A 72,089-nucleotide genomic window follows, 5' to 3' on the forward strand; every position below is an offset into this window, starting at 1 on the left:
AATAACGTTTACATTTATTATTGTGGAGAGAGAAACATAGTATTAATAAAGTCAGACTTTGGAAATAGAGTTTTTTTTTTTTTTTGAAATAGACTTTGGGAATAGAGTTGGTATTACTTATGCACGCCTGATCACTTATTACTTATACAGTTGGTATTAGATAGGGAGAAAAAAATTCAATATCATGGTAACAATAAAATTAATTTCATTAAATCATTGAACTAGTAGATATATGAAAACAATATAATGAATTTTATGAATGTTAGCATGATGAGAATAAGGCTTGTATTAAAGGAAAAGAAAAAGAGTACAAAACATCGAAGAAAGCGCAAAAGAGAGCAAACAAAAAACCGAGCCTCATTAAAACCTTCTAAGAAGAAGAGACCTTAGAAGGAAAAAGAGTACTCGTGAAAGACTCACATCCGGTTCAGGAGCGGGAAGAGACAACTTCAGGAGTTCCGGCCTAACCATCACCCCTAAGAAGCTCGGCTCAAGAAAACCGGAAGAAGAAGAACCAAAAAAGAAAACAGGAGACCAACAACAAAAGAAAACAACCCAACCAAAGCCCAAGGGAACCAACGAACCTGCTTATATAACCATACGGATATGACTATGCGTCGACATATCCCTTGCAACCGCAATCCGAATCTCCTCAATCGCAAAAGGCCACCAGCCTTCCTGCCGATCATCATTGGCCATAATATCTGCCGGTTGATTACCCTCACGGTAAATATGCGAGACCATCAAAGAAAAATCCCGAAGCAGGCGAAGAGTATGCTGCCAAAACGCCCTAAATCTCCAAGGAACATCACTCGAGCGAGAGTACAAAAGGTGAACCACATACATAGAGTCAGCCTCAACCCACAAATGCCGCCAGCCTCGGGTATGAGCAATGTGAATAGCATAGATCACAGCCAACAATTCCGCCTCGAAAGCAAAGCCGTTGCCGCCTTTAAAATGAAAACAACCTCGGACATGAGACCACTTGTCTCGAAAAACCCCACCCGCAGCAATAACTCCAGGAGCTCCCGCCGCCGAGCCATCTGTATTAACTTTAATCCATTGACCAACGGGAGGCCACCAGTGAACCTCCACCATACAGGGGGGAGGAGCAGCACGGCTCCTCACCCCAATCGCACGAGTGATCGAATAGTCAGCCCAAGAATTAGAAATATTACCCAACTTCCGGAAAACCCCATCAATCTCCATAAAGTAAGCCTTGACAAAGGCCAAAACCGCACGTCTATCAAAGCACAAATCCTCAAAAATAAGCGCATTGCGTCCCGACCAGATACGCCACATCAGAGTGATAATTCCCGCCTTCCAAAAAGAACCAATTTGGGAACTCCAAGATAGATTCCAAGCCAGAACTAAGAAGGAATGAATATCCATGCACCCCAAGAGATTCTCTTTACCAAACCAACCTAAAAAATCAGTCCAAAGAGGGCGAACACACGAGCACTCCCAAAGCACATGCGAAATCGTCTCACTATCTCGGAGACACAAAGAACAAGCATTGGGCGCAATTAAACCTTGCCGGATCAGAACATCAATAGTAGGCAAGCGCCCATGGAGGACACGCCAACAGAGAATAGATCTCCTCATCGGAATAAAGTCCTCCCAGATCCATTTGCCCCAGCTAACAGCAGGAAAACGATGGCAAATATTAGAAAAAGCCAAAGAGGCCGAAACCTCACCCTTAACCGACTGTTTCCAATATCTCGTATCCCTCTGGCCGCCCATCGGAATACGCAGAATATCATCCACAATATCAGGATAACGAGAAACAAAGGATGTCGTGAAATGCCAAACACCATCATAAAAATAATCACTAACCGAGAAGCTCAGAAAATCATGCATATATATCGGAATTTTAAGTTTATCCACAAGCTTGTACCCAAGCCAATCATCCCGCCAAAAGTAAGTATGCTCACCACGGTCAATACAAACATAAGAATCATCCACCAACTGATTGACTTCTTCTTTCATCCCAATCCAAACAGAAGAGTTCGACACCGAATCCTTTGCAACCCCAAAATTGTTTAGATATCTCGATCTCAGAATTGAATGCGCCCAAACAGTTCCCTGAATTAACTTCCAAGCCAGCTTCATCAAATAAGATTTGTTCATTAACGTAAAAGATCTAATGCCGAGGCCGCCTTCTTTCAAGGGGGAGCAGACTCTACCCCAACTAACAGCACAGCTGGGCCGTTTATCAATATTTCCCGACCAAACGAAATTACGACATTTCCTGTCAAGGGAGTGCAGTAACGATTTTGGCCATTTGTAAACCATCATGGAGTGAACAATCGAACTCTGAATAACCGACTTGACTAAACAAAGCCTCCCAGCCATAGAAAGATGACGACCTTTCCATCGAGCAAACTTCTGGACAATCCTATCATGAATTGCCTGAAAGAAAGAAGCTCTCGGACGCCCAACAAAAATTGGAACTCCCAAGTAATTGAAAGGGAGGTTCCCGGTAGTGAAACTGAGCTCACGATGAATAGCATTTTTCCTGTCATTGAGAACTCCCGAACCAAAGTAAATGCAAGACTTCTCCAGACTACACTGCTGACCCGATATAGAGTCATAGTAAGAAAAGATCTGATGAATTTTTCTAGCATTCCGAACCGTAGCTTTACAAAAGATCATAACGTCATCCGCATAGAACAAGTGAGTAGGGAACTGAAAAGTTCGACTATAGCGCATCGGTTCAAGATGCCCAGAATCAACGCAGCTGCTAAAAAGCCGACTCAAGATATCCTCCGCAATTCCAAAGAGAATCGGAGAAAGGGGATCTCCCTGACGCACTCCGCGAGAACAAGCAAAATATCCCCGCAGCTGACCATTATAGAGAATAGAAAGCCTCGCCGAGCTGAAAATAATAGAAATCCAGTAAATGAATTTCTCATGATAGTGATTAGCTCGCAAAACTTGCAAGATAAAATCCCATCGAATAGTATCAAAGGCTTTTCGGATGTCAACTTTACAAGCCATATTACGTCCCCTGTCCGTGCGTTTCATACAGTTGAAACCTTCCGAGCTGAGCATGATGCAATCATGAATATTACGCCCGCTAATAAAGCCGAATTGATTGTCAGAAACATGAGACGCAGCCACCACGCCAAGACGAGAGGCAAGAATCTTCGAGATAATCTTGAATAAGAAATTCGAAAGGACAATCAGGCGAAGATCGGCAACAGTGTCGACAGAATCCTTCTTGGGAATCAAAATCATCGTACTGGAATTACACCCAGAAGGTAAATAAGAATGGCGAAAGAAATTCTGAACAGCCGCAATGACATCCGCTTTAATCACATCCCAGCAACTTTGAAAGAAGTTACCAGAGAAACCATCAGGGCCAGGAGCACTTGAAGCATCCATATTAAAAACTGCCGCCGCAATTTCACTCTCATCGGGTATACTTACCAACCGCGCATTCTGATCATCAGACACCCCCGACTCAAAAAGCGCATCAATCTCTAACTGATCTCCAGAAGGTCGACCATCATCAGCGAAAAGAGACGTAAAGTGGTCAATAATATGATTCTCAATAATAGTGGCATCATAAGTCTCTCTACCATCAATCTTGAGGCGAGTGAAAGGAGCATTCCGTTTCTTGAACTTGGTCAAACGGTGAAAAAACTCAGTATTCCTGTCTCCATCCCGAAGCCAGTTCGCACGGCTTTTTTGCTGAAGCAAACAGTTCTTATGTGTCAAAGATACATTTAGCTTTGCCTGAAGACTAACCTCCTCATCAAAGAGATCGTTCGTGTATCCAGAAGCAGAAATCTTCCCCTGAGTAGTCTCAAGCTGTTTCATGAGAGAAGAAATGGAGGAATCCACATTGCCAAAAACCTCTTTATTCCAAACCCCAATCTCCTTACGAAGCCTTTTCAATTTCAACATAACACATAAAATAGGGCAGCGTGTGCTGACAGTCTCCCTCCAAGATGTCGCCACCATCTCCTGAAAGGTCGGATGCAAGGTCCACATATTAAGAAAACGGAAAGGCCTACGACCAGTAGGGTTTGTCAATTTGCATTGCAACACCAACGGAGAGTGATCCGAAGTGAGGCGAGGCAGGACAGCAGTAACCAACGACGACCAGAGATCAGCAAAATCCTGCGAAAACAAAGCACGATCTAAAACAGATTCCACATGGTGTGGTAAAAATCTACGTCCCGACCAAGTGAAACGAAGCCCCTCCATAGGGGATTCAATAAAGCCAGAGTCATCAATAAAATCACAAAACTCCTCACAAGAACCTCTATGTGGCGAAGCTAAACTCAGACGCTCATGAGCACCTTTCACCGCATTAAAATCGCCCATGAAAACCATTTTTCCAGAGACGAAACGAAGAAGATCATGCCAGAGATCACGGCGGTCATTTTGGTCATTCGAACCATGAACAAAAGCAATACGAAAATCATAACTATGCCACAGGCAGTCCACCACAACCACCTGATCAGAAGAGAACAAAACATTAGTAACAACAGAAGAGTGAACAAAAACCCAAATATTCGAACAGCGAGGAGACCGGCAGTTTTGATGCACCGGGACAAGATTCAACGAATGCCAGTAACTCTGTCTAACTTTCCGAAACGCCCGTTTCGGTTCAAGAATGCCCAACACCACCGGGCTAAAAGAGTTACAATGCTCCTTCAGCAGACGTTTGGATTCATCCGTCAAACCACGGACATTCCATGCAATAATATTCATCAGAATTGATTTATGTTAGCGGAGGCAGCTCCGCTTCTTTCAACCTCTTCCGCCCAGCTCTCTTTGGCGACGCTCTCCATGGCTAGAGCGCTGTCTCTATTACTTTTATCAATCACAAAAGTACGCGACGTATCACCCGTGTTACGAAGTCTACTTTTAATGCTTGTGTCCGCTGGCCTGTTCGCTGTGTTCTCCGCTGCCCTAGCAGCTTGCTCCTGTTTGGATGGTCTTCCTCGTCGCTTAGCAGGAGCAACTGTTTCTGGCATGGGCGCTTTAGCTATCGCCAAAATCTGCTCAAGTCTTTGAGCTTTCAAGGCATTATTAACAGCAATATCATCCGTTGTGGAAACGTACTTCCCACTGCTGTCATAGTTCACTTCTTCATCCTCATCCGAAACCTCCTCCGAGATATGGCCATCATGGATCGCAGAAATGTTGACTGGCTGATCAAACACCGAGTTTTTACAAGGTTTTAGACACTCGGCCAACCTATCAGGGCCGTAGTGTTCAGCAGAATTGGAATCATCCAAAGATTTACCCCTAGAAAGACTTACCCGCCGCTGCTGCTCCGGTTCCTCAAGCAATTAAGTGCCTTCGTTATCCAACAGGGCAAAACTGTTGTTCGACGCCGAAACCGGCAAGCCTAACTGTTTCTGGTGATCATTTTTCTGAAGTGAGTAACATTCCGGGTCCAAACGAGCTGGGGAAACCTGTATGCCTTCGCGTCTTGAACCCACCTCAACCGGCCTATCTCCCTTTGCTGTCTCCTGCTCATGTTCTCTCTCGTCTCTTGCATCACCAGAGATGGGTTGCCACTGTTTCCCATTTTTAACCAAAGGCTGTTGACTTCTATCTTGAACATCCTCTTCCACAACCTTCTTAACCGAAATTTTCCGACACTTTTCGGTGGGATGTCCTGTAAGTTTACATTTTGAGCAATAGAAAGGTAAATTCTCATACGTGAATTCAACATAGAACGAAAAAGTATCGTTATCAATTAAGAGGGTAGTAGGAAAGGATTTGGACATATCTAACTCAATAAGAAGGCGCGCGAACTGCCCAAAATCACGACGAGCCGAGGCTCCATCAATTTTAATAGGATGACCAATGTACCGCCCAATCCCGGCTAGAATCTCAGGATGCCAATATTCAATTGGCAAATAATGTATCCTCACCCATACATTCGCCATGGAAGAATGCTCTTTAAATGGATCAAAGTGTTTGGACCATTCTCGAAGACGTACATGACCACAAGATAATTCCCAGACCGGCTTGGCTTTAGCACGAGTTTTATCTTCAGGAGTCCGGAAAGCCAGCGTATAATACCCTTTCCCAAGAGGAATAAGTTGCCACTCAGATTCTAATTTCCAAATTTTGTGAAGTTCTGCCTTGAGAAGCAATGCAGGTTGAGGTTTGTCTCCTTTACGAAGGAGAAGACGACCAATAATAGCATGAGAGAATTCCTTACTGACTTCTTGCGCATATAGGTGCTGTGGAACTTTTAAGGAAAACTGCTCTCCCTCTTTGGTGGGACGTAATGAGTGAAACCGATGAGCAGCTAGGTCGGGACGTCTCGGTGGCCTGTTCATCGTGATATCAGCATACGATTTGGAGTTGGGCATTTTTTCAGCCCCCACATCCGAATCATTAGGGTTTGAGATAGCTGTGGCGTTGGGTATAGCAACTTCTCGTTCCTCCACAAAAGCAGAATCTGCTCCGTTACCGCCAGCCGAGCCCGCACCAGTCTTTGTGTAGTCATTCATCGGGGAATTATTGCAGGCAAAATTGTTCGAAACTATTGGGAGATTCAGACCTCCCGGAGAAGTCATGTGGAACCCAAAAACTCCTGCAGCAGGCGCCGGAAAAAGCAAACAGAAAGCAGCTAAACAAGGGAGAGCCAAAATCGGTCTTTGGTGCTTTTTGTCAAACAGCTGGTGTGCTGTTTTTGGGACCTGGTTTGTGGAGGTTGGAGACCCCACGGAGACAGCAGCCACCAGATCGGTCCACCAGAAACGCTGTCGGATCCGGCCACCAGAATTTGGCCACCAGAAACGCAGCAACCGCCTGTGGGTTGACTGCTTCAGAGGACGCCGGTCGCCGGGCTTGTGGTGACAGAGACGGCGCCGCGCAGACACAGAGGGTGAACTGCAGATGACGACGGTCGCCGGGACGGTGGGGAGAGGTTGCGCCGCGCAGACGCAGAGCACCTGCGACTCTCTCTCTCTCAAGCTCTATCTCTCTCTAAAGTAAAAGATCTGTCATCCTCGCCACAACGTCGCCGCGCAGACACAGAGGGACGCCACAACGTCGCCGTTCGCCGGCACGTAGCCGGCGCCGCGAAGACGCAGATCGCCTGCGATTATCCTTGAGGCGCTGCAGGAAAAGTCGTCGATGAACAGTATAATGTTCGACTGCTGCTTGATCTCTCCGCCACGCCGAGCTCCGACTGGAGGCGCTGCTGGATCGGCGATGAGGTGGATCGGGCGGATCGGCGATGGGCGAAACGCCGAGCTCCGGACTCCGGAGTTAACGGCGTTGGGGTTTTCAACTCCGCATGGTACAGTAGAGCATCTGTTCGAAATTGAAATTCTAATCGTAAAGCATAATAAGAATCAGAAAGAGAAAACATATTTTTATGAATGTTAGCATAAGTTAACTCGAACTAGTAGTATGCTCATTAATTATAAAATTATTTACATTTGAGAAATTACTAAGAAAAATAGTTTCTGATGAAATTGAAAATAAAAACAAAAGATTCGTACAATTTCATAAAAATAATATGAATTTCACTAAAAATATTTGACAATTTATCTAATAAAAGAAGCATGTGTATATGTGTAATCACAATATTTTGTGAGTATCAAATTGTATTATAATCAATTAATTTGTGTGCATCTCAATATAATATACTCCCTCCGTCCCGCCCAAGACGCTACATTTGCTTTTCGGCACGGGATTTAAGGAGTTGTAGATTAATGTTTTAAATGTGTAATAATAAAGTGATAAAGTAAGAGAGAGAAAGTAATAAAGTGATAAAGTAAGAAAGAGAAGGTAATAAGGTAATAAAGTGATAAAGTATGAGAGAGAATGTAATAAAAAAATACTTAATTAGTGTTAATTAAGTGTTTAAAATTCCTTATTTTTGCCAAATATAGAAATGTAGCATCTTCGTTGGGACGGCCCAAAAAGGAATATGTAGCATCTTGGGCGGGACGGAGGAAGTACTAGATATACGTAAATGAGAGAGACATGACTATATATAATTTGATCCACATTAGGCTTGTTAATGAATTTGGGGTTCACAATTGATAATCAATTTAATGAATTTGAATTAATCTCAATTTGATCAATTTGAATTGGGAATTTCACTTATGATGCTCGATTGGACCAATTCGAATTGGAGGTTTCGCTTGTGAATTGCGATGTTCGATTGGATCAATTCGAATTAGGGGTTTTGCTTGTAATGCTCGATTGGACCAATTCGAATTGGAGATTTCAAAATTGATAATCAATTTGATGAATCTCGATTTAACCAATTTGAATTGGGGGTTTCACTTGTGATGCTCGATTGGACCAATTCGAATTGGGGCTTTCGCTTGTGATGCTCGATTGAACCAATTCGAGTTAGGGGTTTAACTTGTGATGCTCGATTGGACCAATTCGAATTGGATGTTTCAAATTTGTTAATCAATTTTGATGAATTTGAATTTAGGCTTTCATAATTGAGATTCAATTTGTTGAGATTAAATCTCGATTTAACCAATTCGAATTGAGGGTTTTACTTGTGATGCTCGATTGGACCAATTCGAATTGGGGGTTCCGCTCGTGATGCTCGATTGGACCCATTCGAATTAGGGGTTTCGCTTGTGGTGCTCGATTAGACCAATTTGAATTGGGAAATTCAAAATTGATAATCAATTTGATGAATTTGAATTGGGGCTTTCACAATTGAGATTCAATTTGTTGAAATTGAATCTCAATTCGATTTGGGGGTTTCACTTGTGATGCTCGATTGGACCAATTAGAATTCATGGTTTCAAAATTGATAATCAATTTGATGAATACAAATTAGGGCTTTCATAATTGATATTCAATTTGTTGAAACTGAATCTCAATTCGATCAATTCGATTTGGGGGTTTCACTTGTGATGCTCGATTGGACCAATTCGAATTGAGAGTTTCAAAATTGATAATCAATTTGAGGAATACGAATTAGGGCTTTCATAATTGAGATTCAATTTGTTGAAATTGAATCTCAATTCGATCAATTCGATTTAGGGGTTTCACTTGTGATGCTCGACTGGACCAATTCGAATTGGGGGTTTCGCTTGTAATGCTCGATTGGACCAATTCGAATTAGGGGTTTCGCTTGTGATGCTCGATTGGACCATTTCTGTCACACGCCAATTCTTGAAGGAATAAATACAATCGAGGTGCAACCATTTCATAGGAATAACATAAGGAACAATCCTTATTGAACCCGAATAATAAGATAACAAGTCGGGCTAGTCCCCTTTGGATCACAAGTTTTGTTTCATGCTTCTGACAACCGACATTCATTAGCATAAATCTAGGAGTTAAGAGTCTAAACTCGATCAGGGATATTATTTGAAATTTAATATAAAAACCTTAAGTTAGGGAAAACAAAAGATAAGATATTATTTAGTGCTACATCGGAAGTCTTAATAGGAAGTTGAACCCTAGCCTCAGCTCCGTCCCGTCAGCACCAGCCAGCCAACCTGAAAACATTTGAAAGTATTTTTGGGCTAAGTACTAATGTACTCAGTGGGTATGCATTTTCTGAAAACATTTCATATTTTCGTAAAGACAGTTTATCCAATCATACTTGACATAACTTAGAAGGTTTTAAATTGAAAGAACTTTTAAGCATGTTAAAATATTTTCTTTCATTTGTGCGCACATGTCACACTCCATTTCCGTTACTCGCTGTAATCCCGGACCTTTTAGCCACCGACGGATCCATTTCTCCCATTGCACTTGCCCTGAGGACGTAACTCAGACAAGTTGAATTGACCTCGAGACGCTACCCAGGCAGGCCTTACATGATACATACTCCGGAACACATCCCATCGAGCACCCTTATAATGCCTCTGGCCAGTGCCCGATGGAGATCAACCCACCAGGTCAGCTAGCATGTGTACACGATTCTTAGACAACGTGTTAGGTCATAAAAGAACCTCAATTGATTAACTTTGTGAGCCTTAAACAGTGCAGAGTGCATATAAACATTTTATTGGATAAACAGTTTGCATTTTATTGAATAAATAATTTGCATTTCATTGAAACATTTAGAGCTTAATAACTCAATCATACTTTATACATTTGGAAAGTAAGCCCACCTGGATAGGCAAAACCTGAAGATCATAATCACATAAACTCGTCTTGAGAAAGCAGCGCTAGTCCCCTTGGTTCATAAAGCCTACAAAAAATTCTATTCTTAATAGGTCTCGTGAAGCTAACTTAAAGTCTTAGTGGATGTACTAAACATACTTGATTCATCACGCCGGGTTTTCAAAATTTAGTAAATAAATAATTGAAAACTAAATTCTTGAGTTAAGGACACCAACAATATCCTTACTCGATTTTTTCTTAAATAATTGGATTTATAAATAAACCAATTAAATCATGAATGCTTTCACTCACAAAAATACTTGATGCAAATCAATTCATGCTTAATCATATATGCACATAATAATATTAATATTATTATGCAAATCATTCTTTAAATTAATTAATTAAACTAATTATAACGTCTAATTAAAGGCAGCCCATTTTAATAAAATCAGAGGCCCAACATAATTAAATAAACATGAGCCCAACTGAAATAAATCAAGAACCCAGCCAATTTAATTAAAAATCGGCCCAACATAGGCCCAACCTCAGCCCAGACCTAAATTCATTTCTTCTTTTCTTCTTCCTAAGCAGCGCCCCCAACATCTCTCTGTTTCCCTCTCAAAAATCAAACACACGCACACACTCACACATACGGTAAAGTCTACCCTGCACTCAACTCATTACACTCCCATACTAAGATCTTGACAAGTGGCCACTATCTTTTTCCCCAATTTCATATAACTTTGATTTGACCAATTCAAAAATATTTATTTACACTTTGAACCCCTTACTTCGCAAAAAAGGGCATAGAAAATCCAATTTTAACTCTGAAAATTTTGTAAAATCTATTGCACCCCGCGCTTCGCCTAAAATGGTATCAGAGCGGGTTTTAATTGAGGAATTATATTATATTTATTTTATTTTATGATTTTACCTTTGGGATTAACCTATATGGGGGGAGACTCCATAAAAGTATATGGATCCGAACGAATGTCCGAGATGTCTTGTTTATAGGATTTCTCTCCAATCCATGGAGAGAGAAAACGGACGCCTACTAGGCGCATTACGAGTATATTGTCGAGCCTTAGCGGTTCACATTAACGAAGACGAAGAAACCGTTCGTGAGTTAATCACGTACATCCAGGGATACCTTGATGCCCTATTGGAGAATGCCGAGGCCATATCGGCAAACCGACGAGCGAGAGACAACCTCCATCAACAATATCATACTTGATGGAACCCAAAAACAAGGCAGGAGTAGCTTATCCAAGCTACCACAAGATTGAGCCAGATTCTTCCGAGAATGTCAACCTACGGGAGATTCAAAAGACGGTGGAGTATTACGGCAACAAGCTGTATGAGCTACCGATGGAGATGAGCAAAATATCACTCAAACAAGAGGAAATACTAACCCTCTTGCGTGATATCCAGAAAAGAATGGAGGAGATCGAAAGGCGAAAACCATGTTCCGGAAAAATCCGGAATCAATGGTCCAAAGACCCAACGGATCTATCTCTATTTGATGCAACACCCAAGGAGTTGCAGCCGAAGGACATAATCCGAATCATGAAAGGCAAATATCATGAATAGCCTTGACAGAATCGGATTAGAGGATCTACAAGAGTTAGCAGAATCTTTTGCTAACCTCAATATGGTGGATCTAAAGATGAACCAAGGAGATGAGGTCCCCAAAACCGAGTCTCAAGAAGGAGAACCGTCGAAGAAGGGGTCAGCTCAAGATGATGCAGGCCAGTTCCAACGTACCAGACGACGAAGGCCTCAGATGCAGGATACTCCTGTAGGAAAGGTCACACTGGAACCAGTCCATCCATATGGATTGATTCTCAACCTCGACGAAGCCAGTTTCAAAGAATGGGAGGGTCTCATCGACGAATGGGCTTCATCATTAAAAGTCGTAATTGCCACAATAGATTACGACAAAAAAGAATTTGCCAGAGTCTTCGAAGCTAGCTTGGCAGGCATGGCAAAACAATACTGGGAAAAATTGGAAGTCATGACAAGGGAGGAGTTGTTTAGTAATCCGTCAATGTATGAAATCATTAAGGATACTACTAAACAGATTAAAATCAATTTCTTGGGAATGGGTTTTTTCGAAGGATCCGCAGAGGAGAAGCGCAAGAAATATCAACAGGCACTTTACAATCTAAGATTGATGGTGCTAGAGCCAAAAGCTCTCGATGAATTTCTACGCCTATACACCCTATATGTCCATATGGGGGGATGTTGAAGATCAGAAAGCCATGGACCTTTTCTTCCCAAAGTTTCCAAGTCCATGGAGGGAAATGCTCATCAATGCGTATGTTTCACCGGGAGGATATCCACTTGATAGCGCTTCAAGAAGGATGTCTTATGTCCACAAGAAGCTGTCCGAATGGTGCCAGAAGGCAGCGGACCAGAGGAATCTCAAGAGATTGAGGAGACTCAATAAGAAATCCCCATTGATGTGCGACAACATTGATCTTCCAACAGAGATTGGTGCTGAGTTGCTGTATCAACGGAGGAGCAGAAAGAAACATAGGTACCAACCCTATGAAAGAAAGTCCAGAAGAAGTTCTTGGAAACCAAGAACTATGTGGACCAGACAGAAGGCGCGCTCCTACAAATCAGGCCAACGGAGCGGACCATCAAGAAACCGATTCTCAAATCAAAAGAGAATCCCGACGAGAAAAACTTTCAGGCGTACTCAGGCCAAAGCAAATGAAAGTTTCAAGGATTGCAACTGCTGGTCGTGCGGTGCAAAGGGGCATATCTCTACCAATTGCCCCGACAACGAGAAGAAAGGGATAAAAAGATTCGAATCCACACAGGATATCGAAGATGCTATCTTTTACCAGAATCTGATACCCGTGTATCAGTTTGAAGATATATCCTCTGATGAGAGCATATATGAGCAAGAAGAAGTCTTTAGTTCTGAAGATTCGGATATAACCGATGGATCAACCGGAGACGAGTCAGACTAAAGAAGAACACGAGGTCCACCACATCCAGAAGGAGGATCAGAATGGATTCACTAGCCATTTTCTGATTCCACAGGAAGAAGTGGTGAAGAAGCTCGTGAAGAAACTCAATAGGGAAACTGGAGAGGTACAAACATACCAAGGGTTTTCCAATGGAAGATTGAATCGAGTTTTAAATAGCTTGATTCCATCCAAGAGGAAGCATCATGTCTATTTTGGTGTCACAAACCGAGAAATGGCGCTTCCAATTGAGATTACAAGTAATCAAGTAGAGATCCAGCTTGTTCCAGGCGAAGATATTATGCAGGATCTTAAGAAAATGAAGCCAGAAGTCGCAAGCACGATGAAATGGATTCATATTGGAGCAATTCAGTTGGTAATCAAATCGTCCCTCTCCCCAGGGACAGACCAACCAATTGACGTCGCACTTTGCGACAAAAGGATCAGAGATGCTAGAGCATCAGTTCTTGAAGCATTCTCGGGCAATCTCTATGCCAAGAGGATTATAACCGAATTCTACCCACAGATCGCTTATAATCTGCAGGATTCATCCTTCAGTCGAGCCCTGACCCTCTATCAGGACTACAAGAAGAAGGAACTTATGACGGGAGGAAATAGGCCATACTCACTGACTTATCAAGTCTCGTATGCCTTATCAAATTCCCATCATACGGAGTTATTTCTGGGAAAAGAATTTATTGAAATTCCAGAAATATTCAAGGAGGTAGCCAAGGCAGTCAATCCAAACCGAGTGGAGATTCCTCAGATCGGAGAAATCGACATCGACATTGGAGACAAGCAGGTGCTTAGCCATACCCAGAGTCTCAGATTGGGAGCACCAAGGCTATCATTCCAAGAAAATAGGCTAATTTCAGGGCCTATAACAAGGAGCTTCTCTCATTCGTATGAGAGAAGGGCGATCCAGGAAACACCAGTTCCGGACATGAGAATCAAGCTCAAATGTCCCGAAGGATGGAGACAAGTTTCCACAAGATTTGATACAACAAGCAGGGAAAACAAGTTTCCTTGTAGTTCGTTGTATTATTTGGCGAATCCAGGAGACAACCGATACATCGGAACTCTTGAGGTGGGAGGTTTTGAAATCCAAACCGAAGGCCAAGCCGGACAAGAAGCAGATGTCCTGATCTTAGGACGAGATTTCCTTGACAAATATAAACCATGGTCATGGAAATCAAGAGGAATGGAGATCACAATTGGACGGCAAAGAGTGGTGATCCAATGACAAGTCCATTCTCAATATACATCTCTGTAGGGATGTTGTATGAGAAATTCAAAGCAGAATATTTTGCTGCTTATGTGGATTCAGGAGCAGGAATCTGTACAGCAAAACGAGGAGTCTTTCCAGCAGAAGTGGAAAAAGATCTACCTCGAATTGCAGGAAGGGATTTCTCCAAAAAGATTTTACTTCTATCAAAAGGAGTAAAACAAACGGAAATACTGATCGGCGGAGCAGGACAGACACCTTGGTACAAGGTCAAGACTCCACCAATCTATTTCCATGATACCGGAGCAGATATATTATTCGGAAATAATTTTCTGCAAAGCTTCAAGCGGTATATACAAAGCCAGGAGGCTAGTGTTCACAACCAATTGTGATCACAAGATCATTGTGCAGAGGCTCAATGGAGCTTTTCATCGATCGATGCCAATCAAATTCCGCAGCAAGCGTGGTGATGATGGGAGACTCCGGAGACCCCAGATGAAGGATCAAAGGAGATTCGGAGAAGTTTTGCTCAAATGCAGAACTGAGGGATTCCCAGATCTCTCCGAAGAAGAAATTCAAATCCTCAAAGTCTCCCTGATATCACACCAAGATATCAAGGAAGAAGAACAGGTGTCCATTGCCGACGTCAAAAGGAGGATTCAGAAATGTTACCACGAGGATCCTTTGGTATGGTGGGACAAGAACCGGCTCAGAGCAACCTTGAAAGTTAAAACTGGAAAGGAGCATGAGTTTGTTAGGTTCAGACCTATCCTGATGAACACTCAAGATCAACAGGATATGAGGTGTATAATCAAGGAACACCTTGATTTGAAGCTGATCGAACCAGGGAAGTCGCCTTACAGCAGTCCTGGATTTCTGGTGAGAAATCATGGGGAGATCAAGCGAGGAAAGCCAAGATTGGTCATTAATTATAAGGGGATTAATGACATTCTTGAGTTCGATGGATATTTCATCCCGAGCAGAGAACATCTTATCAACTGCATCAGAAGTGCAAGGGTATTCTCAAAGTTCGATTGCAAATCAGGGTTTTACCAGATTCGCATGGAGGAAGGGAGTAAGAAGTTCACAGCCTTCTCAACTCCACAAGGACATTATGTCTGGAATGTCATGCCAATGGGGTTAGCCAACGCGCCTCAGATATTCCAAAGGAAGATGGATAATCTCTTCAAAGATTATTCTTCGTTTATGTTTGTTTATATTGATGACATTCTTATTGCATCAAAGAACATTCATGAACATGTCAAGCATCTGGAGATCTTTGCGGATGTTTGTCAACAAGAAGGACTAGTGCTGTCTGAAAAGAAGGCAGTCATAGCCACCCAGAAGATGGAATTTCTGGGGATTGAGATCGATGAAACTGGGATAATTCTACAAGATCATATTGTGGAAAAAGTCCAGGGATTTCCGGAGGATCTCAAGGAGAAGAAGCAGCTCCAAAGTTTTCTCGGGGTTGTTAATTTTGCAGGGATGTTTATCAAAAACCTTGCAGAACACAGAAAGGTCTTCAGTCCACTACTAAAGAAAGATGTTCCATTCATATGGAAGGAGGAACATCAAGAGGGTATGAAGAAGTTGAAAGAGATTTGCAAAAATCTCCCGAAACTTTCAATACCACAAGACGAGGATGACTTGGTCCTCTATACCGACGCGAGTGATTTCTGGTGGGCAGCTGTGCTTACAAAGATCACCCCTTATGGAGAAGAACCTTGCAGATATTGTAGCGGTCTTTTCTCCGACAACGAAGCTGTGCGATGGCACATAAACGAGAAGGAATTCTTTGCAGTGCGAAAGGCGTTTAAAAAATGGCCGCTTTTCTTACTTGCTAAAAAATTCGTTTTGAAAGTTGATAACACTAACGTTAAAGCTTTCTTAACTAAAAAGATAGAATCTAAACCTGAAAAGGCTAGATTACTTAGATGGCAAGCAGAATGCCAATATTATGATTATGATATTGTCATCTTGAAATCTGATCAAAATGTTCTTGCAGATTTCCTAACAAGGGATGGAGCTCCCTGAGGTGGAGGCCATCGAGGCAAAACAGGCGCAGCTCTTTGAAAGTCTAGAGCTGCTACAACAAGAATGGCAAAAGTGTGTTCTACACACTAAACAAGCAGGGAAGATACAAGCAGCTGACGAAGCTCAAGTATCTGACCAAATCGATGCATGCTTCATGAAGATGTTCAATCTTCAAGAAGTTATCAACAAGCCGCTCTTGTGCGTTATCCGAGATAATCGGATTAAAGCAATGCTTTCCGTACAGGGCGGATTACCTGTAGCAGGGGATTCAAGTACCCCTAGCACAAGTCCTGAGGCGATGGTTTCACAACCGGACCCTCGAGGAAAAGATGTTGTTAAGGGATCACACCCTGAATCAACATGTCAACCCTCCACCTCTGGGGTAAAAGAGGAAGAGATCAATCTTAGGCCCATGACAGGCCAAGTTAAGGTTGATACTGATTTTATTGAAATTTCTCCTTCTTGGCAGATGTACCAGGACAGGTGGGAGAAACTTCTCACAAGAAAGGGCATTAATCCGGGAAATTGCCGGGTTATTGTTGCTGGAAAATATCCAAGGGTTTGGACGACTCCAGGAGCCAATCCAAACGATGTCAAGGAATGGTATGAGTTTGGGGCTTTGGCCTCAGTTTATACCACCGCTCCAGCCTTCACCGAGATCAAGGGTCTACCCAAATGGATCCAGAAAATGGTGTTTGATACATGGGAGAACAACGAGTCCCTCAAAAGGGGAGATGTTCTGGAATTGTACTGTTTCAGTGCAGCGCCAGAGCCAGTTGGAAAAGGAATCCGTGAAGTTTTCCACTTCATCAAGCTTCGGAGACCTGATACAGGAGCCCTTAACCGGATCAAAGTTCCCGACTTCCAGGCCGCAATCGTCTCAACATTCACGGAGGATCAAATCTCCACTAGACGAGCATGGGGTCTATGGGTCTGTCTCACAGAGATGGACAAAATGAAGTCCAGATTCAAGTTCTACCAAAGCTCGGATCTGGGAACGTTCCTAGTTAATACCATGACAGGAACAACAACTCATTTTGCCGAACAATCCTTCGAGAATAAATGGCAAATGTTGTGGGAAAACAAGATAGCGGGGAGCAAGGAGACTCGTCGCAAGTTTTGCAATATGGCTCATCTGGGCCATTGGATCGAGAAAGTCTGCGATCAATGCTCATCGCAGAAGGAGCCGGAATTCGGCAAAGGATTCTTTCCAAAGCCGGACAAAAGGAGGTTCCGGTCTGATGAACATGATAAGCATCAGACTCCAAAGGGAAGAACACCTCGGGCACCAAAAAAGTAAGGTGGCCGACAAAGCAAAGTGAATCATGTGATTCCCAGCAAGGATCGCACCCATAAAAGAAACGACAAAAGTGGGTGGAATGACAGAAGGACCACTCACCAAACGCTCCAGGACAAACGTGAGTGGAAGGAAAAGCAGCCGGCCCCTACCAGCATTATCACAAAACGATAAAGCAAGGGTCCAGCACCATGTGATGACACTAACAAATGTTGGCAATCAAGGCCGACAAAAGAAAGTGGATGTCATATTCAAGAAAGCTGGCCACAAAGATGGAATCCGAGGCCACCAACCAAGCAATTATAGAGGGGATCAAACCTCTATATAAGCACAAGTGCTGGAGAGAAGAAATCATCCAAAAATCACAACACATTTTCACAACACATTCTCTCTCTAAAAAAAAATTATCTTTGTATTTTAATTTCTGTTTTCAAAGTTTTTTAAATTTTAGTTTTTAGTTTCTTTTATTTTATGTATACAAGAATTAGCTACTATGAGTAGCTAAACAAGTTAGTCTCCTCCCTTAGGGAGATTATTATGAAATAAAATAAGTATTTTATAATTCCTCTTTTAACGCTTTGTTTTTAGCCCAATTTCCGGTTGAGTAAAAATATTTTCTTTTCACTTATCAACAAATATATTTGACGACGGAACACAGTGAAGGAGGAAGGTTGCAACCATCTCTTGCGAGTGCGTGGTTGGACAAAAACCTAGAGGGTGAAAGGTCCGTAAAACGCGACAAAGACTGACTCTTGAAGGTGACCATTCGTCGAAAGGTATACTGTTGATTTTTGTTTTGAATTATTTTGAAGTGTTACGGAAGCATGTTGGGCCATATTTTGTTAATTGCATGATTTTACAAAAGAAGGATTATTCTGCCTAAAATTGAAACTTATGGGGTTCTTGTGTTTATTTGTTATTATGAGGGGTCAATTTGATAATTCATGGAAAAGGGTATTAAGAGTGGACACTTGTCATCATCTTAACATGTGAAGTGTAATGAGTTGAGTGTAGGATATACTGAGCCCACACATACACAGACGCACGCACACACACACACACACACCTCCTTTCACTCTTTCTTCTCCTCCGGCGACGGCGACCGCCGCCGGTCACCTGCTCTTCCTCGACGTTTCTGGTCTCTCTCTCTCAAATCACACATCTCTCTTCCTCACCCCATCGCCATCTCCTTACTTGGCTGCGGCGAGAACCCCGCCGCCTCCCTCTGAATCTCCAGCGAGCGACGACGATAGGGCCGCCGCCATCACCCCTCAATACACAGACCCTAGATCCCCAACCCCTGAGACCCTTCCCTTAAATTCCCAGCGACAAGGCAGCCGCTTGAACTTCCACTCTTCAGCCGAACGGCAGTTGAGCCACCGCCGAGCCCTAGGTACACCATCCACCTCTCGTTCGCCCCTAAGTCAGACGACATCAACGACCACTATCTCACCTCTCTTCCATCGCCTTCGACCGAGCAGCAGCGGCAGGGCCGCCACTGCCACGGCCTCTCCACCTACTCGACTCCCACAACTCAACATGACACACATACGCACTATCCAAGACTTGATACAGCAAGTTCGAAATCAAAGGAAAAACAAAGCTTCAAGACTCGACTTTTATTCATCTTCATATACATTGATGCTTTCAATATAACTATGCACATGTTATATCAGTATGTATATTCGTAATAAAGTTCATTTTCAGAGACTCAATGAATTGGTGTATGCTTGTGATTCCTGCTGAAGTTTGCATAGAAGGCGAAATATGTGCTTAAATCATAGTGTAAAATGAAATACTCGAGTGTTCAAAGCTGAAACCTTAAATGAAATGGGGTGTTTGTTTATTGGTCTGTCAACGTCTGCGGAAATGGTGATGAAGAGATTTGTTGAATGTTGTGTCTATATTGTTCTTGAATCTGAGTTTCTTTCTTTGCCAGAGAAGGTTATATGAATTGTGAACTGATTTGTGAAAAGTGAGATGAAAATAATGTATGGTTGTAACTTAATAGCTTTATCAAGGAATGGCTTGCAGAGAACACTTCACCAAAATAAAGCCTGCCAGAGGCATGGCCTAAGCTTAAAATTGGGGCATGTATAGCTGCGGGTAGGTACATGGGGTATGGGTAAGTTGAGGTGTTGATTGGACAAATAGAATATCTGTAAAAAAAATTCTGGGTTTTGCTAGATAAATAGCTTGTTGTATGCTCGAATACTCAATTTTAAATAATTATGTAATGCATTATAATTTAAAGAATTAAATCTATAAAAAATTTGTAAATCATTTGTTGGAATTAAAAATAAATTCATTTTCTTTTATTCGGCATGAATCATCTTAAATTCTAAGTTCAAAATTACTCTAAACTTAGCTACGAGGAAACGGGGTATTACAATTTCAAATTGGGGATTTCAAAATTGATAATCAATTTGATGAATTTGAATTGGGGCTTTCATAATTGAGATTCAATTTGTTGAAATTGAATCTCGATTTAACCAATTCGAATTGGGGGCTTCACTTGTGAATTGTGATGTTCGATTGGACCAATTCGAATTGGGAATTTCAAAATTGATAATCAATTTGATGAATTTAATTTGTTGAATTCGATTGGACATATTATATTTACAATATTGGCTTCTAAGTTGCAACTTTTTTTTATGTAGTATATAATTCAGAGTTCAAGTGACTAACTGGTGTTTTGCGTCAAATTTTTTGAAAAAAGTGAAATGTGTTTTATTCTAGGGCAAAGTACCAAATAGCCCCCCAATGTTGGCGTCCTTATCGCGTACAGCCCTCCATAGTCAGGGTAAGCGCTGTTTACTACCTCAACGTGGCAAAATCGTAGCAATTTTCCCCCTGCGTTTTAACACCGTTAAGTCACCATTAAAAAAATTATTTTTTTAAAATTTTTGATTAAGATGGTCTATCTCTCTCTCTCTCTCCCCATCGAGCATCATTTCCCAGCGAGAGAACATCGCCCCTCCGCCGTGGTCTCCACCTTCCTAGACAACGCTAACCCCGTGGAGCCCGCCGCAGCTGGTCCGGCCTCCCCGGCGGCGCCATTTCCCGCACCCACGATATTCAATTCCCCACCAAAGTGGAGGATGATGGCACCGCTGTTTGGAATATGACAACCAACGCAACCTCCATCTCCGCCTCTACAAGCCCCGCTCCACCCCCGCCGTCGCCCTCCCCGTTCTCTACTTCTTCCACGGGGGTGGTTGCCCCACCACCACACTTGCTGCCTCCGCCTTGCCTCCGCCCTGCAGGTCATGGTGGTGGCGCCTGACTATCGGCTAGGGCCGGAGCACAGGCTCCCCACCGCCATAGAGGATGTGCTCAGCTCTCTCAAGTGGCTGCAGCAGCAGGCTCTGCTGGCTGACGGCGGCGGTGATGAGTGGCTGCGGGAGGGAATTGATTTCAGGAGAGTGTTCGTGGTGGGTGATTCCTCCGACGGGAACCTGGCCCACCATCTGGCGATGGAGCTCCGTCGTGGATCGTTGGAGTTGGCCCCGGTTAGGGTGCGGGGCTACGTGTTGTTGGGGAGGCCGGATCGGCTGCGGCGGGCTCCACGGGGTTAGCGTCGTCTAGGAAGGTGGAGACCACGGCGGAGGGGCAATGTTCTCTCGCCGGGAAAGGATGCTCGATGGGGGGAGGGGTGGTGGGGGGGGAAGAGAGAGAGAGAGACCATCTTAATTAAAAATTTTAAAAAAATAACTTTTTTAACGGTGACTTAACGGTGTTAAAACGCAGGGGGGAAATTGCTACGATTTTGCCAAGTTGAGGTAGTAAACAGCGGTTACCCTGACTATGGGTGGCTGTACGCAATAAGGACGCCAACGTTGGGGGGGGGGGTATTTGGTACTTTACCCTTTATTCTACTACTTGTTAGTAAATTGAATATATCATTTTATTTTATTATGATTTACATTTAATATATAATTCAACTTACTAGATGGGAAATGCCTAAAGTAATCGTGCTTAATTAGTGGAGTAAATGCCTTAAAAGACACATTATTAAGAATGTTATTGAAGATAAATAGTCATTATTCTAACGGTCCAATGAGAAATTACAATATTAATTAATCATTCATTTTCTAACATTGTCCAATACACACACGTCACTTTTACATTTCATAGTTATATTATTTTAACGGTTCAATGAAAAATTATAATATTAATGAATCATTCATTCTCTACACGGTCCAATAAACATGCATCACTTTTGATAAGTGTGCATATAATATTATACTAAATTTTTATAGCAATTATAAATTTTTATAGCCATGGAAGAATATTGGTTTTTCCTTTCTTTCTTTTTGGCTTGAGAATGTCTTGAGATATAAAGTGACTCAACCTAAACACTATGCTAGATTGACTCGCAATCGAACGAGATCTATTGTAGTGTGTAAGCTAACCCAAGTCGTCTCTCAAGGAAGATTCAACAGGGCTCCTAATTGTATCACAGCGAAAGTAGTAAATTTTAGGTTCGATTATTAAATTAAACTAATGCTTGGAATTGAAAACTCAACTTAATAAACTATTAAACCCTAGGCAGAATTAAAAGCGCAAAGTAAAGGTTACTAGGAATTAAAAGCTACTACGCTAACAATTTAAATAACTGTAAATAAAAACTTCTAATCTAATTTGACAGAAACGAAATTGCAAATTGAAAATTCAACATAATTCATGCAAATTCAAAGAAGTTAACGTGAATAAGAAATAGCAATAACGTCATGAGAATCGAATCACTGTCACTGATTACAACTTCGAAACAGAAAATTAAAGCAAAACGGAAATTGAAAGCTAACTAAAACAAAATCTCAGAAAACTTAAAGAACTTTGAAAACTAGAAAAACCCTAAACTGTTTTTGGTGCCGGAGGCAGAAGATTGATTTTGATCATGAACCGTTAAGTCCTTTTTATAGACTGCCTTTTATCAACCCTAAAGTCAATCAAGAGGGCCCATCAAATTCGGGCTTAAAAGATAGATTTGTGCGCGCACACGAGAGTGCAGGTTCGGAAAAAGTGCTTGGCAAGTCACGGTGGCGCTGGCGAGTGATTGCCAGCTCTGGAGCAGTGCTGGCGGCCTTGCGCGTGATTGTCAGCTCTGGATGTGGTCAGCTCTGGCTAGGGGATTGTCAGCTATGGATGCGGTGAGCTCTGGAGACGTAGTCAGCTCTGGAAACGTAGGGGAGCTCTGGAGACGTAGGCAGCTCTGGCGAGTTTTGGTCAGCTCTGGAATTCAGCTCTGTCAGCTCTGGAAATCTACTCTGGTGAATGAATTCAGTTCTGTCGAATTTGTTCAGCTCTGGTTGCCTCGACCGCTTTGGGGAGTGTTGTCAGCGCTGGCGAGTGATTATCAGCGTTGGGCACCACTTTGAGCCCAAATAAGCAATTTCTGATCCAAATCTCCAACATAGCATTCTTCCTCCTATTTTATCAGAATCTCCTGCAAAACATCAACATACTCATAAACGTACCAGATTCCAGAACAAAATAAGCTCAGAATATCACAATCAAACCCCCAAAATAAGAACATTTAGGCATAAATCATAAAGAAGTGTACTCTAATTATTTTAAATAAAAACCCACTCAATCTGTATATAATCTTGATGAACTTTTTTTTTCTTTTAGATATTAATGCATGTTTTTGAGTTTTTGATGCAGGTGGGTTTTTTTTTTTTTTTACAGTAACCAAAAGTTTCATTCATGAACAGTCATCGGATACAATAGCAGCTAACCAATCCGAAAAATCACAGGTCCAACAAGAGGGTTAAGTAAAAGTTCGCGAAAATTTAGCGAGACAATGAGCGGCCCTATTAGCCTCTCGAAAGGTGTGGTAAACTCCCGCTAAGATGCATTCTGGCCTCACTCTTAAAATCATCGCCATGCACACGTCCACAGAAAAAACTCCAAGCTTTCCATAACATCAATGCCCAAAGTTCATAATCTGCCTTATCAAACTCATTGTAAACCATCAAGGCAATGTCCCACAGTGTCAAATGTTGAGCATTTGCCAAAAACTTCCAGAATCGCGACCTCTTCCATGAGCATCTCAGCAGTGAGCAGAAAATAACTAAGTGCTCGGTAGTTCCCCATCGATTGTGGCAGAAGTTACAAATCCCATCAGTAGGAACATGGTGGTCTTTGAGATTGGCATTCGAATGAATGAGATTAGACAAAGCCTTCCAAAGAAAAACCTGGACTTTCGGCGGGACCGAAAGGCTCCACACCAACTTATTCCACACCTTTCTATCCACAAAGCTTTGGCTTTCGTTCTGCTCATAATAATTCCGTTCAGCAAGATATGCCGTCTTGACCGAGAAATTGCCTTTCGGTTCAAAGTTCCATGAAATACGATTGACCGAACCATGCTCGCCAATATGGGTCTTTGTACAGAATCAACTTCAAAAGGCCAAAGAATCTCTTCCAGCTTGGGGACATCCCAGTCACCACTCTGAAGAATGCACTTGTCGAGTGTCAAATTTGCAATGGATTGCGCATTCTTTCCAACGAGTTTTCTAGACGCCAAATCAGTCACCCATGGATCTTGGAAGACCTTAATATTCTTCTTGTTGCCCACTTTCCAGATCATGCCCTTCTTGATCACTTCTCTGCTCCATGCAAGTGATCTCCAAACAAACGAGGTGTTTGAACTAACTGGCGCAGTCAAGATATCGCCATTCTTAAAATATTTGGCTTGAAAAACTCTTGCCACAAGCGAGGTTGGGTTTTGCATCATCCTCCAAATCTGTTTGGCAACAAGCGCTTTATTAAAATCTTTGAGGTGCCTAAAACCCATTCCTCTTTCTTCCTTCGGCTTACACATAGAATCCCATCGTTTCCAATGTATTCGTCTTTTATTGTCTTTGTCTCCCCACCAAAAACAAGCACAAATGTGATGAATGTCGTCACAAATCGAATCCGGGAAGCGGAAACATTGCATAGCATAGATAGGCACCGACTGAATCACGGCCTTGATGAGGATTTCCTTCCCGCCACCTGAAAAATCACGTTGGTTCCAACAAAGAAGTTTTTTTTGAATTTTGTCGATCAGGTAACCAAACTGAACCCTTTTTTGGCGGAAAGAGAACGCCGGAAGCCCAAGGTATTTTTGCACGCCTTGACCAATCTGAACATGAAGAACCCCCTGCACTTCAGTCACTAGGCGGTCGTGTGTGTTAGGGCTAAAAGAGATATTAGACTTGTCAAAATTAACCAGCTGCCCGGAAGCTCGCTCATAGGAAGTGATGATATCTTTAATGGCTGAAGCTTCGCGGCCCGTTGCTTGAAAGAAAATCAAGCAGTCATCGGCAAAAAACAAGTGAGTAATATTGAGCTGCTTCGGTATAATGGGGACACCATGGATAAGCGAGCTCTTTTCATATTGGTGAAAGAGAGATGAGAAACCTTGTGCACACATAACAAACAAAAAAAGCGAGAGAGGGTCACCTTGCCGAAGGCCTCTCCTCGGCTTAAAATCGCTAAACACGCACCTGTTAAGTAGGAAAGAATAGGAGACCGAGGTCACGCACCTCATGATGAGTTTGTAGAAATCCTCGGGGAACCCCATCTTTTTCAAAACAGCCTCTAGATAGCTCCATTCAACGCTGTCAAATGCTTTCCGCATATCAAGTTTTAGAGCAGCAAACCTTTTGTCGCCCTTCTTCTGCGCTCGAAGCCAGTGTTAGCACTCAAAACTGATAAGGACATTGTCGGTTATTGATCTCCCTTTGATGACAGCACTTTGGTTTTGGTCAATAACCCATCCCAGAACAAGCTGCAATCGATTCACAATAGCTTTAGAAACGATCTTGTATGTGATATTACACATACTAATAGGGCGAAAGTCACCAACATTCTCCGGCTTATAAGTTTTTGGAATAAGGGCAATAATAGTACGGTTCCAATCATCGATAGCTACCCCTTTGTTAAGAATATCCAGCACCTGTTTTGTAATGAAATCACCAACAGCTGGCCAAAACTACTGATAAAATCGGGCGTTGAAACCATCGAGTCCCGAGGCCTTTGTTGGATGCATGTCAAAAATAGCCCTTCTGACCTCGTCAACCGTAAAAGGTCTCAGAAGACTATCGGCATCGTCGCGGCTCACTCGCTCTTCAATCGTTCTCGTTGTCTCCTTAATATCCCTACAAGAAGGACTACACGATTCGAAAAGTTCCTTGAAGTGGGTATCAATAATTTGCGCCTTCTCTTCCTCTTTTTCTTTCAACTCCCCGTTCTTGTTTCTCAACATTTTAATAGTATTCTTCTTCCGTCTCTTTGAGGCTTGTGCATGGAAAGCCCCTGAATTCCAATCCCCGTTAGCAAGCCAGTTGACGTGTGCACGTTACTTTCAGTGACAAGCGTGAGCCTCAACCGCTCTCTCAATCTTCGCGGTGATCTCCACAATATCCAAATGGGATGTTTTATTTGCCACTTCACTCATGAGCTTGTTCCTCACTTTCCGGAGTCTTGTAACCTCTTTGCCCGCTTTATCAAATTTCTTTGCTGCCCATTTCGAAAAGAAAGCTTCACACTTAGCCATTTTGGTTGGAAGCTCCGTAACATGCCGTATTGCCGCCCACTCACAAAGGAAATCGGGCACAAAGCTCTTATCCATAAACCATTTGTCCTAAAAAAAGAACCTATTTCGCCCGAAGCTTGTAAGAGGCTGCCGTGTCTCTTGAATTTTGCAGACAATCGGCCTGTGGTCTGATCCGTGGAAATCAAGAATTGTAAGATCAGAATCAGGAAACTTCATCTACCACTCTCGATTTCCCACGTACCTGTCTAGGCGCTCAAAAATCGGGTTCCCATCCTTATTACAAAACCAAGTGTATTTGTCATTCACTACCCTAAAGTCAAATAAGCGGCTATACATAAGGGAGTTCCGAAACGCCTCCATCTGGCCCGCAGGCCTAATTCTCCCACCTTTCTTCTCGGCCACGATGAGAATCTCATTGAAGTCACCCCCAACTAACCATGGCAGCCCTTCCTCAAACACAATATCGCTCAATCTCTTGAGCAAATCCCATGAGAATTTCCGTTTGTCAATTTCCGGGTTGCCATAGAATCCTGTAAACTAGAAGCGCTTCTCACCTTTAGTCACAATACAATCGATATATCCCCAAGAGTATAACATAATCTGAACCACACACGGATCCCTCCACAAAAGAACTAACCCACCACTCTTACCAATGGCATCCACCACAAAGACGCCATCATAACCCAACATGCTTCTCCATCTATTAGTAACGAGCCTTGTCTCGCACACAAAAACAAGGTCCGGGGAAGAGCCCGCAAGAAGGCTCCGAAATTTATGGAACGCACGAGTATTTCCCAGCCCCCGTGCGTTCCAGCAAAGGCTAATCATTGCTCTTGTCGGGGCTGCACTGCAGCCTCCGCCATTAAAAGGTGTTCACGGGTTCCCTCAATTGTAGTACGCATAGTTTTCATTTTAAGGTTCGGGCCATCAACAATCTCTAGATCCTCCGTCGCCCCTCGCTTTTTTCCAGCCTTAGGACCCATGTCATTCTGTTCTTCACTCCACTCCTTCTCACCATGAGTATTCCTAGCCCTCCGCTTCTATCCCTTACTTTATGGTGCTATTTTCTTCTTCCCCGATGGAATTATAAAATTAGTGATCGGCGACATTCCACGTTTTGGTTCACCCGCTTCTCCTCCCTTCCTAATAAAACCCTGCTCCTTTCTCACCACCCCTGTGACTCCTAACTCTAAGTCTCGCAGACCCCCTTTATGAATATCCTCATCAGTCGCCTCACTCATGCAGACTTCCCCATCTTTCTCACCCTCATCTTTTTCCACACCCGCATCTCTCCTCTGTTCCCCGCCAGTCCCAATAATGACAGCCGCCTCTCCCTTGTTTGTCTTATCCCCTTCAACCGGCCTCTTACGAGTGGAAATAACAACCACAGCCAAATTGTTGGTTTCTCCAGTAGGGGTTGGGTCGATTGTCATTTGTTCCTCAAGGTGTTGCTCCCCTAGACTCGTGTTAGAAATCTGAATTTCTCCAAAAGGTGGTTCTCCTCTGGGAGGGGGTCTGGGACCCTTAGGGTTAGCACGTGGCAGAAAATGATTCTCCAAGGTTCCACCCGATCGTCTATAGTCTAGGCTTTTACCTGCTCGCAGCCAGATGCCATACGACGGTTTCTCCTTCTGATCATTTGTGGCCTTACAACGTTTAATGTGATGCCCTATTTTTCCACAGGCAAAACAAAAGAGGTAAGGAAGTTTCTCATACAAAACTAGGACCATCGCCGGCTCCTTGTCGCCCTTTGTTTCGATCGGAACCCCTTTGTCACGACCACTACTCGACTTAATTAAGGATAACTAAGCCGAGAAACCGCGACGAAGGGACACAGTTATCGACGGCGATAGAAAGGGAGTTTCTGTCACGACCGGACTTAATTAAGGATAAATAAGCCAGGAAAACGTAACTAAGGACACAGTTATCGACGGCGAAAAAAAGGGGGTGAACAAATAATAGAGGATCGAACTAAAATTTGTTTAAAGAATGGAAAATTTATAATACACCTGATGTTTAGTCACAAGACTTGAACAGACTTGTAGGTTCAGATAAAACTGGCTTAACTAAAAGAACATAAAACCTAAGAGTACGCAGCGGAATAACATAATCTGATTACATGTATGGAGACATGTATCCAAGAGTTCATTCATTTAACCTATGACAAAAGCTCCGCTCTTCACTTCATCTCCATCAGCCACTGCTCAACCTGCACATTTAGAAATATATGCAGGGCTGAGTACGAGAGTACTCAGTGGGCACGTATGCCTAAATATAAAATACATGCATCATAAAACTGTAAATTGTCATGCCATCATAAACAGTACAGCAAGGGAGTTTTTGTGAAATAGGCCCAAGCTTACTAAATTCATTTGTGGTTCTTAAAGTTCGTCTGATCAGACTAAGTTCTCTTGTATTCTATCATATCTGGAACTGTGTGTCGGAGAGGTGGCCACCTCTCACGAACACTTGACCGGCCAACCCGCTAGATGACTCACGGTCATTGGTGTACACTAGTCAAGGCAGGATAGCTATCAACTGCTCAAGACCCGAATTCGATTACATCATTGGCAAAGCCAAAGCAGATAGATATCATACTAAAACTGAAACATTTTATGGCAAGACAATACTTGAAATAACTTTAATTCAAAGATTTTGTAACGAAATAACTTGTTCAAAGGTAGCATTAAACTCGTTTGATAGACATATAAAACTGAAATTAACAGTTAAATCATCTCATGCATTTATCTGTATAAGAGGCCTACGACACGTAGGGGATCTCCATATACGTATAGTGAAAGTAATGCCTACCTGATCCTCAGTGCGGAAGAGAGGTGATCTTAAGCGGTGGTACCGTCCTGTGAACCAATTCCTACAAGACGAGTTCTTAACTCTTAGCACATATCATGGATAACAGAAACCGTTGTCTACTTGGGATCTCTAGGTCAACCTATTCCCGGACTTACAACGCAAAATCGAACTAGGGATTATGCATTTTACATACGTTAGCTTATCTTGATGCCTTATCTAGGTTAACTCACTCATTTTCATGAAAACTTTGCACAAAACATATCCCAAACTCGTCATGCACATATACATAATATTTCATGAAACATCCTTTAAAACCAACTTTCAAACTTAGAAAATAATTCAACAACTTGAGCTCTTAAGGGGCTATTTTGCAACAGACACCAAATCTGCCTCGGATCTCTAAATGAGGCTCCAAAGGACATTCTGGAAACTAGACATTTCAAGGATCATTCTCCAATTTGAATCGAATGAAACAGAGTTCAAACGAGCAAGATATGCCCACTCAAAGATGGGTACTTAACAAGCAAAAATCTGGAAATTTCAGATTTCCAGATTAGAACCAAGTCAATGGGCCTTCTTTAAAAATTCATATCTCCCATTACAAAAGGCCACTGGGAACTCCAAGGGTCAATCTGAAAACTAGGGAGAGAGTGTGACACTCTCCAGTTGAATTTACCCCAAGAAGATTCATGGTTTAGGAGATATTAACATCCAAAGTTCAGTGCACAAAAAGAGTTCAAGTTCGGCAGATTCAAAATTTAATTCAGAAAAACCACTTTAGGCTTTACCAAAAATTCTACAAATGAACAAATAAGTTCCCAACATGTCAATGGATATTCAATATAAAAATGGGCTTGAGAATCAAAGATTTAGGTTGGCCTTTGCCACCTCAAAGTCGTAGGTTTGTAAAAACCTACTGGAGGATACACAGAATAAGAACTAGACTTCAAAGAATTATACCGGGCATTTCCCTCATCCAAAAACAGTGAGGCCAGTTTCAAACGAACGATAAGGGAGTCTAGAGTATCATATTAATGTTTCAAAGGGTTTTACCGATTGAAACGTGACTTATGGCCTCCCAAAGATTGTTTACTAGAAATGCATTCCAGACGGGCAGTGATGTTTAACAATTCATAAATAAATCATAAGAGCTCTAAAACTTCTGAAAATATACCATAGTGTAGAAAACATATAATATATGATACATAATTAATTTGGGAATTTTTGGGCACCGTTTGGACGGCTGAAATCGCCTTGCAAAATACTGCCGGAGCAGTGTGCTTATGGCAGATTCGCAGCTTTACCTCATGCACGATTTTTCACCCAATAAACTCTACCAAAATAAACATCCAAAACCATAAAATATATCCTCACACAATATAGCACATATATGTGTAAAAATCCGTGGTCTTAAAGTATTTTCAGTTGAGAAGACAAAAGAAAACTCACCCTCGAAGCACAACCTTCACTCTAACTTTACACCCTAGTTTTCCCATGCTCTCCCTTGCTTTGATACTTCTCTTGGGGCTTCAAGGGCTTCTATGGAGTGTGATAATGGTGGGAGAAGAGTCTTGGGAGTGGGGGAGATGTGGAGGGACGAAAATGGAGAGGGGAGAAGAGAGTGAGAGCACTTTCTTGCCTTAGCACTTTCTTGGAGTGAAAATGAATGGAATGGGAGAAGTTTGCAGCCACTCTTGCTTTTGGGGAGGCTATGCACGAAAATTTGGGGTAGGATAGGGTGGGGGTGGCTGCCACCAATGGAAGGTACCTTGTGGCATGCAATTTGGTAGTTCCAATGCCAAGTCATGATGGTTCTTGTCCCCTTTTGAATTTAGAAAGTTGGCTGATGTGTAAGTGGGCTTTGGGGCTGAAATGGGCTGCATTTGAGCTCTAAAATAGGGCCTTAAAATCGGCCCAAGCCTCTCTAAAAATCGGCCCACCCTTGGCCCTCTATATGGCCCGTAATCGCTCAAACCCGAACTAAAACAAACTCGTATTAGAAATAAATATGCACTTTGCTTTTCATACTTTGAAATGAAAATAAATATACCTATTTATTGAAAACAACAACACACGGAAAAAATAAAAATAATCATCTTCTTATTTACCGACTTTCTTAAGAGAAAACCTAGGCATCAAGACTCATTAAATCATCGCTAGGATAATTATTCTTTTTAACCGGGAATCAGGGATCTATCATATCCTAGTAATATCAATAGGATCGAAAATCCGGGGTATTACAACCTTTGAATAATAATTATTCATCGACTCAAAGATTCTTATCGCGGTCTTAAACACGCGAAGATAAATAATTGCATGCTTGCTAGTGTAGTGACTCTGTCTTCAAAATACGAAATTCATAAACATAGATGAAAACATAAAACGCTTCAATTACTGGCAGATAGAAAATTTAACACACGATACTGTAATTAAAATACTGATAAAAGAGCGGGTCACTACACCCTTGGACCAAGGGTTTCTCAATCGATCATTGTTATCCGGACTCGTGCAAACTTTCCTAAACATCTCCCTCCCTCTCCAGCCTCAACCTCATCAACTGTTCCAACCTGCTCACCTATTCTCTTAACCACCTCCTTATTCATACATGCTATTGGGAGATTATGCAATTGTATCCACATCGTAATTGTATTCAATTCGATTGTGGCCGCCGAGTGCATGGAGTCTGGTTTGCGGAGCAGAATCAGATCATTGAAAATGTGCCATGGTCCCTCCGTGAGGATCCGATCAATATCAGCATCCAAATCGAGGTATAGGGCAAAAATGTTAAATCCTATTAGTGCAATGTTTGAGTGTCCCCGTATTTGCAAAATCGCCGGAATTTTATCGCGCAATAGTTCACCGGGATGTTGTCGATCGGCAAAGATTTTATCGATCAGCATCTTCGACGCTTGTTTCGTACCTGAGGCCTTCTCTTTCGCAGATAAAGAGATAGGCATTGACTGAGTTTTCGATACAAGTTTCAGTGCTGCTACCCTTAGCACAATTTCATCCGGGTCCATCGTTGGTCAGTTTTACTCCGACAACAGTCACACTTCGCCCTCTGAACAAGGGGAGACTCCTTTCCCAGAAGAAAGAACGTTGCACTCTCGAAGCCCTAGCCTCCAGGGGTTAAGGTTTCAGAGGAAAAAAAACCAGCTTTTAGAGGAAAATGAAATAAGTAATGCAGGTGGGTTTTAGAACTTAACGTTCGTGGCCACCAACACCAACGGCTCTACAGAAGATAAATTTTTTATTCTTGAGATTTTAATTTCTTGGGTGTTACGTTGGAGCAATGAAACATACTTTTATTCCAACTTTTTAATTTTTAGATGAATCACTACAATGATGAAATGATTGGAGGAAGCTTTTCAATGGAGTTAATAAATACAGGGTAAAATAGTCACTTTATATATATTACTTTTAGTTACAAATTTAATTGAAAAATTGGTCAACCACGATAAGCATTTTGTCTGGACAAATTTGTCCGATTAGCATCACTCTTAACTTATCTCTGGATTTGTTACTTAAGGTATTTATTGTCTGGCGATGTATAAAATCAAGGAAGCCTTTAATTGTTTAGTTGTAACTAGGGCTGGCAAATTGAGACGGATTTAGTTGGCCAGCTCTAATTGTGACTCACTCCGTCTAATCGTGATTTACTCCCCTCGTCCCTTATATTTATGCATACTTTTGATTTTTGGTATGTTCTCAGATTTATGCACACTCTATTTTTGGACACTACCTCACGCATAATTTATGCATACTTATCCTATGTTACTATTACTCCCTCTGTCACACTTGACTTGCCCTGCTTTCCTTTATGGATTGTCCCATTCGACTTGGTCAGTTTCCTTTTTCAGTAATTAATTTTCACTATAACAAATATGGGTCCACACACATTTAAACAATTTTACATTATAATCTTCTTCTTTTAAATAATCGTGCTGAAAATAATTAAGCCAAGTGAGATGGGACAGAGGGAGTATTATTAAATTATAGAAGGGGTTGGGGCTATATTGACTACAGTGTAAAATATAACAAAGTAACATTTTGTACTTATTTAAAAGAACAAAAAGAAAATTAACTAATATATTTCTTTTGATAATATTATATTTGTAATAAACAAATACACATATAAATAAGTGACATTTCAACAGGCCACAAGGCCACTCCGTCCCAATTCAATAGGCCACAAGGCTTTTTGTGAGGATATATTTGTCCAAAAAGTAGGAGAAAGAAATAAAAAAAGAGATAATTATGTGTGAGGCATAATGATATTTGGTGTAAATAATGAGTTATGTGGGAATATATATTTTGTATTGTTGGCTTTCCCTTTTAGGAAGTGGCCTATTGAAATGGGACGTCCAAATAAGAAAACAGGACCTATTGAATTAGGACGGAGGAAGTAATATGTAACTCTTAGAAATATAAAGATGCAACATTTTTGCTAAATAATTATCATTTTTAAAAAAATTTACACCTAAATATTTTATGTTAAGTATTGGATTAAAAATACAAAGAAGTGAAATGATGAGTATAACTTTCTAATATTGAATCAAAATATATTTCACAAAATTTTTGAAAAAAATATCTTATCATACTAATTTTCAGAAGCAAAGTAATGAAGTTGGAAATCAAATAATGAGAAAATTTTCATATAGAAAAATATAGGGAAATGAGTGTTATGAGGATTAAAAATAAGAGCTGTTATAGATAATTCGAGAGATTGATTACTACATGTTACCTTTGGCTCATAAAGTCTGTGATCAAGATCAGTGAAGCTCATGAATTCACACTATATCAACACTTAGACCATCGACTATGGCGCTACCTCATAATGTGCCACATCAACAAATATCTTCTTTTTTAACTACTTAATATTTTCTTCACTATAGCACTATCTTGTATTTAACTATTCATGGACCCACTATCATATGAACACATTATTTTCGAGTCAGCTCTAGGGTTTCGGGTTATTTTCGGGCCAACCCTATCGAGTGTTGGGCTATTCGATTACAAGCTATTCGAGCTATAATTTGATCAAGTTGAAAATTTTCAATCCTAATCCTCTCAAATTGGCGGACTAATCCAACCAGCCCACAAATTTCAAGCTCAATTGACATTCATACTCAATATTATTCCATAATCTAATCGGTCACAACAATTGGAGGTTTGCCTATTAGGCCTGCAAGTCATAATAGTAATTGAGCGCATGACTTCAAATGATCTAGTTGACCCATCAATCATATTAAGAGGGTGTTTGGCTGAGCTTATAAGCTCCTTAAAACAACTTAGGAGCTTATAAGCTATTTCAAAGTGTTTGGCAAAATAAGCTCCTAAACAGCTTATAAGCTCCAAAAATAAGCTTCAAGAGCTTATAAGCTCCCCAAAAAATAAGTTCATCTACCCCAATTTATTTTTTTTATAATCTCATATGCAACAATCATTTTACAAATATTTTTCAACTATAATTTTTTATTTTCATCATATATCATTTAAGTTCATTTTTCTTCGATTTTCTCTGTCTAAAAAAATATTTTCTCTCTCTAGCTTATAAGCTTAATTATCTAAACACTTTGACAACTTATAAGTTCTTAAAAATGACATCTTATAAGCTCTTAAAACATCTTATAAGCTCCAAAAGCTTATAAGCTCTTTAAAATAAGCTTAGCCAAACACCCTCTAAATGGGCGATCTAGTGCATACCCTTCAATCTACATTTTATTTGTTGAAGATCTTTTAATTTAAAAATAAAATAAATTATATATAATTTTATCCTCACAGCTTCTTATAACACTCATTTCTCTATATTTCCTAAGTCAATTTTAATGTGTTTGAATTATCTTATCTTGTGAAATGTGATATTTTCTTATACTTTGAAGGAATTCACATAAATATTGAGATTGTATTAGGTAAAATGATCTAACAAAAAGTTGAAGTTCAGCTCAATACGAATTCATGAACGCAAATAGATAGAAAGTCGAAATTCAAACGAGCGAGATATGACCGAAATAAGAAACTCCCGCTTAATAGTGAAATCTCGGTGATCGCCGAGTTGGTAACCAAATTTTTTAGACTGTTTGACTCAAACAGTTTGAGCCAACTCAACGATCACCGTGTTTGTTGACAGCGATAATGCACTTTCAACTAGATGCACGTTCGGTCACCGTTTTGGTATGAGTTTGGGCTAGTTCCGATTTTAAATTATTTTGAGCTTGTTGAGAGTGGTTTCTACCAAAAATTATAAATAGGACCCTATATACATCTTTACAAAATATAACTCATATCCTAAATTTTATATTTTCTTAGTTTTTCATTGTTTTTTAATTTTGAGAGCTTAGATTTATTTTCTTGAAAAATTTCTTCTAGATTCAAGTTGTTCATCATGGATTTGTCTCTGGGTTTTATATATTCAATTATTTTCATTATATTTTGTTCTTATTTAATTATGTCTAGCTAAATTTTTATCTATGTCTAGGATTTGTATGACTTAATTGAATTTATGTTTTTGATTTATTAACATCAATTTGCCTTCTTATCTGTTATTTACAATTTTTGGTGTTTTTTTCTTGTGAAGTATTTGACCAATATTTTGCATGTATAGCTATTCAATTTGAGACTCAATGAAGATAATTGTTCAACCGATTCAAGAAAGGTTTGCATGTTCTCCTGAATTTATGTTTTTAATTTATTAATTATATATTGTCTTTTAGTTTATGATTTAGGGAAAAGTAGCAATTAAGCCCCTAACATGGACACCCCTATAGCGTTTAGCCCCTTAATCAAGCCATTGATGTCCTTTCGGTGCAATTAAACCTCTCCCCTAAACGTCATTAGTTCTTTTTATTTTTTTATTACATATGTGGTGGGACCCACCACATTTGATATGCAAAATTCATTATTCTTGTTCTTGAAATCGTAGTTGCAGATTCAGCTGAATACTGATCCCTGCAAATTCGCCTAATAGCACAGTGTTCCTGATCTACAATCCAAGAGCCCCAATTTTACATATTTTATGGTATTGGTAGTCCAATGAAGGTGACAAGAGTATAATAGAGATAAAAGGTAAGCAAAGAAAATATACCCTTAAAACCAGCTCTTGTAGCATAAGCCTTGGACATCAGCATCATCAAACTTGGCATTAGACATGAGAGCTACAACCAAAGACTTCCTCTTGAGGTTGGATTTCTTGTTAGTGTAGTCTCAAAATCGAAGATCAAGTGGCTTATCATAAACCTCATTTGTTTGTCCAATCGTGTTACCAACAAACGCATGCTCACACCTATCTGGATTTGTTGACAGTGGAGGCAGCCACTACAACATCACATTTTGTCCCAACGAGGATTTTCCTGCAAAAAATCGCTTTATCTTTTTGGATGACTTTTCAGTAGCTGGCGACGGTGGTCCTGTTCATCCATTCGGTATTTTTTATCCCTAACACCGAAAAAATACCACTCATTTTCCCCTAATTTTGCTCTCCCTAATCATCAATTAACCACCAGAAGAGGTCTGCGGCGACACAAAAGGCGGCGAGATGGGCGGAGAGGCATTTCCGCAGCGAGCTTGGTAAAGAAGAAATGGTTAAATCTGCATATTTAATTGCATCGAAATTGGGACATCGAGAGATTGATTAATCCAATATCGAATATAGGGGTTTTAAACACCGTAGGGGTGTCCATGTTAGGGGCTTAATTGTTATTTTTCCCTATGATTGATGATTCCTAGTTTTTATTTCTTGTCAAGCATTTAACAAATATTTTACATGTTTAATTGTTCAATTTGTAACCTAATTGTGATAATTGTTCAATCAATTTAGGAATGTATAATATAATTTTACCTTGAGTATTAGAGTGTGACTTTTAAAGTTAGTAAGTTCTCTTGAGACCCAACATAAATAAAGAACTTATTAATAGGAAAATGAGGTTGTGAATAGAATGAACCTTCATGGATAATAATTAAGCCCATTAACCTATAAGAAAATGGTATTTTGCACGATATTGATTTGGAACTTTTTTTTTTAGTTCTTTAAAAAATAAACAAAGATTTGGAATTTTTAGTAAATTTCAATAAATACTATTTGTACGCTGAAATAGAAATTTTATTAAAAACCAAAAAACAAAACCGGGAAAAGCCTAAACCCTCGAAAGCACATGCGCAGACTAAGGACCGGGCCTCATTAAAACCCCTTTAAGGTAAACCCATAGGGAAAACCCTTATAGGGAAAAGAAGTGCCCGTACCCCCGCAAAATTAAGACACGAATAAACTCGATTAGATTCTAGTGAGAAATACTTACTCAATAAAAGAAGAATAACAAAAAACACAATAAACAATAAACAAAAAGCAAAACTTTTTTCCACAAATAAACTGAAATGGCAGAGATTGACCCAAGATATGTGCTGCTATGTGTTCTAGAATGAACGACAAGCAAGTAAAGGAGATGCTCGAAGCTGAGGGAGAAGAGAAACCTGTGGAGAAAGAGACGAAGATTGAGCAGGAAGAACTAACCATACCACTACCAGTTGAAATGGAACCTAAAACTGGAATATCTTTCCCAGTTGTGGTGGCTGGAAAGCAGCTGAACTCTGCTGGTCTGAGAAAGAAGAGTGTATGTGGCATCAGCATCAAGATATATGGATTTGGTTCAAAACCATCACTAAATCCTCCTGCTTTTCAATTACATAATCACAAACACAAAACAAGGCTGAGGAAGTAGAAACATGTATGAAACAATACTATTTTAAACTTTTAGGTATCAATTCTTCACTTTGATACCTGAAAATGACCTCCAAGTGCAGGTATATATTCAGACAATAGGAACATTATGGATCTTCTTATAGGGGCGAAAATCGGGAAAGCAGCAACTAAAGCAACAGCGGAAATGTATCACACGGTGATAGACAGCAATGTCGGGATGATGGCCCTAACTGGTCATCGTGTTCTCTAACCTAACAATGAGCATGGTAAGGAACAGCTTTGGTGAAGGGTTTAGGTGCTTCTATCAAGAAGCTGACTGGAAAGAAGAATGAAGATCTCGCAAAAATGTATGTCTGTAATTCCTTCTCAGCAGGCAATGTATATATACTAAGTAAAATAAGAAAATGGATGACTCAAACCAGCTTTATCAATCAATTCCAGGATTATGAGAGAATTATCAGATAAGATTAAGCTAAAACCAGGTTCCATAATTGAGATATCAAGGCTTCCGGGATACACACTCCAAACTAGAGGTAAAAAGCAATCATCCTAGAAGCTAATATATGTAACGCTCCTAGTCGTTTGGTTTTTCCTATAATAATGCAGTTAGGGGTGAGGTCGTCAGCACAGTTCAAAGCGAACTAATATGCAGGGCATATGTGAATATGTATTTGGGAGAAGATCCACTTGACAAAGAAGCTAAGGAAAACTTTGGGACGTCTCTGCTTTCTCTTATCTGAAAAGGACTCGGTGTTGAAACTAGATCTGGTAAGTAAATAACACTCAAATGTCTATTCTATAGCACACACAATTTCTAAATAAGTGATCCATGATGCAATGTGTATCTTACCTGCTTATTTATGACACCAATCCATAAAAATGGGATCTTCTAATCTATGTAAATGTATCTGCTACATCTTTCTAAGGTTGTTACATTTGATAGGATACTCGCATCAAATTGCCCAAATAATATTACAGCAAAGAAGCGTAAAGACAGGACGACGTACATTCCTAAATCAAGGTAAAACATTAAACCTCAATAACAGAGGATAGATGAAGAAGCTCATCAAACAAAATGCAGCTGGATAAGTACTTCAACAAACAGAAGAAGCTGCTCATGTACCAGCATACATATTGCTTATGTCACTAAGATGTTCAGCCATAAATGGTTGTTTGAATACGAGAGAGAGAGCATATATACACAATGGAAAATGATAAGTGATGCCAGAACCCGATGTGCGCTACAAATTCAATACTTGTACCCCTGAAGAACTTTTCGAGGATCTAACTGTCCACTGCAATAACTTGAAGAGACAGCCGTTAGCTCTTGACGGCCCTTCCACTCTTCGCAGGGTTTCAAGACTATTGGGGTTTCAACAGAAGCAGAATCAATACATAACATTATCTTGTAATCCTCGTCACCAAAATCTGGCATAGCCTTTGCTTTCTTGTCCCAAGGATTCCATAGAACTGCACACCATGGTTACTCCTTTTAGAGCAGTTCAGGGAAAATGAATGCAAAGATGAACAGCAACATTTGAAGGGAAATTAACAAAAGAAATAACCTGCGTCAGGCATGCCATCTTTGCGAAGTACATAGGTTCTCTTCTTCTCATGGTCTATTACAGCTATCTTTGGCGGGGTGCTTAAATAGACCCGTTCAACCTATGAAGCCACAAACGAGATGCTAAAAACTGCTAGGTGACAAAGTTTCGTTTTGCATAACGAACTATACAAATCAAGATACTACAATAGTGATGGGTGATGGCCGACGAAGTATGTATCATAGTAGAGATATCTGAGAACATAATAAACAGAAACAGTAAATGGAAAGAAAAACATTACCTCACCATCAAAAGTTATTGCATCAGCCTGCTCAGTATACCTTTCCCTTTGTAACAAATTATCAAAATAGTCAAGAGTCTCCAAGCCCTCAACACGCACTTCACTGCAAATTGAACAGCATCAAGCAACCTATTTGTAAAGGTAACAGTGTATCTAGCACACTTAGGTATGACTGGCTACATAGCAGAGTTCCTCATCCATGCAAATCAAACTATTATGTGAATGCACCACAGACTGAATAAAATTAAATTTAACAAAACTAGAGCATGTGACTGATAACATATCAACCATGCGAATGAGAAGAATATCGATGCTAAGAACCTGATATCAGAGACAGATAAATAACTGCATAAAGCAAATGTAAAGGAGAATGGCTTGCTATCAATGTTCCGCACACGAGGGATCACGGTGAGCTTGCCAGCAGTCACAGAGATCCGTAGACGTAACTCAAATCTGAACACAGCATCAGAACCAAATTAAGAATATCACAAATTACTACGATTATGGGGGTGATGGTCATTCCATTTACTACTTACCTATGTGGCCAAGTCTTCAGATCATCGTCTGTGGATTTAAGCAGAAGATCCACTGTCGAGTGACTATTGGCAGGGGGCAATGGCGAAGGAGAGCTATCTAACGACCACAGTCTATTCCTTACAAATCCAGGTTGCTCCGGGGACCCAAGATTGGTAGACTAAGATGCACATGGGTGATGGAACTGATAAGAATTCAACTAGAATGATAGATGCTTTACATATTTCTAGCAAAGTTAGTAACACACCTGCGGGAAGCAAATGGACATCCCACCCCTGATGACTTTACCAGCCTTCCAAAGAGCCTGCTAAACCCCAAAAAACAGTAACTTCGTCAACTGCCATAACATAGTCTATAGATGCATATATTCGAAATCACTGCTCCACAAAAAATACTCCCTCTATCCCATAGGAGTGTGCATTTCTTTCCATTTTGGGACGCCCAATAAGAGTGTGCATTTGCCATTTTTGGACACTACCCCACCATCTACTCCTTATTTCTTACCCCTACTTTACAATAAAGTGGACCCATTTCTCTACTCCCAATACACTCACCTAACATTTATTAAAACTTGTGCCACCAACAATCATGCAGACTCTTATGAGACAGAAGGAGTAACATATATCATCAACACAATAAGATATTCCAATACACAGTCATCCATCCAAGAGCTGCATATAATTCTACTTCTATGATAAATAAGTCACATCAACACGTATATAATCTGAAAACTTCACCTTGTTGGTCATAAATAGTAACTCTTCTCTTCTTTCATTCTTCCAAGATACGATCTGCCCGCCGTGCAAAAGTACCTGTGCTAGGTATAAAATTTTACAATTATACTTCTTCCTATGCTCCTCAATAATTCTTTACTCCGACTAAGCTAAACTTAACTTAATTCTTCCAACCCAAGGACACAGACACGCCAATAAGAAAAAGTAAGGGAGAAAATCGCACATGCGCATGCACATAGGGGAATTTCTACTCCAACATATTAACTAACAGTTGCATTTCAAAATCCCTCAATGCAAAATACAAACCAGAGAAAGATTTTTTTTTTTTTTTTTAAATCATAGCATGAGATACAAGAATTTCATCAACAAAAACCATTAATGCTTCCATCACACAAACCTCAGCCGTGCAACCAGTGGGCTCCGACAATATAACCCTAGACGATCCATCGCCATCGCGAATTACATTAGCCAGCACCGCATTTGCCCCCAATTTGTCCCCTGAATTACTCGCAATCGGGTGAACTTTCCCTTCATCCATTCGAGCTGCGCAAAACAGCGAAATAGAAAAACCAGAAATCGACAAAATAAAGCCCAATTTCCGAAAAAAAATCATTAAAAATAATACTAGTAATAATCAAGGATCAGTTATTCAAAATATGGAGAGTGAAAATGCGGAGCCCATAGAACCAACCTGCAAAATCAAATTATTTTGCAGAATCACAATCTGAAACGCCAAATTTGATGAATGATCAACCGAATAAACTAAAAAAAAAAAGAAAAAGAGAGTGAATCAGAATCACACATTTGGCAAAAATAGAATCTGAATTAACGATCACAATAATAAAATAAAATTACAAAAAAATCGGTTTGGAGTTTGAAGAAAATGGCCACCAACTTTCAGTCCATCATCTCTACGGAAGCGTCGCGATAATGAATAATAATCATGCAATAATCGAACCATAAATGATGAATTGCATTAAATATTAGGAATAATTTCACTAATTATTTAATGATTCAATCACATAAATATTCATTCGATCAACGAATGGGCCTACGACTTTTCCACTGATTTTGGGCCTCTACGACACGTCACCAGATCTTAACACTTGGGCCTATCATATCGCTACACTATGCCTCTCAACTTTTGGTATCGTCATTTTTTTATATGCAACAATACTTCCATCTTAAACTTGACGGCTTAAAATTCTTTGAGGATTAGTTTTATAAAATAATAAGGTTAATTTTATTTATTTATTTTGATAAATAAAAAATTTGAGATATTTTAAAAAATTTGATAATTTTTTTTATTCGGACTAATTTTGTTTATTCATATTTCATTAAAAGGATAAGATTGAAGAAATTCTATATGATGAGGAGTAAAATATGAATCATCGTTGTGCACAACAAGACCGAGATATTTCTATTTTTCTTATTATTATTACTACTATTATGATTATTTTAAATATTTGGTGCAGTTCTGACTTGACAGAACTGGCTTGGCTTCCTGCCTTGGTAAAGCTCGGCACCGCTCTCCAGCTAAGGCACTCGCCAGCTCTAACCTCCCGATTCCAAGATACAGAGCAGTATAAAGGAGCTTGGACCTATTGCTTGGGTTGGTGGGCTTTACTAGTCAAATAGGCCTAAATGTTAGGTTTACTTGAATACTTGTAAATAGGGCTTTCATTATTAGATTTGGGACGCTCTCACCCTCTTCTTCATTCTTGAACTATGTATAATGTAATCACCCACGAAATATAGTGAAACTCGAGCAATCCCGTGGACGTAGATCATTTATGACCGAACCACGTATATCTGGTTTCGTTTATTGCTTTTATCTATTTTCTAATATAGAAATTATTTCTGAATTCATCACTATAATATTAAGAATAAAAATATTCAATTATGCAAAATAAATGCCCCTAAAAAATATTCATAACTGTTATTCATGAATATGATTTATTTTTTTTTTGATTTGGGAGAGTTGGGGAGGGGGAGCAATGGGGCTTGAACCCGAGACCTTACTGTTCACACACAGGAGGTCGCACCGCTTGGTGTCCCCTTGGGGACATTCATGAATATGATTTGAACACATATTATTGTGTCGAGAATACTACATAGGTCATATGAATTAGTATAAAGTTTATGTGAAGAATTTAAAATCTATAATCTATAATTTATTATAAATGAAACCTTCAATTTGAAATCAATTTCAAATCAATTTGAAAATTGAGTGGGAATTTTCAATGGGACTTTTATAGTTTAACAAAATTAATGATTTTTTTGTAAATTATATATTATTTTTTTCTTTAACTTCTTATTTTTTATTTTATTTCTTTTCAATATTGTGAAATTTGATTAATTATAAAGTATTTAATATGCACATCAAATTAAAAGATCACGATAAAGAGCTTTAATTTGATATATTTTATGTAAATATTTGATTTAAAATTTAAAAAATATATTTGTTTGAATATTAAAATTTTCTCTCCCCTCTCTCATTATTTTAGAATAAATCTATTTTCTATTTCTTTTTTATGATTTTTGTTTTTTTTTTAACTTTTTTTTACTTTTCATAATATATCAAAATTTATAATTGTGAATTCTTCTTTATTTTTTTAATATTCAATTTAAATATATTCAGTTAAAATTTATTTATTTTATTATATTTATAAGTATGATAATTAAGTTATATTTAATTTTATATAAATATAAAAATATTTTTTCTTACATTGCACGGGTGCAAATGCTAGTTCAATTTAGAAAGATAATATTCGAGACTCAAATTTGTACCAAGTTCTATATATTTTTCATAATTTGCAAATCTGATCAAATTCGAATCGATGTGGCCGGTTAATTTTTACGTCGGTCCCCTAAAAAAAATTTACCCATGGTATAAGTGGGATGGTTTTATTTTAAAGATATATCTTTCATTTTTTATTTTAATTAAATTTTAAAACTTTTTCCACCAAACTAAAATCAATCATGATTGAGATAAAAAAAAAATTAATTGTATGCGTGTATTGGCCAAATGATAAGGGGTTAATGTCTAAGCCCAAATTGTGAGACACAATTCAAAGAGTACGTGTTCTTAGCAAGAGCTTCTCAAACATAATTAGTTCGAAAAGCAAGTACTAATTTTCTTTTATTTAAATTAACTACTAACACGCTTGCTAATTTTCAACCTTATAAAGCCAAATTTGGCGCAAGATTTAATTTCAAAAACAATAAAGCCAATGTCCGCGCAAAAAACAATCTCTTTTATGAGGACTAAAAATTCAATGTGGGTCATATGTGATAATTGCAAATGATATTATTATTTTTCCACTACAAGACAAGAAAAAAAAATTGTTATTGACATAGACATGCTAAGTCATGATCAAATGAACATCATATTTAACCTAAATATTCCGAATCTCACTAACATTTTCTAAACCATTAAAACAAATCTAAAACCAATTCGTGTGCAAAGAACTGCAGCAATTTACAAGTTCAGTTGAAGGAACAATAGCTTTTATATATTCCTTACAATGAAACAATATCCCTAGAAATAAAATTTGAGTACAAGATGATGATAATAGAAATCATCTCAAGGCATAGACAAAAGAAAAAAAATTAAAAAAATTAAAAGACAATTATCAGCTAAAAAAAATCTATCTCATAGTAATTACCCGAAGGCTTCACATCCACACCTTGCACCTTCCCAGCCGACGGGGAAGGCGAGGGCGCAGCCGCAGCTGCTGCCTCGTTCATCACGAACAGCGGTGGCACCTCCGGCGGGCTGGCGCAACGGATGAGAGCCCAGTTCACGCTCTGGAAGAACGGGTGTTGCTTGATCTCAGTCGCGCCGCGCCTGTAAGCAAGGCGATGCTGCGGCTCCTTCACCAGCAGGCCTCGGATGAGATCCCTCGCGGCGAAGCTTACCGTGGGCGAATCAGGGAACCTCAGTGGCTGCCCCACGACATTGAACAATGTGGCCCGGTTCCCTGCTCCTTTGAAGGGTGTCCGCCCGAACAAGAGCTCATAGAGGAAGATCCCGAAAGTCCACCAATCCACCGCGCTGCCATGGCCTTCCCCTTTGATGATCTCCGGTGCTAGATACTCGTGCGTGCCCACGAAGGACATGGAACGAGCGCTCGTGGGCTCGGCTATCAGCTCCGGGAGAGGGGTGACCTGGTTGTATACCTCTGTTTTCGGCCTAGACTTCTTGTCTTTCTTGGATCTGCCAAAACGCGGCCCGAAACATGTAGGTTGAATGCAGGCGGGCTGGATCACGCAAGAGGGCTCCATGCAGGAGGGTTGGACGCAGTATCCCGAGGTCTTGGACTCTGCATTTATGTTTGAGGACTTGACTAGTGTTGGGCTCACTGCACACCTCAAGGAGAGGTCGAAATCGGAGAGCATTATGTGCCCGTCGTCTCTCACTAGAACGTTTTCGGGTTTGAGATCTCTGTAGATGATACCAAGCATATGCAAGTATTCTAGAGCAAGGAGAACTTCAGCCAAATAAAACCTGCAAGAATTAGGCATAAAATAAAGTGAATGAATGATATAGAAAGACCCTATTGCTTTCTGTTTCTTCTTTAGATGACTAAATCTGAAGATATTTCAAGAAACGAATGATGGGAGCTCGAAAATGCATAGTAAACAGTTATTTACACACATATTCACACAGAGAAGCTCTTGAAATTGTCTAAAACTACAATGCTACTTCCAAAAGCCTCATAGCATAACATAACCTTTAACCACATGTGTTGCTTCAAAGTAGAGATGATTAAGAACACAATTGTTTTCTTAGTTCAAAAAGATATGTTAATGAATACTTTCCTCTAACAGATTCGATTCAACAAAGAAACGACATGCAATTTGGAGTTCGCTGAGTTCTACCTGGCAGCGTGCTCTGGGAAAAACTTCCCGGGTTGCTTCTGCCTAAGTGCGTGCAAATCTCCCCCAGGGCAGAACTCCATCACCAGGAACGAGAACTTCTCCGTCTCAAAGTGAGTGTACAAAGTGGGAAGAAATGGATGATCCAGTGACTGGAGAATCTCTCTCTCCGTCTGAGCTCTCAGGATCTTTTTTCGACTAGCTAAAGCTTCCTTATCCATCACTTTCATGGCGAACAAAGTCCTCGTCCCTATGAGCTCTGCAAGATGGACACTGCCTATATCCCCACACCCCAATCTCTTGAAAATCCTGAAGTTCTTCAGCTCCAACGCCCCACTGTTACGGGACCTGACAGCTAGAATTGCCTCCCACCTCGTGTCATTAGCTTTGTGCGGCTTGTACATAGCACTGCTGAAACTACTTGAGCTGCTCTCGTCACTGACATCACTCCCGGTGCTCCCTCTATATATGCTAGTCTTCCTACTCTCGACAAAGTCACATGAGTTGCTGACTTCGCCACTCTCAGACTTCCCACATTCACTGACTTCAGTGTTAGTGAAGCTCTCTTTAGCTTCTGCGTACTGCGTTGCAGAGTAGAAACTGCCTTGAGGGCTCGGACAAAACCCCATTCCTACTTTAGGTTGCGCAGCTTCTTTAGCAGCCAATGAATCAAACTTAACTGGCTCCACACCATTAGAATCAGAAATCTTAGCCTCCTCCTCAACTAGTTGCTCGATCTTATCATTGCTCTCGGGTCTCACAAGCCGCTTCCCCGCATTATCATTCTCTTTTTCGCCACCTCCAACACCAGTGCTCTGAACTTTCTCCTTCCCTTCATCCAATCCACTGATATCCCCATCTTTTCGCATGACTAGATGAGCGGTCTTGTAGGAGCGTTTTGAGACGACCATAGAGCCAGACGGGGCATAGATTGTCTTCATGATATGATCCTTAGGCACCGAGTCCTTGGGAACTGCATGAGATCCGGATGAGCCCCCACCGTGCCTATATTGCTTCGTGGAAGGGTGGTGGGGCGGGCGGCTCGATGGAGGTGCAGAAGAGGACTTGTACTCTACCTTGCCAACAGAACTGCAGCTCATCTCTATGGAATCAACTCCTTGTACAAGCGATTCCATCGCGTCGTGAAGCATCGACACTGCAACACATATAAGTTTTATTAAGGAAGAAAAAGAAATCTCTCTACATGACTAGGTTGCTTTATCACCAAATCAAGCAAGATTTGAGCTAAACTAAGGCACTCTCAATATATATACTAATTCATCAACACTTGATGCAGACAAATTTCATAAAATGCACACAAAAATCACTCAACCAAAACATGAAATAATTCAATCAATTGAGACACAATTCTACCAACACCTCTTATGTATATATACAGCACTATTCACAAAACAGAAGGCTCAAACCTAATTCCAAATAATATATATATATATATATATATATATATATATATATATATCGTGTGTGTGTGTGTGTTTATATTATAATACAATAATCTTTCCCACTCAAATATTACTGAAATACAAGAAAACACAGTAAATCCCCTCAAAAATCTAATGTGTTTATACTCGAGTATAAATCCCATTTGAAAAAATGAACAAACAAAGAATTCCCAAACAAAAGATAGAGTTCATACTGATCATTAACAGATTCAATTCTCGAGTCCAAGATTCCATTTTTTTTTCACTCACATTACTACATACACAAACCAAAACTGAAGAATAAACAAAAATCAAATAACACAAAATAGTGTAGAGCAAAGAAAGGAGGGGAAAAAGGGAGTTCTTGAATTTTACCTTAATCAGAAAATGCAATCCTTCATCACCCTTCCCACAAAGTAAACGAACTTTGTGTTCAAGAACAGCTTTATTATTTTAAATTTTTTTCTCCTCAAAATGTTGTTGCGCAAGTCCCTTTCAGATCCGATCGAAACAAGAAACGGGTTTTGATTGATAGATTACTTCCCCAGCAAAAAGATAAACTGCAAAGAAACAATTTCAAGATTGTGGCAATAACGATAAAACTGTGTCGTTTAATGGATCGGAAATGGGGAAGGAAAGGAACAAAGAAAACTGAAGCTCAGTTCACAAGCAATGATTTTAAAAGTAGGGAAGAAAAAGAAAAGGAAAAGGAAAAGGAGAGAGCCGAATGAGGGGGATTTTCTTTGTTCTCTAATTAAGAAAGCCGTCACCCTCTCTCTCTCTAAGCTTACACCTTTTCTTGTTTTTGTAACGCTCGCTTCTTGTTGTCTGAGAGCAGTACAAAATACTACTATATGCACTTGTTTTTCATGAAGAGAGTTAATGCACTCACTCTCTCTCTCTAAAACATTGCAATGCCTTCACTCTTCACGCACTGTGTGTGTTGATGTTTGTGGGAAAAAGAAACTGTTATTAAAAATATTAAACTATTTTATTCGGAAACTTTTTCTGCAGTGCGAAAGATTCTACGAAGGTTTTGAAGTTTTCCTTTGTTTTCTCTTTTATATTCATCTTTTATTTACATAATCGGAGGGACTTTTTCAAGTGTCATTTATTTACTATCTCTATCCTCAAAAAATTCTTTTTTCCTATTTTTTTCTCTTAAAATATGTGCAACTATTTTTGCAGTCGTATTACAAGTATGTTTTCTTTTCTTCTTTTTTGTTGAAAGGATTACAAGTATGTTTTCAACTGATGCCAAAGCTTTTTTTTTTAAATATTTAAATCAAACATATCACAGTTTAAACTGATGCTAAAGTATTAACAACCACCGGCCATCACAACATGGAATGATTTTTCTTTCGCGACTCTTAAAATATACTCCCTCTGTCCACGAAAAAGTGCCCTACTTACCCCTTTTTTTTGTCCACGAAAAAGTGTCCTGTTTACCTTTTTGTACATTCATACCCTTTATTTTTCAATTTATTTACAACTTATGCCATTAATAAATCCACACTTTTATTTAATCTATGCAATTAACTCACTAATTAAAACTACGAAACCAACTCCCCCACGCCTAATCAATCCTATTTCCCCAAAATTAAATTACTCTTTCTCTGAACTCAAACAAGTGGAAGAAATACACACAAACCCTCCAAATTGTATCTCCAATTGTATCTACAGCCCGATTTAATTGCTTTTGGGCTATGTGTGTTTGTTGATTAGCTCAATGGAATAATAAATATGTTCTGAAAATTAACTCGACTTCACGTGTGAATTCCGCACTACAAGAAATTGAGTTTTTACCCACACATAAATAACGTGTGAATTCTTCACGTGTGAATTCCTCAATCTTCCACTGGTATCTTCTAATTTTGACAGGTCTCGATCTAAGTCAACTGAGATTCGCCTACCACAAAATCAACAACCGAGGATTTTGGAGCAGGGGAATTTGAAACTTGACGAGGTTTGTTTGTCCTCTACAATACCGTCTGAAGGAACAGCTTCTGTGCCTAACTACACAAAGCTGCCGCCACCAGAGGGTAGGATTTCCTACGCCTCGATCATGCAAAACCGGGTTGAACGACCTCCAGATTTACCGGCGCATAAATTCTCAGCTCTTAAGGCCGAGAAACTTGCTGATGGGTTCTCTCTCACCATTCCAAAACAGATGTATCAAAAACGTATTGCTGAATTCAAATTCTCTGTTATTGGAAGGGTGTTACTACGGAAAGGAAGCAAGCCACAGGCGACACATCAGTTGAAGCTTGAACTCAACAATTTGTGGGGTATCCAATCAGAGTGGAAGCTTCTCACTTTGGGTAAGGGTTTCTTCACCATGAAATTCTCTACTCTTGAAGATAAAAAACTTGCGAAAACCAAAATTGTTTGGGATCTGGCTGCGGGTTCCATCCGCCTCCGCGATTGGGTGCCATGTTTCAATCCCTACAAGGAAGTCTCTTCTATTTGTCAAGTTTGGGTTCGGATTTATTACCTTCCGAATGAGTTTTGGGATCCTAAGGTAATAACAGCAATCGCTAGAATTATTGGTTTTTGTCACACCCCAATTCTTGAATGAATAAATATAATCGAGGTGCAACTAATTCATAGAAATAAACAAGGAACAACCTTGTTAAAACCCGAATAATAAGATAGAGAGTCGGGCTATGCCCCTTTGGATCACAAGTTTTGTTTCATGCTTCTGACAACCGACATTCATTAGCATAAATTTAGTAGTGAAGAGTCTAAGCTCGGTCAGGTATATCATTTGAAATTTAACATGAAGATCTTAAGTTGAGAAAACAAAAGACTGATATGAGTAATTGCTACAGCGGAAGTCTAACATAGGAATTTATCGCTAGCCTCAGCTCCGTCCCGTCAGCACCGGCCAGCCAACCTGAAAACATTTGAAAGTATTTTTGGGCTAAGTACTAATGTACTTAGTGGGCATGCATTTTCTGAAACATTTTATATTTTAATAAAGACAGTTTATCCAATCATACTTGACATGACTTAGAAGGTTTTAAATTGAAATAACTTCTAAGCATGTTAAAACATTTTCTTTCATTTGTGCGCACATGTCACACTCCCTTTCTGTTACTCGCTGTGATCCCGGACCTTTTAGCCACCGACGGATCTCTGTCTCCCGCTTACTTGAACTGAGGGCGTAACCCAGACAAGTTTACTTTGACCTCGGGACGCTACCCAGGCAGGCCTGATATTTCTCATGCTCCGGAACACATCCAGCCGAGCACCCTTATAACGCCTCTGGTTAGAGCCCGATGGAGATCAACCCACCGAGTCAACTAACAAGTGTACACAATTCTCAAACAACGTATTAGGTCATAAGAGAACCTCAATTGATTAACTGCGCGAGCCTTAAACAGAGCAGAGTGCACATAAACATTTTATTGGATAAACAGTTTTCATTACATTAAATAAACAATTTGCATTTTATTGAAACATTTAGAGCTTAATAACTCAATCATACTTTGTACATTTGGAAAGTAAGCCCACCTGGTTAGGCAAAGCCTGAAGATCATACACATAAAAACATGTCTTGGGAAAGCAGCGCTAATCTCCCTGGTCACAAAGCATACAAGAAATTCTATTCTTAATAGGTCTCCTTGATCTTAAGTCATGGTGTAATGCTTAACATTCTATGATTCACTTAGCCGGGTTTTCAAAATTTAATGAATAAATAATTGAAAACATTTCTCTTGAGTTAAGAACACCAACAATATTCTTACTCAACTTTCTTAAATAATTGAAATTATAAATAAAACCAATTAAATCATAAATACTCTTATTGCAAAATAAATGCAATATCATGTCATGCTTGGCATATAATAAGAAATTACTTAAAATATGCTTATAATAATAATTTAATATTATTATAAAAATTTACTCTTTGAAAATAATTAATTAAACTTAATAAATCTAATTAATTATAATAGTGTAGCTCCTTTAAAAAAAATCTGCACAATTCCAATTAAATAAATACTTGATGCAAATGATTTCATGCTTAATCATATATGCACATAATAATAATATTATTATGCAAATCATCTTTAAAAATAATTAATTAAACTCAAATAAAGAGTCAAATTAATAAATCAATTAAACAAGTCCAAAAATTAAATGGAAGCTCATGTTTTTGTTTTAAAATTCGTAGCCCAATAAAATGCAGTCCATCACTTAAAAAAAACAGGCCCAAGACTTAATAAATAAATCAGTTTTGTCTAATTAAATCATCAATCAAATATGTAAGGCAATTCAATTAATAAAATTTTAGCCCATTTCGAAAATTTAAAAAGGCCCAGCTAAATAAATAGACATGGCCCTATTAAAAAATAAAAACAAGCCCAAACATTTATTAAAATCGGCCCAAATAATTTAACTCGGCCCAAAATAGGAGCCCAAACTCAAACCCAACACTCAAGCCCACTCCCCAAGCCCTAGCCCAACCCTCAAAGCCCAACTCCCATCCCTACTTCTTCCCCCCATCAGCCACACGCACACACACTCACGCTTCAATCACTTTCACGCCTCTCTCGCCTATTTCTTCTCTCTGCTCGGTCGAGTGCGGCACCGCCTCCGGCGCGCCGCCTCGCCGGACGCTTCCTCCCCTCCCTCAAAACCTCGCCGCCACAGCTCCTCCTCCTGCGACGAACGCCGCCGTCGACCGGCCTCCTTCCTTGGCAACGACGATAGGTACCGCCGCCGCCTCCCTCCGTTCTCACTCAGTCCGCTCCCGGCGGCTGCAGCAGCAAGGCCGCCGCCGACCGCGACTCTCTCACTCTCAGCTCACTCCGACCGATAGCAGTAGAAGAACCACCGCCGTCGCCGTCCTTCCCTCGACAAAATCCAGCCCAGACCCGGCTCAGAGCGGCAACAAGGCCCTTGCCTCGCCGCCTCTCCCTCAAATCTCCGGCGACAGCAGGCTTTGCCGCCGTCGACTCTCCTTTTCCCTCCACTGACTCAACCCATCTCTCTCTCTCTTCTGTGACAGTGGCGAACCACCACCGCCACCTCTCTCTCTCGCTCAACTCTCTCTCATTGAATCAGACCGGCGAGCAACCATGAAGGCCGCTGCCGTTGTCGACTCTTTCTCTTCGGCTGGTAACAGCCGCCCACCGTGTAGCTCGCCGGAGGAGCAGCAGCGACAAGCCGCGCCACCCTCGGCTTTCTACACACACCAGGACACATAGACGGAGGTAGCACGCAGCCGCCGTCCACCGACTCTCTCTCTCAAGCCGTGGCCGGGCAGCAGCGGCACCACCGCCGTGCTCTGCCTCCCTCCGCTGAACTTTGGCCGACGGCAGCAGCTTCATGCCGCCACCATCGCCGCCCTCTTATCTCCCTCGGAACTCTCTCCCGGCTCTCTTTCTCTATGTGAGAACAGAGCACTACAGACAAGCCTCAATTTCTGGCAACCGCAACGAAGTCACGGCCGTGGTCCTTCCCGACTCGACACAGCAAGCAAAAACAAGCTTAAAACTCATTTCATTTTTTTTTCTTCATTCGTTTCTTATTCAAACATGTATGCAGATGTATATGAATGCTTTGTTCAAAAGTCTTCGTTCAATTTATAAGTGAGAGTAAGTGACGTGCATACACAAAAACATGAATTGTTGTCTGTTGTACATTAGAGGTTTGAGTACTGGAGGAAATCACTGAAACTGAATTTGGGTGCTAACCGTGAATGGAGGTAAAATGGACAGAGTGATTTGTAGATGAAATCTTTAGAGCTTTCAGCTGAGTTTGTGGAGTCCGTGTGGTATAGCTGAACTTCTGTGGGTGTAGCTCCGCACTTAGTTCCTTGGTATGTAGGAGAAATGGTAAGTGGAAGGAAATGGGTATTTTGTTGGAGAAATAGGCATGGCTAAAGCTTATTTTGGTGGGGGGCAAAGGATAGTGTGTAGTGTGGGTGGAAAGTGGGGAAAGTGGAAATTGGTGGGGAAAAAGTATCGTGTGGTGTAGTGTAGTGTGAGTGTAAAGTGTGAGTGTAGAGTGTGAGTGGAAAGAGTGAGTGTAAAAAATAAATAAATAAAATATAATGAAAACTGTAATAATCGTTCAGTGTGCGCTTAAATAAATAACTCGTGTAGATACTAAATGTTAAATTAAATAAATATGCAATGCATATAAATTTAATAACTAAATTTATAAATGTTTTTTTTTGTTTTTTTAAAACACTTTTGTTGGAATTAAAATAAATTCATTTTCTTTATATCCGGCGTGAATCATCCTGACTTCTAAGTTCAAAATAATTCTAAATTTAGCTAAGAAATAACGGGGTGTTACATCCCTCCCTCCTTATAAAAATTTCGTCCTCGAAATTGCATACTTGGGAAATCTAGTTTGGAGTACTAGACATTCACTATCAGTGCACCTACATAGCTTGATGCTTATCATATTTTCTAATCGTGAGAATGCTACGTCTGATGTCTCGAGAACTGTTGACAAACAAACTCATTCTAATCATACTATGCTTATCGTGATCAAAGAAGATCTTATTGGGACAACTATATAGTACGAGTTTATACATTGGGATGACTAAATTGACAATCACCGAGATCATAGTCATGTGGGCTGGCCAGACCCAGCACAACGAATCACTCAGTCAAATGGGAGCTTCGCCCCCAATCATGTCAACTTCTTATCTCTTATAAAGCTCTAAGTCAACTTCTAACTTAAAGCACTTACTTCTAAGTACTTCAATCATAAATCTTTGGTATCATATAGGTCCATTCTATGTCGTTCTAGCGGTGCTATCACGACTAACATTCGTAAGGCATTATTGGGTGGTTTTCAAACGATTTGTAAAAGAACTCATCATTCTAATCATATAGGCAGTGAACCTAAAATGATAACATAAAGCTTTCTCATCATTCATTCATACATACATACATACATATATTTGCTTTTTTTTTTTTTTTGAGTCATATGGACATTAAATGTCCCTTTCATGAAAAACTTTGCTTATGCCGGAAAGATTCAAGGAATCTAACTCGACCATACATACATACATACATTGATTCGTTAAGGGCTCGGGTTGTCCCAAACACGAAATACATTCATTGAGTCGTTATGGGTTCGGGTAGTCCCAAACACGACAAAAAGCATTCACATAGCATCGTAAACATAAGGCGCACATTTTCTTGAAAACTTTCATAACATCTGAAATACATATATGTATATTTTTGAAACTATTATCGTACCTTGGTTGCGGCAGTGTGACGGTGAGCTGAGGGCTACTGACATTCTTAGAAGTCTAGAGATACTATTCTAGACTCAACATCAAAAGCTTATGGTTATCAGAGTCATGAAAGAAAACTCATGCTCTGATACCATTCTGTCACACCCCAATTCTTGAATGAATAAATATAATCGAGGTGCAACTAATTCATAGAAATAAACAAGGAACAACCTTGTTAAAACCCGAATAATAAGATAGAGAGTCGGGCTATGCCCCTTTGGATCACAAGTTTTGTTTCATGCTTCTGACAACCGACATTCATTAGCATAAATTTAGTAGTGAAGAGTCTAAGCTCGGTCAGGTATATCATTTGAAATTTAACATGAAGATCTTAAGTTGAGAAAACAAAAGACTGATATGAGTAATTGCTACAGCGGAAGTCTAACATAGGAATTTATCGCTAGCCTCAGCTCCGTCCCGTCAGCACCGGCCAGCCAACCTGAAAACATTTGAAAGTATTTTTGGGCTAAGTACTAATGTACTTAGTGGGCATGCATTTTCTGAAACATTTTATATTTTAATAAAGACAGTTTATCCAATCATACTTGACATGACTTAGAAGGTTTTAAATTGAAATAACTTCTAAGCATGTTAAAACATTTTCTTTCATTTGTGCGCACATGTCACACTCCCTTTCTGTTACTCGCTGTGATCCCGGACCTTTTAGCCACCGACGGATCTCTGTCTCCCGCTTACTTGAACTGAGGGCGTAACCCAGACAAGTTTACTTTGACCTCGGGACGCTACCCAGGCAGGCCTGATATTTCTCATGCTCCGGAACACATCCAGCCGAGCACCCTTATAACGCCTCTGGTTAGAGCCCGATGGAGATCAACCCACCGAGTCAACTAACAAGTGTACACAATTCTCAAACAACGTATTAGGTCATAAGAGAACCTCAATTGATTAACTGCGCGAGCCTTAAACAGAGCAGAGTGCACATAAACATTTTATTGGATAAACAGTTTTCATTACATTAAATAAACAATTTGCATTTTATTGAAACATTTAGAGCTTAATAACTCAATCATACTTTGTACATTTGGAAAGTAAGCCCACCTGGTTAGGCAAAGCCTGAAGATCATACACATAAAAACATGTCTTGGGAAAGCAGCGCTAATCTCCCTGGTCACAAAGCATACAAGAAATTCTATTCTTAATAGGTCTCCTTGATCTTAAGTCATGGTGTAATGCTTAACATTCTATGATTCACTTAGCCGGGTTTTCAAAATTTAATGAATAAATAATTGAAAACATTTCTCTTGAGTTAAGAACACCAACAATATTCTTACTCAACTTTCTTAAATAATTGAAATTATAAATAAAACCAATTAAATCATAAATACTCTTATTGCAAAATAAATGCAATATCATGTCATGCTTGGCATATAATAAGAAATTACTTAAAATATGCTTATAATAATAATTTAATATTATTATAAAAATTTACTCTTTGAAAATAATTAATTAAACTTAATAAATCTAATTAATTATAATAGTGTAGCTCCTTTAAAAAAAATCTGCACAATTCCAATTAAATAAATACTTGATGCAAATGATTTCATGCTTAATCATATATGCACATAATAATAATATTATTATGCAAATCATCTTTAAAAATAATTAATTAAACTCAAATAAAGAGTCAAATTAATAAATCAATTAAACAAGTCCAAAAATTAAATGGAAGCTCATGTTTTTGTTTTAAAATTCGTAGCCCAATAAAATGCAGTCCATCACTTAAAAAAAACAGGCCCAAGACTTAATAAATAAATCAGTTTTGTCTAATTAAATCATCAATCAAATATGTAAGGCAATTCAATTAATAAAATTTTAGCCCATTTCGAAAATTTAAAAAGGCCCAGCTAAATAAATAGACATGGCCCTATTAAAAAATAAAAACAAGCCCAAACATTTATTAAAATCGGCCCAAATAATTTAACTCGGCCCAAAATAGGAGCCCAAACTCAAACCCAACACTCAAGCCCACTCCCCAAGCCCTAGCCCAACCCTCAAAGCCCAACTCCCATCCCTACTTCTTCCCCCCATCAGCCACACGCACACACACTCACGCTTCAATCACTTTCACGCCTCTCTCGCCTATTTCTTCTCTCTGCTCGGTCGAGTGCGGCACCGCCTCCGGCGCGCCGCCTCGCCGGACGCTTCCTCCCCTCCCTCAAAACCTCGCCGCCACAGCTCCTCCTCCTGCGACGAACGCCGCCGTCGACCGGCCTCCTTCCTTGGCAACGACGATAGGTACCGCCGCCGCCTCCCTCCGTTCTCACTCAGTCCGCTCCCGGCGGCTGCAGCAGCAAGGCCGCCGCCGACCGCGACTCTCTCACTCTCAGCTCACTCCGACCGATAGCAGTAGAAGAACCACCGCCGTCGCCGTCCTTCCCTCGACAAAATCCAGCCCAGACCCGGCTCAGAGCGGCAACAAGGCCCTTGCCTCGCCGCCTCTCCCTCAAATCTCCGGCGACAGCAGGCTTTGCCGCCGTCGACTCTCCTTTTCCCTCCACTGACTCAACCCATCTCTCTCTCTCTTCTGTGACAGTGGCGAACCACCACCGCCACCTCTCTCTCTCGCTCAACTCTCTCTCATTGAATCAGACCGGTGAGCAACCATGAAGGCCGCTGCCGTTGTCGACTCTTTCTCTTCGGCTGGTAACAGCCGCCCACCGTGTAGCTCGCCGGAGGAGCAGCAGCGACAAGCCGCGCCACCCTCGGCTTTCTACACACACCAGGACACATAGACGGAGGTAGCACGCAGCCGCCGTCCACCGACTCTCTCTCTCAAGCCGTGGCCGGGCAGCAGCGGCACCACCGCCGTGCTCTGCCTCCCTCCGCTGAACTTTGGCCGACGGCAGCAGCTTCATGCCGCCACCATCGCCGCCCTCTTATCTCCCTCGGAACTCTCTCCCGGCTCTCTTTCTCTATGTGAGAACAGAGCACTACAGACAAGCCTCAATTTCTGGCAACCGCAACGAAGTCACGGCCGTGGTCCTTCCCGACTCGACACAGCAAGCAAAAACAAGCATAAAACTCATTTCATTTTTTTTTCTTCATTCGTTTCTTATTCAAACATGTATGCAGATGTATATGAATGCTTTGTTCAAAAGTCTTCGTTCAATTTATAAGTGAGAGTAAGTGACGTGCATACACAAAAACATGAATTGTTGTCTGTTGTACATTAGAGGTTTGAGTACTGGAGGAAATCACTGAAACTGAATTTGGGTGCTAACCGTGAATGGAGGTAAAATGGACAGAGTGATTTGTAGATGAAATCTTTAGAGCTTTCAGCTGAGTTTGTGGAGTCCGTGTGGTATAGCTGAACTTCTGTGGGTGTAGCTCCGCACTTAGTTCCTTGGTATGTAGGAGAAATGGTAAGTGGAAGGAAATGGGTATTTTGTTGGAGAAATAGGCATGGCTAAAGCTTATTTTGGTGGGGGGCAAAGGATAGTGTGTAGTGTGGGTGGAAAGTGGGGAAAGTGGAAATTGGTGGGGAAAAAGTATCGTGTGGTGTAGTGTAGTGTGAGTGTAAAGTGTGAGTGTAGAGTGTGAGTGGAAAGAGTGAGTGTAAAAAATAAATAAATAAAATATAATGAAAACTGTAATAATCGTTCAGTGTGCGCTTAAATAAATAACTCGTGTAGATACTAAATGTTAAATTAAATAAATATGCAATGCATATAAATTTAATAACTAAATTTATAAATGTTTTTTTTTGTTTTTTTAAAACACTTTTGTTGGAATTAAAATAAATTCATTTTCTTTATATCCGGCGTGAATCATCCTGACTTCTAAGTTCAAAATAATTCTAAATTTAGCTAAGAAATAACGGGGTGTTACAGTTTTCCAATCAAAATTGATGGTGTATCAGCTTATGGAGAGGTCGGCCATTTCATTCGTGTGCTTATTGAACTAGATCTCGCTCAGCCATTGCAGGAATCGATGCTTATAGATTGTGAACATCCTTTCTATGTTGAGTTTAGCTATGAACAATTGTCTTTCTTTTGCTCGAATTGCCGCATCACTGGACATCAGGTGGAAAAGTGTACAAAGCTTAAGCAGAAGGACAGCCAGGACAGTAAAGAAGCTCTGGAAGCAGATCAGAATGTCGCAATTCCTATCGAGTCTTCTACTGATAATGAAAACAAGGGCAACAAGGTGTCGGTTAAGCCTAAAGCTCATTTGGCTTCTAATTTTGGGAAGAATCATGATAAACCTGCTGCGGTTTGGTCAAAGGTTGTCGAACAGGCGGTAAAAAAATAGGTTGCTGCTCCGGTTCTTGAGAAAGAGGCTGTCGAGACGCGAAATGCATTTCAGGCTCTGGATTTGGAGAATAATGAGGATACTTGTTTGGATATGGGCGTGGATCCTATTTCTGGAACGTCTTTCGGGATTCATTCATCTGAGCCGGATTCGTTGGAAAAAATCATGGTTCCGATTCAGGGGGATAAAGATGTGATTAAAGATAGTGACTTGGTCATTAACGAGGAAGACTCGGATGTGGAGGAAACTTTGGAAATGGAGGCTCCGGATGGCGCGGATTTGAACAGACTTTTTTTTGACGACACAGCTGTTGCTCTCGAAAGTGACCCAAATTTGGACAAAAACGGGGGTGTTCCGCATGAAGGTAACAAAGATTTGTCCGCTCTTGCCCCGGACAATATTACTAGTCGCATTTGTCGATTAGAGGAGCAGGTTAGTCAGGGAATGCAATCACTCTCGGACAAGACGACAAAGCGAGGACGTGGCCGCCCAAAGGGCACGGGAAAGGGCATGGGAAGTGAGCCGATGCAAGCGGTTCCGGAAGGTAGCATAAAAGGTCGCCTCAGGAATGCGGGAGAAATGGGCTACAAGCCGAGTAACTTTGTGGTTGATTGTAGCTATAGTGATATCATGAGTGCAATGAATAATATAGTTCATAGACGTTGGTCAGATGAAATGGACGACTATCCTGATTTATGGGATCACTAGTATCTTCAGGTTTCTTAGTTTAACGATCTCTTTTCGAGTTTCGTGCCCTTAGTCTGCGTTTTGTGCTCTCAAGGGATTCTATTTTCTTTTTCTTTTATAATAAACCTTAATTTAATAAAATATAATGTATGGTAGTTTAGCCACACATAATTTCAAAATGTGTAGGTAATTCACACAAAAAAATTCATTAGTTATTGACATTTAAAATGTGTGGCAAAAATATTTTCGTGACATTTATTATTTTACGGTTATTTTTAAGTTTTATTTATGTATAATAAAATTTATTTTTAAATTTGTTGTGCCAGCGTGGCAAACTAGTAAAAGTTATTAACCACACATAATTCTAAATTATGTATGCGTGGGTAATGAATTTTTATCATTATTTATTCTTGACATGTAAGAAACGTGGAAAAATATTTTTAGCTACATTTATATTTTGGCTTTAATTAATTATTTATGTAAATCTTAATTGATGTTTTACCCACACATAATTACCCACACATATTTTGAAAAATGTGTAGGTGAAACAATTTGAAACTTTCAATTAATTATTGACATTTAAAATGTGTAGCAGAAAATGGCGGTAATTCTTTTTTAAGTTTTATTTTATTTAATAAAGTTTATTTTTATATTTGGTGTGCACCTCTATTATTTTTTTTAAACCACACATAATATATGTGTGGATAATAATTTTTATATTTATATTTTGACAAATTAAAGTAAATTTAATTTTATTTTTATATATTAGTGCCAACTAATCAATTGATTTCTCTACAATTATACAATAAAATAAAAATTAAATAGTCTTTAACATTAAAATAGGCATAAAAAAACAAGAATGAATATGTTAAAAAAAAACACAAGAATTAAAATAGGCATAAAAATTAAATACTAGTCTTTAACATTAAAATCGAACTCAATAAAGAATATGATTGTTTAAACTCTCAACAACTAAAAGACAATAAAATATTAACAAACTAATCAATGTCATTAGAACTAACTACCCCTATTGTAATTTTTACCCCACTCAAAACAACTTTATCAAATTTCTTAGTATCCGTGCCGGCACCCAAATGGGACACTTTTTCGTGGACGGAGGGAGTAATAAAAAATAAAGTCCATTATTACGGAAAATCCTTTTAAATACCACATAATAAAAAATAAAAATTTTTACACTCATTCATAAAAATATAAGTTTTTTATATCAAAATATATTATATTACTACATTACCCTCACTATATATTAATAAGTTTAAAGAAATAAAAAAGTACTATAAATTACAGCTTGCACATGATGACAAGACATGGTCGTGTAGCCCCAATGTATACCTCAATATTTCACCTCATTTATTTGCGCTGCAAGAGGAAAGAAGAGCAGGAAATTTCTTATGGCATTGTGGGTGTGCACAATTTGGTTGATTTGGGAAAAAAGAAATGACAGCAGGTTTGAAGGAAAGGCTTGGGATATCGAGAAGTTAATTCTTGAAATTAAAGGTAGACTTTGGAGTTGGAATAAGATTTTTAAAATTGTTGACGCGAACACTTCTTTCTCTACGTGGTGTTCACGTGGATTTTCGCTTTCTTTCTTGTACTAACCTTCGGTACCTCTAGTACCAGTGGTTATCCTTCCTTCTTCTCAATAAAGTTTGCTTGATCAAAAAAAAAAAAAAACATGGTCGTGTAGCCACCGTGTATAGCCATTTTGTGCACACGATGATTGTACATGGTAGCTACATGACCGTGTCTTGATCTTTCATATGCACAATTAGTGGTATACATACGTGCACACGATGGTTGTACACGGTGGATACACGATCGTGTCTTGTCATCGTGTGCAAGCCGTAACTTGTACTCTTTTATTTAGGGTGTTTTAGTCTTTTATTGATTTTGGTATGAAAAAGTTATACTCTTATAAATGAATGTAAAAAACTTCTATGTTTTATGCTTTGGTATTAAAAGATATGTTCTCCCTTATTAAATTCTTGGTAATTATTTCTACTAAAAAATAGATGTGATTTTGGAAAATTATTCAAATAACTAAAAATCACAATTTATGACTCAGAGAGATAATCGTTTTGTTTATTGTGTTCTGTGTTCGTTAGAAATGTTTGCTCATTACCTCACAAGAAAAAAACAAGTGGTTTGATCGTATGTAGACGAAAACAACAAATAATCACGGGAAGTTAAGGAGTTTAAGGAGTTTTGCTCCTTACCTCACCAATTTAAGAGCCATAATTATTGAATACCAACAAATTTTTAAGGAGTTTTTAAAATCTGAATTGAATAACTGTGGACTTTTGAAATATAATTTTTTTAAAAAATTATGAATTGAATACACCCCTTTTATCTTTTTAAATTAATCATTTATTTGTTTATATATATATATATATATATATATATATATATGGGTGGTCTAATATAAGAACACTTATAAAATAGGAACAAATCATGTCCATTAGATCTCGGTTGATCTTGTGGCTTGAAATTTGTCTAATCAAAACATAATTCGTAACAAAAGAACTTCAGATTCGTGCATAGAATATAATTCGTAACAAAAGCACATTCAATTCGTAATAAGAAAAACGTATGAATTGCAAGAGAAACATTTACGAATTTCGGATCTCCATATAATTTGATCTGAGCCATTAATTCACTATGATCTAATGGACAGAATTTGTTCCTATTTTACACACTTAAAAGTGTTTTCATGGTATCCCACCCCTATATATATATATATGTATATATATATATATGGATGAGCTAAAATAAAAACACTTTCTAGAATATAAAATAGGAATTATTTTCAGTCCTTAGATCATCAAGATCTACAGTTGATTCATCACCTTGTTGAATGAATTCATGATTTTGAGTTCAAATCTTATAAGTAGCAAAAAAAATATTTTTCACAATTCATATATTTACACAGAAAATTTATATGTGTTCTACACAAATTCATATATTTTAGGTAATTCGTATTTTATATATTAAAAAGTGTTTATATTATTACCCTCCATATATATATATATATATACACGTAATATATCACTGCAAATTTATAATGACCCCCCCCCCCCCCCCCCCCATTTTGTCCAATAAATTTGATTTGTATAATATCACTTCCTACTAGTGCAAATATATATATTCATTTGCATATAATTAATAAGTGAACACATTTTTTTAGGGTATATCTACTAGGCAAATATTGTACACGCTACATATTTATTGTCCATTTATAAATAATACAATAATCACTCCTAATCTACTTGTCTGCGTACATAAAATTAACTGGTGGAGTTTCTCCTAATTTATTTTTAATCCATATAATTACATGACAAATAATTGACATTGGATACTCGTACTCCCACGCATTATTTTTCTTACCGAAATATTTAATTAATGAGTTGAATACAACATGCCAGATACGCATTACTATCATTTTCCTTATATATGTTACTTTTATTAATATAATATTTCATCCGTTTACAAAAATAATTTTAAAAAAAGACACAAATTTTAATAAAAATAATTGAATGTATCTATCTATATATAATATAAAAAATCAGTACAAAGCAACTTTTCACCGCCAAATTTTCTCTCTCCCATTATTCTCTAAACTAGTATATCCGCCCGTGCGATGCACGGCGAATATTGAAATCAAACGTCATTTTAAAGAAGTGGTCTCATGTAAAATAGTTTATTTATAAACTATCTTTCTTTCCTTTTCCTTTATCTTTTTATTTTATTATTTTATTTCTTTTTAAAATTAAAAAATTCGACTAATTATAAAAATATTTATATGCATATTAAATTAAAGATCACAATAAGAGATTTAATTTGATATATTTTACATACATGTTTAAATTTAAATGTAAAGGTTATACTATTTATTTAAAGATTAAATGTCTTAAGAATTCTCTCTCATTTTTCATCTTTTTTTGAATAAATCTATTATTATTATTATTATTATTATTATTATTATTATTATTATTATTATTATTATTATTATTATTATTATCTTTTAACTTATTATTTTTGCCTTTTCATATTTTAATGTTGTGATTTTTTTATTTTTTCAAAATTTAGCTTAAATATATTCAGTTAATTTATTTATTTTTATTATATTTATACATATGATAATTGAGTTGATATCAATTTTATATTAATATAAAAATATAAAAACGTTTTCCGTGCATTGCACGGGATGCAAATGCTAGTATAGATAGTTAGTTTTTTTTTTGAGCGAAAGTATATATAGTTAGCTATTTATTTATTTATCAAAAACTCACTTGATCACTATGAGAAAATTATTATTCATTTAATTTAATATTATTTTACAACATTATGTAAAAAAAGTAAAAAAAATTCCATTAATGGTAGTAATATTTTATTTTCAACCTGTGGAACGACGTCCCTCATCTATTTTATATAAATACGTAGTTATAAAAAATATGAATGTAATATGAATGTAATATTTTGTTCTTCGAATTTATGGAGATCTATGTAATATGAATGTAATATTTTGTTTTTTATATTCAGAGTTTTTTCTATTTTCTTCTTCAAATTTATGGGGAATTGTGTTTGTCCAAATTTTTAGGCAAAGAGTGAGAGAGAAATTTAATTTAGGAGTACATGATAAAATAGTATATTTGCATATATATTTTAAATAAGATGCTATAAAAACAGGAGCAAAATTAAGGGCGAATAGAATTATCTAATTACTCCATTTCATGTTCCAAATTAATAAGTGCAATAATAATATAAAAACATCCCTAATTTTTTTTATCATCTTTGACTCTCAGCGCCGCTTGCCTTCTTCTTGTTTTCTTCTGTTTATTCAGCAGCACCGCTTGTTTCTCCAGTTGTATTCTCTTTTCTGTCTTGCTGTTGTTTCTCCATTAGAAGGAAGCTCTAAAAATTGTTGATGTTGTTGTTGTTTTATGGTGTTATTTCGAAATCGGGCAGCTGAAATCTTTGCATTGTTTCTCTATGTTTTCAGAAATTGCCTCTATGTTTCAAATCGTTGTTGTTTCTCCTTTCATAAAGCTTGTTTATGTTGATATAGAAATCTGTCGCAAAAGAAATTCAACAACAATTGACGCACGTTTATTTAAATCCCTCAAAATTTGGGAATAAAAATTGTGAAAGAAACTGTCAAAAAATGGCGGTAAAAACTATTCGTTAAAAACTGTGTTTTCATATATTAATAGATTTAACTAACTTCTCTCACTTCTAACCAACTCTCTCTCTCTCTCTCTCTCTCTCTCTCTCTATTTTTCTTTTTCTTTTTCTTTGCAAGTTTTCAATTTTTATTTTATTTTCTTTAAATTTTTTTACATTTAAAATTTTTATTTTTCCTAAAATTTATACATTTAAATTAATTAAAAATTTAATACGTATGTCAAATTAAATATCATGACATGAACTTTAATTTAATTTATAAAAGTATATAAAAAACTTTAAAATAAAAAGAAAATATTCAAATTAAATTTTTTAAAATTAATCTCTTTCTCTCTGTTATTTTATAAAGGAAGTTAGTTTTTCATCTTTTTTGCTATTTGCATAAAATATTTTATGAAATCATGAAAATTATGTACATTTTATTATGCAAGACTGCAATTATTTTTATTACTCTTTTATTTAAATTTTTTATTTTATTTTTTTCACTATATTCATGTTTTAAACTTGCACGAGTTTTTCATAATTTCATTTTGTGTTATACTTATGATTTTTTTTATTGTTATTAGTGTAGAGAGATACGGACCATAGTGCATTTAGTTATTTTCATATGTTTTGTCGTATGTTTGGATTGCTTCAGTAGATTATTTCGTATTGGTTGTATATAAAAATATGAAATTTAATGATGTACAATTGAGTTTTAAATGAGTTTTAATTTTAATATATTTTTTTTAATCCAACTTGGTGTAGGAATTTATATTGGTTTATTTTAGAATTCTTTAATCTAATAGAGAAAAAAAAAAGATAAATTCATAGATCTGAATTTTTTTTTCATGTAAAAAAAGTAGAATTGAACATATGATTTATATTTATTTAAACTAACAATAACTTTTTTTGTAATATATATATATATATATATATATATATTTAAATGTAATAACTTTATAAATTCAATACAATATTCTCACATTCTTACGAAAAAATATAATTTTCACAATAACCAATCCATATATAAACTAGGCATGTAAATAATTTTTATAGGCATGTAAATAATTTTCATATAATATTTGAATCCCCTACATTATGAAGAATGTGTATTAAAAGATTTTTCATAAAATCTAAGGATATTTTTATTTAAAATTTACCAACCTCCTTAAATTTTATAGTCTGAATACCTCTTAATTTCGATGTCCATCGTGCATCGCACGAATGGACGTATACTAGTTATGAGTGAAAAAGAAATTTTATTTAAAAATAATGTTAATAGTGATAATAAATTGTATTATGAGTACAGAAATGAGTGATATAAAGTTTCTAAAAATAAAAAGGAATTAATATTTATGAATATTTTAAAATGGCAAAAAGGAAAAAAAAAAATTGGATAGAAAGAATACATAATTTTTTTTAGGCAAAAATGAAACTTATATTAAATTTTGATGAACCATATCTACATAATTATTAATCACAAAAACTTGTGTACAATTAGGTATACCGTATAATCGGGTTGATCAACATTTAGACCCTGACCCGCATCTTTATCTGAACCTGTATCTTGACTCAAATCGTATAAATGACACTATTCTGTTATATAAATGGCAATGTCTATAATTGATACTATTTGATTATATAAATGACATTGTAACATTTTAAAATATTATAGTGTCATTTTCAATCTTATAGTGTCATTTAAAGTATTAATTATAGTGTTATTTACAATATTATAGTGTCAATTACATAAAGTGTCATTTATATTTATGAATATATAGTGTCAATTATACACAGTATCATTTACAATGTTATAGTGTCATTTATATACTATAATAATGTCAATTACAGACATCGTGGATAATTAAATAGTGCAATTTACACGAGTCGAATCAGAATGCGGATTCAAATCAAAATGCGAATCAAAATCTGAATATGAGTCAACTTGATTATACGGTACATCTGGTTGTACCCAAGACAACCTCATTATTAATATAGGGTTATTAATTGTTCTCGCAGATAAATTTTGTGGTTTAAGTAAATGCACATTAATTTACGTACAGCGATATTAAGGAAGTGGCACATGCATGCACGTGAACGAGGGCCAAGGCATGTGGGCCGCTGACAATTATTATATAATTCACGCACAATAATCGTAATTCCCAAGTCCTAATGATTTTTAATTGTGCCCATAAAATTAGTTATTTTTGTTTTGAAGAACCATAAAATTAGTTATTTAAGTAAAGAGAAAAGCCTAATCATACAACAACATTAGAATTAACACAAAGGTAAATTATCAAATTAGTACTATTTTTTACCATTTTTAATTTGTTAAATATTGATGAGCATTCGGCAATATCTTTTTCTTGTCGACACAATTCCGCAAGTTTTTTTTGTTATAAATTAATACTTAATAAAAATGTTTTACGAATCTAATCCCACAAATAAATGTCTCCAAGGGGACACCAAGCGGTGCGACCTCTTGTGTGTAAATAATAAGGTCCCGAGTTCAAACCTCACTGCTCCCCCTCCCCAAGTCCTCAAAAAAAAAAACCCCCCACAAACAAATAAAACTATTAAAGTTAGAATGTGAAAACACTGCACAACATATAAATTGTTTGCCGTCAAATTTTTACACTAAAAATAAAAAATAAAATCACCTCTTATTGATGCATTCTTCCAATAAGATGATGGATTTATAGTATGTATTTCGATCTAAACATTGAAAATGATTCCTCGTTATCACAATAATTAAGGATTCTTATTTGCACTATTTCTATATATATATATATATATATATATATAGAGAGAGAGAGAGAGAGAGAGGGACTACGGTAAAAACAGCTCTTAAAATAAAAAATAAGAGCCAACAAAAATATATGAATTTTATGTAGAATATGAATGAATTTGATGTATAAAGGTATGAATTGCGAAAAATAATTTTTTTGCTACATATGAAATTCGAACTCAGGATTATGAATTCATCCAACAAGGAATCAACCGTAGATCTTAATGATATCAAAGCTGGAAATGGTTCATATTTTATATTTTAAGAGGTGTTTTTATTTTAACCCCCTATATATATATGTATATATCCAGGGAGATTTCGAGAAGAGAAGAATAAATAAATTAATAAAATCTACGAATAAATCAATATAACTCACGCATTGTCGTATCCGGTTAATATGTGCCTAATTACTATGGAAATTAAGATTTGCCATGATTAACACAATTGGCACGATTTGGTGCCTAATTCTTCCGAAATATGTACCTAATGAATGACACAATTGATATGAATTTACCCATTTGTACCAACTGTACAATCATTCAATCTTCAGTCACATTTGGCACAAATAGGTATAATTGTACCAAGTGTACCTAATGAATAGCACAATTGACACGAATTTCACCCATTTGTACCAACTATACCATCATAACCTGCGCCCCAATCCAAACCCGAAACCCAACCCGTGCGCAAATTCAAACCCGGTCCGTCCTAATTAAGGGCAAAACAGTCCTAAAATGTAAAAAAAAAGGGCAAAATTTGTGTTTTCTAGATGGGAGGCCATATTGAGTTCCATTGCTTAATATGGCTATCTCAAAAGTTAACTATATGTGTATATATATATATATATATATATATATATATATATATATGTATATATAGGGAAGAGTTTAATGGATACCACTAAATATTCAAATAATAGAGACCAAATCTCAGCCGTTGATCTTATCTAATCTAACGGTTAGCATTTATTCACGCGCATGTTCAACATATTTTTTTATTGAACATATACAAGGTTAAATCCCACAACCCCCAAAAAATCAGCATTTATTCACGTAATGTTCAACGGATTTGATGAACGTTCATCAAATCCGTTGAATATATCAGTAATTCCGTTGAACATTCATCAAATCCGTTGAACATGGCGTGCATAAATGTTTATTTTGTGGGGGATGTGAGATTCGACCATGGATATATATGTTCAACAAAAAAATCCGTTGAACATGACGTGAATAAATGTTGACCGTTAGATTAGATAAGATCAACGACTAAGATTTGGTTTCTGTTATTTGAATATTTAGTGGTCTACATTGAATGAGATCATATATATATATATATATATATATATATATATATATATATATATATATATGGTTAGTTTCTATGGAGAAATTATTTTTTTTTGCGAAATTTAGAAATGTTGAATATGTCAATAATTTTTTATGAACATACCAATAATTTTATTGAACGTTTGGGGATTGAATCATGAAGTGCGAGATTTTCAATAAATACGTTTTTTTCAGCAAATACGTCTGTTTCATAAAAAATTAATGACACGTTCATCACAATTATTGATATGTTCATTAAAATTTTGACACATGATTTATTCTTAATTATTGACCGTTCAATGGATCATGATCAATGAATGAGATTGTTTCTACCTTCTTTCAACATTTACCTTTCTCTATTGAACATTTTCCTATATATATATAGGGAGAGGTTCAAGAGAACCATTTTCAGCCCTTTCGATCATTAAGATTTACGGTGGATGCATCATTTTGGTGGATAAATGCAACACATGGCTTCGAATCTTGAAGGGATCGATTTTTTTTTCGAGTGCAATAAATTTAATAGCGAATGCATTAACTTTGATGGAGTAATTTTAATTCTTCTCATGTTCTTACGAAAATTGTAGTTCTCATTAGAACCAAACCCTATGTGTGTGTGTGTGTGTAGGATGTGGTTCTAGTGAGAACTATAATTTTTATTAGAATGTGAGAATCATTAAAAACACTGCATATATATTAGGTTTTTTGGCTTGTCCGAAGCTCATGACTCTGCCATTGCTTTCTCTCGTTCTTGTTTATTCATGGTTTTCTTACAGACATTATTTTTCCTCCTTTTTACAAAGATTTTAATGAGGCATAGCCCATAATTTGCTTTGATGTGCTTTCAAGGGTTTCGTGTGTGTTTGTTTGTTTTTTTTTTTTTTGTCCTGCAATAAATCTCAATTTAATCAATATGCATATTTATGTTTAATAATATACATATTTTAATGATCACATAAAAAATTGAATTACAATTATATATTCTTATAGGGGTATTTAGTTTGGATGATTGATAAGATGCATGATTGAATATTTTTATCCTCAAGACTATGACATTTCCAATCCCACTATTGAAAGGCGATATGATTCAAACAAAACTAACTCAAATGATAAAGATAATCAAGTATCTTGAGATATCCCAAAGTTACAATTCATGTATGTAAACAAGCGATTAACCTTATTATTTGGGGTTTTAGCAAATAAAATCGCGAACTATTTCGAATTTGCAATTTTAACGTGACATTTGAAGTGTGGCAAATTAAATCACCACCTTTTCAATTTTTGCAATTTCGTCCCCCCAAATTTTTTGGTCGTCGGATTGTTGAGTTGGAGTTTACATGGATTAGTTTTGCCACGTAATATTCATGTTATGACGTTATTTTCTATAAAATTGCTAGTTATTGAAAGTTATGGTGCAAAATATAGAATACAATGCTTTTATAATTTGGAGAAATTTTTAATTAAAATCGTACGAAACGATATCGTTTATGCCTAACAAAAATGATGTCGTCTTTATTAATTCACGTAAACTCCAAATCAATATTCTGGCGATCGAAAAAAATTAGGTGGACGGAATTGCAAAAAATGGAAAAGATTGTGATTTAATTCGCCACACTTCAAAAGTCACGTTAAAATTACAAATTCAAAATAGTTCATGATTTTATTTGCCAAAACCCCTTATTATTTTTATCTATCAAAGTTAATTCTCAAAAGTAAACGCCCCCTTACTATTGTAAAATAAGCTTAAAATATGCAAAAAAAATCTAAATCATCATATCAGTAAAATGAATGAATGAGAATGAGTACTATATAATTTCTACGCTATATATACACACTTAGGTTATAGTTTCGTGATAAATAAGAATAATGAAGAAGTCATTATATAATGTTGCATAAGCTGCTTGTAATGACTGAATAATGGTATTTAATTAATTGATAAAATTTTCCCTCCCTCAAGGATTCAAACCCAAGTAAATTTCCACCCCCTCTAAATAAATATCGATCATAGGATTTTAAAATCTAACATTACACATTCATTCTCATTTCTCACCACATTTGTCCATTCTAATTTGATTGTCCCCCCCCCCCCCCACACACACACATATATATATATATATATATATATATATATATATAGATAGATAGATAGATAGATAGAGAGAGAGAGAGAGGGAGAGAGAGAGTTAAAATAAAAATTCATTTTAAAATATAAACTATAAACTATTTTCAGCCCTTAAATAAATAAAGATTTATAGTGGATTCATCACTTTATTAAGTAAAAGTTTATGATCCTATTCGAATCTTATAAAAAACAAAAATTTTAGATTTTAAATTTATAAATTTCCACAAAAAATTCATAAACATTCAATTTCATAGTTTATATTTAAAAAAATGTTTATAGCTTAATCATCCTTCCCTATATTAAATAGGAGTTTTGCTAGTTTGTTTCTAAGAAGGGGTCTCAATAAAATCATAGCTAGGGGTGAGCAAAATCGGACCAAAATCGACGGACCGGACCGAACCGATCGGTTTTTTCGGTCCGGGTCAGTTTTGGTCCATGTATTGGTCCGGTCCGGTCCTATTTTCTTGGACCAAAAATATTTCGGTTCGGTCCCGGTCCCGGGGAGGCCAAAACCGACGAAAACCGGACCGAACCGAATATATATATTTTAAATATATAATTAATATTTTTATTAATATTATTAATATTTATATTAATTTCTAATATTTTTATTAATATTTTTATTAATATATTAATATTTTTATTAATTTCTAATATTTTTATTAATATTTTTATTAATTTCTAATGTTTTTATTAATATTTTTATTAATATTATTAATTTTTTTATTAATTTTTAATATTTTAAAAATGGTCGGTTTTGGACCGAACCGGACCGAGGACCGATGGCGGTTTCGGTCCGGTTTCGGTTCGGTCCTAAGGTTTTGGTTGGTCCGGTTCGGTCCAATTTTTTTTGAAAATTCGGTCCTCGGTTTCGTCGGTCCGGTCCGGACCGACTGCTCACCCCTAATCATAGCTATGGTAATAGAATCTGTACTTAATAACAACAAAAAATATTTTTTCATTTTATGGTACTTATAATAATAGCTAATTTTTTAATCACTAATATTATTCATAATCTATATAATAATAAAAAAAAAATATACTCGCATGACCATTTTGAAGAAGGAAACACAATATTTGGCCACTAATTGAAAAAAAACACAAAATCTGACTATTTTTACGTTTTAGGACTGTTTTGCCCTTAATTAGGGCAGACCAGATTCGAGTTTGTGCGCGGGTTAGGCGCATATGGCACTATTAGTGCCATTAGTGCCATATACCCAGTGCTGCAAGAATGATACGTATGACCATATTAGTGTCATTAGTGTCATATACTCTCTTATGTAGACTACGTAGTGTTGTACGAATGGTACCTATGACCATATTAGTGCCATATACTTAGATTT

At 38.0% G+C, this 72,089-nt stretch overlaps 3 protein-coding genes, 3 long non-coding RNA genes and 1 pseudogene across 10 annotated transcripts; 2 read left to right on the forward strand and 5 right to left on the reverse strand.

The window, feature by feature from the left end:
* Positions 1-28,142: 28,142 nt before the first annotated feature.
* Positions 28,143-30,775, reverse strand: LOC130990090 (uncharacterized). The gene is made up of 3 exons (XR_009090820.1): positions 30,426-30,775; positions 28,977-29,037; positions 28,143-28,374 (listed from the first exon to the last, which is right to left on the reverse strand). It is a non-coding gene; the product is annotated as an uncharacterized LOC130990090 (long non-coding RNA).
* Positions 30,776-37,349: 6,574 nt separating this feature from the next.
* LOC130988945 (chalcone isomerase-like protein 1) lies at positions 37,350-38,411 on the forward strand (annotated as a pseudogene).
* A 134-nt stretch (positions 38,412-38,545) lies between these two features.
* LOC130988943 (putative glucose-6-phosphate 1-epimerase) lies at positions 38,546-41,822 on the reverse strand. Of its 4 annotated transcripts, none has more exons than XM_057912932.1 (10): positions 41,640-41,822; positions 41,476-41,546; positions 41,182-41,327; positions 40,788-40,862; positions 40,298-40,357; positions 40,053-40,210; positions 39,838-39,969; positions 39,517-39,619; positions 39,237-39,336; positions 38,546-39,141 (listed from the first exon to the last, which is right to left on the reverse strand). In XM_057912932.1, the coding sequence occupies exons 3-10, from the start codon at positions 41,320-41,322 to the stop codon at positions 38,921-38,923; spliced, it is 990 nt and encodes a 329-aa protein (XP_057768915.1). In that variant the 5' UTR covers positions 41,323-41,327; positions 41,476-41,546; positions 41,640-41,822; the 3' UTR covers positions 38,546-38,920. The 4 variants fall into 4 exon arrangements, with proteins under 4 accessions (XP_057768915.1, XP_057768918.1, XP_057768916.1 ...); XM_057912935.1 differs by having other exon boundaries at positions 40,298-40,354; positions 41,680-41,803; XM_057912933.1 differs by having other exon boundaries at positions 41,680-41,803.
* A 2,455-nt stretch (positions 41,823-44,277) lies between these two features.
* On the reverse strand, positions 44,278-48,064 carry LOC130990087 (serine/threonine-protein kinase D6PK-like). Its single transcript, XM_057914293.1, has 3 exons — positions 47,483-48,064; positions 45,669-46,821; positions 44,278-45,294 (listed from the first exon to the last, which is right to left on the reverse strand). The coding sequence occupies exons 2-3, from the start codon at positions 46,814-46,816 to the stop codon at positions 44,424-44,426; spliced, it is 2,019 nt and encodes a 672-aa protein (XP_057770276.1). The 5' UTR covers positions 46,817-46,821; positions 47,483-48,064; the 3' UTR covers positions 44,278-44,423.
* Positions 48,065-49,172: 1,108 nt separating this feature from the next.
* Positions 49,173-49,685, forward strand: LOC130990655 (uncharacterized). The gene has a single exon (XM_057914882.1). The coding sequence runs from the start codon at positions 49,173-49,175 to the stop codon at positions 49,683-49,685; it is 513 nt and encodes a 170-aa protein (XP_057770865.1).
* A 22-nt stretch (positions 49,686-49,707) lies between these two features.
* Positions 49,708-53,219, reverse strand: LOC130990088 (uncharacterized). 2 transcript variants are annotated; one of them, XR_009090818.1, is made up of 2 exons: positions 52,807-53,219; positions 49,708-50,003 (listed from the first exon to the last, which is right to left on the reverse strand). It is a non-coding gene; the product is annotated as an uncharacterized LOC130990088 (long non-coding RNA). The 2 variants fall into 2 exon arrangements; XR_009090819.1 differs by lacking the exon at positions 52,807-53,219 and adding an exon at positions 50,624-50,702.
* A 1,235-nt stretch (positions 53,220-54,454) lies between these two features.
* Positions 54,455-58,023, reverse strand: LOC130987385 (uncharacterized). The gene is made up of 2 exons (XR_009089710.1): positions 57,611-58,023; positions 54,455-54,807 (listed from the first exon to the last, which is right to left on the reverse strand). It is a non-coding gene; the product is annotated as an uncharacterized LOC130987385 (long non-coding RNA).
* Positions 58,024-72,089: the final 14,066 nt, after the last annotated feature.

The sequence above is a fragment of the Salvia miltiorrhiza genome, chromosome 6 (assembly GCF_028751815.1).
Source record: "Salvia miltiorrhiza cultivar Shanhuang (shh) chromosome 6, IMPLAD_Smil_shh, whole genome shotgun sequence".
NCBI classification, from domain to species: domain Eukaryota; kingdom Viridiplantae; phylum Streptophyta; class Magnoliopsida; order Lamiales; family Lamiaceae; genus Salvia; species Salvia miltiorrhiza.

Bases quoted from the DNA above. Each gene is read 5' to 3' on its own strand.
- LOC130990655 (XM_057914882.1), top strand. From the start codon at position 49,173: ATGCAAAACCGGGTTGAACGACCTCCAGATTTACCGGCGCATAAATTC.
- LOC130988943 (XM_057912932.1), bottom strand. From the start codon at position 41,322: ATGGATGAAGGGAAAGTTCACCCGATTGCGAGTAATTCAGGGGACAAA. The intron at 39,620-39,837 runs GTTCTTAGCATC...TTCAATTTGCAG, and splicing joins TTATCTGTCTCTGATATCAG to TGAAGTGCGTGTTGAGGGCT. The intron at 39,337-39,516 runs GTAATGTTTTTC...GTGGCTTCATAG, and splicing joins CAATAACTTTTGATGGTGAG to GTTGAACGGGTCTATTTAAG.
- LOC130990087 (XM_057914293.1), bottom strand. From the start codon at position 46,816: ATGCTTCACGACGCGATGGAATCGCTTGTACAAGGAGTTGATTCCATA. The intron at 45,295-45,668 runs GTAGAACTCAGC...TAATTCTTGCAG, and splicing joins TTCCCAGAGCACGCTGCCAG to GTTTTATTTGGCTGAAGTTC.